Raw genomic sequence first — 64,294 nt, forward strand, 5'->3', positions numbered from 1 at the left:
TTTATTTAAAATCTCACGTGTCTATAGATGATCCGTCGTGCATCTGACGAAAAAATGCGAGTTCGTGGACACAATTAACTCTCGTACTTGACTTATTAATTTTATCGATTTATCAGGCATATTTCAATATATAAATAATCATTTCATAAAAGCAGAAAGTCCGAAATGAAAATATTGAAAAGTAAATAACTGAAAAATAAAGAACTGGAAGATAAATGCAAAAATATAAACATTACATTTAAGACTTGCATATGACTGAATATGAAGTGGCATAATGAATGAGAAGCGGGTACTCATAAACAAACATTTAACTCTAAGGTTTCTAATACATAACAGGCAAATGTGGTTTCTTTTTGACTCTTATTTTCTATATTTTTCACATTTACTGGTTTTCTGATTCCGTTATGTGTTTCCCTCTTCGGATTTGGGCCATTCAGACAGGCATATTATCTAGATTTACCCATGTTCCTCCAGTTGCTATTGCTATGTTAAGGTGCTGGGATTGTTCCCGTACTCTGCCTAGGGATCAGGGATATGCTAACAGAGATCAGTTGAACGACTTGGTTGTATTGATGTAAACAACACTCGAGGATTTAGCACCTCCACTAGTCGTAGAGACGTTGGTTCTACATCTGGTGGCACCCATGCTAAGTGCAGTGATCCCGGTGATCTTGGTTGTGACGAGGATATGCTCTCAAGGAGCGAGGGTGGCAACACCGAGCTGCTTGTTTGTGATTAGGATTCCGATCTTTAGCTAGGTCCCTTTTCGTGCTTGTATGCTTTTGAGATTGGATTCTAGATACTCTGTTTTTAGTGTTGAATTTGGTAGTTATACTTTGTATTCTAGATGCTTGTCTTCGTTTTTGATTTTGTAAAAATTGGCCTAATTTTTCATTTTCTGGTAAAATTGGTCTTTTCTACCGAGTTCTAATATGTAGTGGCTTGATGCCCTCTGATTCTAGTCGATAATGGCCTGATGGCCCTTGTATAGGTTTTTCCCCTCATTGAAGCATTCAGTTTTCTGGCTAATGAACTGAATGGTTCAATGAAGAGACTGGTTGTACCATGCTTGGTTGTTAGGATGGATATGATGACTTATGATTTAATCAAGTACAAATTATCATGAGACCCCTTAAATACATCATAATTCACACTTATTCTATTTGAAAATCAAACAATATGATCTCTCTTTTTTTTTCTGCCCATTTTTGATGTTAGACAACCGTGTTAAAACGCTAAATTTAAAAAAAAAAATCAATGTTTCTCCAGTTTTTTTTTCAACGATTTCGTCCTTCATATTTGAAAATTAATTTATCTCTAAATTCTTTAATTCAATTGACTAACACCAACAATAAGGACGCTCATAGATTAGTTCAGCTGGAGAAAGCAAAGTTTCGTAGATATACAATTCTAAATACCTAGTTTGCCTAGCTGAGTGCTGTGTAAGCTACTTCTGATAAAAAAAAATAAAAAAAAAAGAGATAGATATACATGTGTTTTATTTTGATGCGACTGCATAAATTGAAATTGGGTTCAAAGATAATGATAGAGTTGGCATCGTAAAAAGTAAAAACAGAAAAGCATTCCCAACAACATGCTAATTACAACATCCCTCTAGATGTTTTAAATTCTTAATCATATCATTAAGTTGAGAGCAATTCAGCTGAAAAAACTTTTTCTTTTAACTGCTATCAATGCAAAATTTTCAAGTTTATAGAGACAAATTGTACTAATAACAAAAAGAACAGAAGAATAAGCTCATATATAACTGATCTAACTAGTTTGGAACTGAATCCTAACACATCAAAGAAAAGAACAAATGCCTCTCCTGAGATTCCTTGTCACTATTGTTACCAGAAGTTGAGACTTTTCCACACAACTACTAATGTTCCGTGTTTAATGACGCTTCTTACCACCACCCTTTTTCTTCCCCTTTCCCTGATTTTTCTTTCTGTTTCCCCCCTTCTTCTTCTCCTCCCCCATACCAAACATATGGCTACTAAAATCATCGCTTCGAGACGGGCCGCTTCTAGATGGGCCTGCCTTTAGCAAATGATTCACATCCAGCACACCGTTTCTAAAGTAACCTTCACTTGACCTAAGCGCCCTGTCCTCAGGTCTGCGCTTGTCTGCTGATCTTTTACCACGATCGCCGAGTTTACCTCCAAATCGTCCAAGAACCATATTCTATAATGTATGACAATTAGCAAACATGCATCTTTAATGCAGCCAAGTGAACCAATTACAAAACTGAAGGGTGCTAGAAGAAATTTATTACCTCTTCAAGTAATTTCTCTTCTCTTATCTTTTGTTTCTTCATTTGCACACGTGCTATATTTAAAGGCAATCTCTGTTTCTTCGGAGGCTGTGTTGAAGGCAAGCACATATAATTATTCATATATTTTAAAGACAAAAAGACAGCTTGTATATATGAAAAAGACCATTGCAGCTGTGGGTTTTGCATATAAGGAGGATAAGAAGTTCTTACCTTCCCACCAAGACTGATCACCTTCCGATTCTCCAACTCTTTCTTCTCTTTCCATGTCCTATGCGAGGCATCTGAATGGAAAAATCAACGTATAAATGCCCACAAGTCAAAAGAATATGCAAATGACAAACAATATAGTGCTAATGAGACATCCAAACAAAGAATCATAAGCCATTGAGATCAAAGAGAATGAACATTCCGTAGCACCCTAAAAGTTTGAGAACAAACAAATAACATTTTGTCATGTTTGGATCGACATTCATCCCAATCACCCGTAAAATTGCTTTAAAGTACAAATCATTCTACCTGCTAGCTCATATTATATAACAAATAGTGCATACTGTTACCGAAAAACAAAATCCATCTCTTTGGCTCCAATTATCTAAAGCAGCAAAGCGAATTACTATTAGAACTTCCGGCTCATATTTCCAACGCAGGAAGGTGTAGCGGTGTTAAACAACATTCATTTCACAAGATCACCAAACCAATTGGAGTGACCCAGAATCTCATTTAATTAATGATTGAATTCTCTACCTCAACCTTCCAGCTTCTCAACCTTACTAGAATTCATCCTGAATCCTAAGTGAACATAAGTGAATAACTGACTCCAATTTTGGATTGCTGGGGGAATAAGTTTTCTACAGTAATTAACTTGCCATCTAAAACACAATCTAATTAACATTAGGAAAATCTAGCTCTGATGTCTAACATGTATTAAATTTGAGAAATACGCAAGGGCAGTACACGAAACCTGATTACAAAAGCTCGCAATGTAGATTCAGCAAGTTAGTGGAACGATTAAAAGCAGTAAGAATAGGATAACTAACAGAAAAATTAGGGATTCCACAATTATAGACGTAATATAAAGCAAAGATGCATTATTGCATAAATTACCGAAAAACTGGATATCTTTCATAATCTGTTTGAAATTGAATCTGTTATCCAATTCATCAGTTCTATTTTGATTTTGATTTTGATTTTGATTTTGATTTTGATTTTGATTGGTCTTCTTCATCGTCTTAGGTGCCATCAGAAACAAAAACCCTAACGGATTTGTATTGTATGAGTAGTTGCTGCCGCGTTTTGTTCTTGCTGTCAGCTGTGGTTGGGGATGAGCAGCTCTGAGGACGGAAGGATTGAGAACTGACGGAGAAGGGAAAATGAGTAAGCTTTTTCTATGCCAAATTCTAACCTAATTACTCCACCAAAAGATTGAGCCCCGTTGGAACAATTCCAATTATTAATTGAAATTCATTTCTAAATGAATTCTATATGAAAATCATATATAAATGAATTACACCGTTTGAAATGAAAGAATAAAATATTTAAAATTACAATAAATTCTATATATTTATGTTTGGAATGAATTCTAAAATTAAAATCTTTATAACTTTATTCCCAAACTAACCTTATAAACAATTTATTTTATTGCAATGAATTCAATAAATTTATTCCCAGATTAACGTGTTTTTTCAGGACATAAAATGTTAGAGCGTAATTACTCTCTTAAAAGATCATTAAACAAAATATACAAATTGTTAAGTAAGTAAATCTTTACATGATGTATTGAACACAAACAGTTCACACATAAATGAAATTTCAGCTGAGAATGTAATACAAGTTGTAGTTTTTGTATGTATATATATTTGTTAAGTTGTAGTTTTTGTATGTAAATATATTTGTTTGCAAAATTCAGTATGTGACGTGCATTATTAACTTTAAACAGTGATTATAAAGAACAAATAATATTAAAATTCATAATATAATGTCACTAATATTATAAACAAAATACATAAAATAATCTATAATAATTTGTAAAAATTGAAAATAAAAAAATATATATAAAAAAAGGATGGAAATGAAAATTAAAAAATAATAGAAAGAAAAAAAATTAGTAATACAAAATAAAAGTGAAAGAAAATGAAACTAGATAGCTTTATAAAGTAAGGACGATTTAGTCAAATAAAACTTTTCTTTTAAGTTTTTGGAATTCATATGCAAATTCCACCTATTTTAGTTGAATTTACAATTTCTCAAATTATAACTAAACTCAATTTCAGAATTTGAATTCCAAAAATTGTTTTAATGCATTCATTCATTCCAAACACAAAAATTTGGAATTACAAATGAATTCCACATAATTTTAAGGAATTCATTCATTACAAAGGGACCCATATAATTTTCAGGACAAATCAATTTCTTATTTTACTTAAAAGGGAAAAGGTCTAAATCGGCCCCCTAAAGTAGAAGTCTAATTATTTATTTTTAAATAAGAATTAAAAATCAAAAGAATTATAATTTATTCAGTTTAGTTAAAATAATTTTTTATTTTTTTATAGTATATCTTAAGAAAATAAACTTAACAAAGATTTAAATTCGGTCTAAGCGCTAGATAATATTTTGTTACGTCGGAATTCAATCTTCCCATAAGTGCTTTTTTTTTCTCTAATTATCAAAAGATTTAATATATTATAATTTTTAGAATAAATTATTCAAACACTAATGATATTTATCATATTTTATTTTTTATTTTCTATTTAAAAATCAACTTTTTATTTTTATATTTGTTAATATATTAATTTTTTTCGTTCAGTTTAGCTCTTAAACATCTTTAATATAATGTAAAAAAATATTTTACAAAATTTAATGAATTTAATTTTTTTTTACATTTTAATTGTTTTTTAAAATATTTTTTAATATATAAAGTTTTAATTGTAAGAAAAGTGTTTTTTGTTTGAAAAAATTAAAATTTAAAATCAATAAAATAATAATAATCAGATTTATTAAATTATTGAATCTCATAAAAAATAATTTATATATATTTATATTAAAATGAATTTAAAAATTAAAATCAAATTAATTTTTTATTAGTTAAGTAATATTAAAAATAAAAAAACATACAATTTAATTTTTTTTTTTTAAAAAGAGGGTTAAATAAGTCCCTAACGTTTGGGGTATAGATTAAGTAGACATCTAACGTTCAGAAAGATGCAACAAAAATTCTAATATTTTCAAAATGTATCATCTAAACCCTCCTTACTAACAACGTTCCAAAATAAATACAATGTCGTCTATTTCTGCAAACGTGGCTCATTTATTGCTGACATGTAAATAATGAGGAAAAAAGTCTACAAATAACCCTCATATTTACCAATTTTTCCACTTGATTACTAAAAAGTTAAAGGATTTATTATTACTTTTTTCCATTCAATCTCTGCCATAGTTACACATCATCACCATTCATCAAAAAAATACAATGAATATCCAAATGAACAAAAAATAAAAAAAAAAGTCTTCAGACTTCAATTATTTCTACCATCATGGTTAATACTCAAATTGGCACAAATCCTATTCCCCTCGATGTTTCAAGGATCATTTTCCTTCACAAAGATTTAGTCAAATGATCGGTCAAATTCAGTTCTGACTTCACATAGTCAATGGACATAATTCCATCTTTTTGCAATTATTTTATCACATCATGCCTTAGACGTAAATGTCTATTTTTACTATTGTAAGCTTTATTCTTTGCAATGGCTATTGCCGCTTGTCAATCACAATGCATAGATACTGAAGGAGTTGATTTTATTCCCAAAAAAATACTGACTAAGAAATTTTTCAACCACCCGGCCTCATTACCGGCTAACTCCAGAGCTATAAACTTGGACTCCATAGTAGATTTGGAAATTAACATTTGCTTAGATAATCTCCAAGCAATCGCACCTCCTCCAAGTGTAAACACATAACCACTAGTGGATTTTGTCTCATCTGAATCAGAGATCCAGTTAGCATCACTGAACCCTTCTAGTACAACGGTAAATCCACTGTATAGGATACCATAAATCATGATTCCTCTCAAATATTTCATTAGTCTGACAATGCCATTCCAATGATCACGATTGGGATTATGAGTATATCTACTCAATCTGCATGCAACATAAGCTATGTCAAGTTGAGAAAAATTCATCAAATGCATCAGACTCCCAATAACCCGAGCATACTCAGTTTGAGACATAGGATCTCCTCTATTATTCATTAATTGAGTGTTAGTATCATAAGGAGTACTCACAGGTGTGACATCAAAATGTCCAAACTTCTTAAGAAGTTTCTCAACATAATACCCTTGTGATAACATAATACTATTACCATTTTTTATGAATTTAATACCCAAAATCACATTTGCTTCACTCGTATCTTTTATATCAAATTGAGAAGTAAGAAAAGACTTTGTCTCACGTATTATACCAAGGCATGTACCAAAGATAAGCATATCATCCACATATAAACAAATGATGGCATACTCACTTTCAATCACTTTAGTATAAACACATTTATCGATATCAATAGAGAAAATTCATCACTAATCACAACTTGGTCAAATTTCTCATGCCATTGTTTAGGAGCTTGTTTCAAACCACATAATAATTTTAAAAGTTTACAAACTTTGTTCTTTTTTTTTAAACAACACAACCCTCGGGTTGAGTCATATAAATTTCTTTTTCTAATTCGCTATTTAAAAACGCAGTTTTAACATCCATTTGATGAATAAATTAGCGTTAAGGCTTGAATCGATAGGGCTTTACTGACTTAAAGAGTTTGGGCCAGGTAGTTTATGAATTGAAGTTAAGACAATTAAAACTCTAATTGAAGCAATTCTAGTTACATGGGCAAAAGTGTCAAAATAATCAATGTTTGGTTTTTGAAAAAAGCCTTTCGCAATTAATCTAGCTTTATATTTTTCAATTAAAATATATTTCGCTATATTCAGTGTATACCCGAAGATACAACTAAGCCATTTACTTATTTAAAAGTAGGACCAGAAGTAACAGTGAAAAATATTTGATACGATTTCGTATCTCCACTAATCCAGCTAACCATGATTTAAAGTTTAAAATTAAACTTTTTTTTTGGATAAATGCTTGTTTATTATGCTCAACCACAAGAAGTGGAAGGCAAAAGAAGAAACCAAACAATCACTGGAATTTTACAAAGCAATCCAAACATCTAAAAACATCACTTCCTGTAAAAGGAAACCGGGGATGAAAAGAAGAATAGTACAGAACAACCTTATTAATCGCGACAAAGGCTAAGGCTTCAATCTGAATATCCTCGTCTGAAAAAACCTTCTTGTTTCTCGCTTTCCACACCTCCCAAATACAAAAGAACCAGATCAACCTCCAAATTTCCTTATACTTAGATAAAGCAAACTCCATCCAAAGATAATAAAATTGCTGAACTGAGAAAGGAGCAACCCAAATAATCCCACATCTCAAGAATAAAGAGTTCCAGAAAATCCAAGCAAAACGGCAGTGCAAAAAAATATGTGAAACAGTTTCATCATCACCACACCGAGAACAAGAAATACAAGACGGTTGAAGGATTCGGCGTCTTACCAATGAAGCATTGCAAGATATACGATTTTTATCCAATAACCAAATAAAAAATTGTATGCGAGGAGGAAGGTTAAACTTCCAAATGATCGGAGTAAAACCATCTTGAACCTGCTGATGCCTACCAAAAGAAAGAATAAGCTGCTGACCGGTAGGAGGTTGATGCCCAGCTACGTTTCCCGCTCCCAACTGCCAAAGCTTCCTCGCCATCAGCTTAGAAGTGAAAGAATCGGTTTTTTCATTCCAGCAAGGCTGATCTGCAGTAGTAGAGAAAACATAAGAACGCCACTCCAGCTTCAACTGATCAAGAAGCTGCTGCTCACCAATTCGGAGACTCCGAGCCCAATAATTACCAAAAGCAGCTCCTTCCACCAGAAAATCTGCTACATAACTATTTTTCCTTCTAGCAAGACGATAAAGAGTCGGATATCTTGATCGAAGAGGAAGATCACCCAACCATTTGTCATTCCAAAGCCTGACATTTAAGCCATTACCCACAATGAAGGAAACATCACTAGTAAAAGCCAACCATTGAACCGAATCCTTAACACAAGAATTAAAAATCCCTTTCCAGAGATGAGAAAGATTAGAAAAGTTAGCATTCTCCAAATCATACCAATAAGAAAAAGAGCAACTCTGAGAAATAGCCGATATCAGAAGCTTGTTATTAGAACAAATCAATTTCCAAATCCATTTATATAATAAGCTCTTATTTTTAATTCGCAAAGGAACTAAATTCAGACCACCCAATTCATAAGGTAAGCAAACCGAGGACCAAGAAACTTTGCAAATACCTTTACCATCCGAAGACCCACACCACAGAAATCTCTTCATTGCCCGGTCCAAAGCATCAATGATAGATTGAGGAATAGACATCGAACACATGAAATAAATAGGCAAACTACTCAAGACTGACTTAATAAGAATCAATCTACCTGCAGGAGAGAGAAGATTGCCCTTCCAAGAAGCTAAATGGGTATTGAATTTAGACACTATAGGCTGCCAGAGTGCAGCTTTGATCGGTTTCAGAGATAAAGGCAAACCCAGATAGGTAATAGGAAAGGAGTCTATCTGGCAATTCAACCGAGAAGCAGCTGAGGCCAGAGAAGCTTCATCAACATTAATACCCATGATTGAACTCTTATTGAAATTTATTGACAACCCAGAAACAATCTCAAAGCATTTTAAAATACGATGGAGATTAGCCACCATTTCTGAGTCATTCGGAATAAAAAGCAATGTATCGTCTGCGAATTGCAAAATAGAAATCGGATCCGGATACCCTTCTAGATGCACCCCGTCTATCAAATTCAACCTGTTAGCCTGATCCATTAAGGCTTTTAAGCCTTCCACCGCAATAACAAAAAGCATAGGAGAAATAGGATCCCCCTGCCGCACACCTCTACCCATTAAAAAATTATTGGTAGGAGAACCATTGATTAAGACTGATAGTTGATAGGACTGAAAGAAAGCCGAAATCCAGTCAATCCAATTATTCGGAAAATTCATATTGACCATCATCTTAATAATAAAATCCCAAGAGATGCTATCAAAAGCTTTCTTGAAATCCAGTTTCAAAACCAACAACTGATCTTTACGCCTGGCAGTCAAATGCAAAATCTCAGAAGCTATCATGTGACAATCATGAATATTGCGCCCTTTAATAAAACCAAACTGGTTCGCAGAAATGATAGAAGGCAACAGAGGAGATAACCTGTTCGCTAAAACTTTAGAGAGCAGTTTGAAGACTCCATTAATCAAACTAATAGGCCTGAAGTCCGAGATATTACTTGCTCCTAAAAGCTTAGGAATAAGCACTAGGAATGCCGTATTTAAGCCTTTCGGAAATTCTGCTGAGCTATGAAATTTGGAGAAGAAACTCATAATATCCTCTTTTAACACCAACCAAGCTTTTTTATAGAAAAAATAGTTGAATCCATCAGGACCCGGAGCTTTGTTATCATCACACCCTAGAAGAGTCAAATAAACCTCCTCCTCCGAGAAAGCCGAAATCAGGGAGTCCGCCTGAGCATCCGAAAGACCAAGAATAGGCAATCTGTCTATGGAGTAATCAATTGCAGGGCTGCCTTGATAAAGATTCTTGTAGAAAAGATGGACTTTATCCTTAATCTGGATCGGAGAAGAATAAGAAACCCCATTTACCGTAATCTCTGAAATAAAATTGCTTCTTGCATGAACGGAAGCAGTTGTGTGAAAGTATTTAGTATTCCTATCTCCAAAAAGATTCCAATTAAGCCTAGATTTCTGGTGCCATAAAGATTCCAGCTGATTAGAAACCGAGTTAAACTCCAAACGAAGAGAAGAAAGCACTGTTAAATCGAAGTCCGACAGATCACAAAAATCAGCTGAAGCTTCCAGAGAATGAATTTCCTGCTGAATGGACTGAAGTTTGGAATTAAGGTCACCATAAACATCCCTATTCCAAACTTTAATCATAGAACGGAGCTCACGCAGCTTAATCACAAGATCTCCATTAGGAAAATTGACTGTAATAACCTTCCAGGACTCCGAAATAAAAGTTGGAAAATCAGAATGAAACCACCAAGCGTTAATAAACTTGAAAGGTTTTGCTCCCCAATCTGAAGCGATCTCTGAAACAAACATTATAGGAATATGATCTGAAAAAGACCGCGGTAATGCCTTGAGGACCGAATTGGGCCAAAAGGAATGAAGCGGAACCGAGCCAAAGGACCTGTCTAACTTTGATTTCGAAATCCTGTTCTGCCACGTAAAATGCCTACCCTGCAAAGGAGACTCCACCAAACTAGAAGCCGAAATAAACTCAGAGAACTGCTGCATAGATGCCGAATACCCATTGCAATTAAGTCTATCAGCCGGACATAATATTTCATTGAAATCTCCCAACACCAAGCAACAAATATTACAATCAATCTCGAGTAATAACTCTTGCCATAAAGCAAATCTCTCTCTAGAGCAAGTGCTAGCATACACAAAAATAACACGAACCAGATGACAATTCCAAGTAAAATCTAAGGCCACCCATCTAGAACCAATTTTGGTCCTACTAGGCTTAATAAACAGCGAATTCCAAATACAAAGGATGCCTCCTGAAGCTCCTATCGAAGGAGCGTAACAATAATCAAAATCAATATTCGGCCAAAGTCTCCGGATAAAAAAATCATCAAAAACCTCCTTTTTGGATTCAATCAAACCCAAAATGCTAACATTATTTTTTAAAATCAAAGAGCGAATAAGACGTTGCTTCCTCTGATAAGATAGACCGCCCCGACAATTCCAAGAAACACAAGAAAATGTACCAATCATTAAAAGAAAATAAACCTGGAACCATAACTCATCAAGAGTTATGTTGAGCATCCTTGGAGAAACTATGAGTGAGTAAGCTGATGATGCCATCTTTATTGTGATCGAAAAAAAGACCCAATTGATGCCCCACTTGCCATGCTTTTTCTATTTCTGGATCTCTCTCCTCTGTTGGTTTTAACATAACTGTACCACTTGTTGATTCATTTTGATAATGGTTACCAGCAGTTATCGCATCACTGCTCCAACTGCCGCGAGAAGGAACACTCTTGGTCTTCCTCCTGGATGTGATAAAATGAGAATTCAAAGCTGGAAACTCTGCAGCATCAACTCGTGCAGGTTTCTCAAAGCCAGGAGGAATGGAAGAGTCTGAAGTAGTAATCGGATGTAGGGAAAAAACCGGCGAAGCATTATCCTCCTGTTCAGGTTCAGTAACAGAATCCTCACTCTCAGAATCTGATTCTGCTCCCAGTGAAGCCGAAAGGACAACTGGAATATCAGTCTCATGGGCATATAAACTGAATTCCTTATCATTAATTAAGACCATGAAATTTTGATCTATAAACTGAAATCCAGCCGAAATCAGAATAGAAGCCGAGTCAATTCTCTCCATCTCCATCACTGCAGGATGAAAAGCAACAAATCCTCCAAAAAAATTCCCAATCATCCTGAAAAAATCCTCATTCCAAGCCACAAGTGGAGTTCCTGAAATTGTAACCCAAACGTAACGTTCCTTGCTAACAAAGTCTGAAGCCCAAGGCCTCACATACTCAATAAAATCCGAATCATACGATGTAGCAAACCGATCCTCATCCAATTTGTTTGCAAACCTGATCGTAAAAAAAAAAAAAAAAAAAAAAACCACCTCCCATGACAGAAAAGGAATCATAAATAATCCCTTTATCTGTTAAGTACTGTTTAACATGCAGAATATTCTCAACACTCTTCAATTTTACGATAAGTGAAAACATGGCCTCTGAGGATTGTGAAGTATTGAAGACGAGAGAGGTATTCTGAACGACTTGAACATACGATCTTGAATCCCTGACAGACTTGTGGATAATCTGTCGAACTGGCTGAATTGGAGGCCTGATACTGTTTGGCTGAGGTTTAGGGTTCAAAGAATTATTAGGGTTTGGATATTTAGCCATACAACCTCTTAACCTATAATGTCCAATCTGAATCATGTTAATACGGGACAGGATATCAGCTGCAACAACACTACCGTCAATACGAAGAAATCCAAATCTTCGATTCATCTTGTTCCTTTTCCTCGCTAAGGAAACTCTACCGTAAATATCATATTTACTAAAGCATCTCTGAAGGTCCGTATAAAACCATCCATCGGGGAAGTTTTCAAAGTAAAACACTGTGGCCTGCGGCGAAAAGGAGGTGGTGTGGATTTCCGATGAAGACCGGCGGTGGTTCAGCTGGGTTTGGTGGTTAGGGTTTTGGTAGGTCGAGTTAGGGTTTTTGGAGAGCGTCATGACTCTCTCCATTCCCGTATGTTTTGCGTTAAAATTAAACTTAATTATCAAATAAATGAATGTAGACATAAAACAGGAACAGTTCAAATCAACTGAAAATCAGATAGTGCAGGTTAAAATTAAAACGTGTTAAAAAAACTAAGTGAAATGTTTGTTCCGAAAATAATGGTGTTAACCTTTCTATTAGATCCTTAGAGATCAGTGGCGGATCCGGGAATGTTTTCCAGCTCGGGTAAACGACATACAATTCATAAATAAATAAATTTGATTGGCATAAAGTTTATATTAATAAAAAACAAAAAATAATATTTACTTACATTAGTTTCGATTATTATGAGGCAATTGCATTCTTCGCGTCTGTATAATCAAATAATATTATAAATTACATGTCTCAGTTAGTTCCTTACTTTATTATAGAATAATATTACAGAATTTTATCTTAAATTATACTTTTAATTTGCAATTTCACTGCAACACTTGCTACTATATAACAAGTTCATTCCATGAATCCAATCTAATAATAACATATTAATAACGGATCAACAAAGAGCCAGGAAAAAAAAATGAATTGGTCACGAATATCCAGAGCACCTTCGTTAGCTTATCCATCATCTCCAATGCAACTGACTAATCTTTTGTTGAGTTTCCTCTGGTACCACACTTTTAACCTTCTGTCCAACACTATGCAGTTCAATGACTCACATTGCAGTACTCTATCAGCCGCATCCCCAAAAATGTTGTAATAAGAAGTCAAAATTAGTGATTCCAAACATTCATGGAGATTGTACATTGCAACCAAAACAGCATTGTATCAATTTATGGTCACCGTTGTCAATCTTCCTATATTACAAATTGCGGTTAGTGCGGACGGTAAAGAAAGATTCGACGTCGAATTGGCGAGTGAGGTCGAGCTCGGAGTGGGTGCAGAGGATATGGTTAGTGAAGCCAAGGGATTTCAGTTTGTGGACGACCGCCGGTTTGTGGTGCCTGCTACGAAGATCTTAGTAGATTTGTGAGAAAAGAAGTATGATTTTGATTTTAGAAACACATCGAATTGAAATCGGTTCAAAAGATTTAGTACAAACATAGGCTTTGGTTTGAGATGGCAGTTGAAGGAATGACTGTTTAGAAATCAAAAGAAATTGAAGAGAGAAAAGGAGGAAGATGGTGATAACGTGTAAATGATGATAGTAGTTGATGACATGTTGTTTAGGTCATATTATATTTACCCAGGTCATAAATTTTAACATTACATATCAACAATATATGAGCCACGTTGGCAAAAACAGACGGCGTTGTATTTGTTTTGGAACGGTGTTAGTAAAGAGGCTTAGATGATGCGTTTTAAAAACGTTAGAGTCCTCGTTACACCTTTTCGAATGTTAGAGGCCTATTTAACCTATACCTCAAATATTAGAGGCTTATTTGACCCTTTTCCCTTAAGAAAGGTAGAAAGAAAGTGTGAATCAGGTGGTATGTGAGTTGTGGCATTACTTTACTGAAGTTTTTATTAATGAGCAGTAACAGAAAATTTGATGTTGCTTGCCCATACCATCATTTTTAATCCCACAAATAAAGAATAATTTCGTAAGCTTCTATCACAAATCTAAGCTATTTTCCAGCTCCCCAACTTTCTTTCTACTCCTTTTTTTTTCACTTCTTCCCTACGATCTGCATGTAAACCCATGGATTCCACGGTTTCGGCATCTAATAGTCCGATTAATGGTGGGTTCTCTATCGTTTCTTTTATTCTCTATTTCCTATGGCGCTTACGCTTTTTCTTGTTTGCTTTGTTTGTCAGCAAATAAACAGTGGAGGAGAAAAGGAGGCAGGCTTTGGTATCAGAAAATCAGATTCAAGGGAGCTGTTATTGTTTTTGGATTGACCCTTTTGTTTTTCTTGGTTAATTCTTTGATGCTGTTGAGCCTTCAAGATCACCGAATTGTCGGCCTCCGCCGCCACTCTTCTCCCAACTCCTCTTCTTCCATTTCCCTTCCCATCAAGGTATCTTCCACTGCCAATTCTTTTAGCCCCATTTCCATTTTTCATTGAAATACATGCAGGGTCAAGCTAAATCTACCAAAGCAAAAAGGATATACAAAGAAAGATATGGAAGGATGCTGGCTTTGACTGCACATGCCCTGGCCGAGGTGATTGGAAATCAAATTTTTTACATATATTCAGTACTCTGTATGGAAAGAAATTTAGTTTCAATGTTTGCATTTCCGCTCTTACTAAATATGGCTTCTGCGGAATTCTGTGTTGTCACAGAATAAGCGTGAGCCAAAAGATTTATGGAAGGAACCCTTTGTTGAGGCCTCTGCTTGGAGGCCTTGTGCTGATCAACGTAACTGGCAACCTAGCGGTGACCCACTTTTTCCCTCCCTCCCCCTCTGTGTGCATCATCATTTTTCTATTGTGTGTGTATAGGTGTGAGCTTGCTGATCAAATTAGTTAGTGATGTTTTGTTACTAAACAGAAAAATGAGCGACCGCATTCGTATTGTGGGTGGAAGAAACATATTATGACATGAACTTTTTTATTTAATGTATCTAGGGGGAAACAATGGTTACATTATGGTCACAGCAAATGGTGGAATAAACCAGCAGAGAGTTGCTGTAAGTAATGTCTTCAATTTCCTTCACTTGCTAAGATTTTATGTTGGTTCAAACTTGCTATAAGTAATGTCTTCAATTTCCTTCAATTTACTTACAGCAGAGAGTTGCTGTAAGTAATGCAAAATGAGTTTTTCTTTACTTGTAAAAGGTTTATTTACTTCACTTGCTAAGATTTTATGTTGGTTCAAACTTGGCTCCTGTTTTATCCAACAACAGGTTTGCAATGCTGTTGTGGTCGCACGGCTGCTAAATTCAACCCTTGTTATTCCTAAATTTATGTTCAGTAGTGTTTGGAAAGATGTGAGGTAAATATTCCCCTTTTCTTTTTTTCCACACTTTTTCCGCAGCAGGTAAAGCGCGCTGTTGATTCTTAGATGATCTATAAAAAAATGTTGCATTTATGTTACTGCTCTTATAATTCTTAATTTCTCCACTAATTACAATCAAAGTTAGTATCCCTGATATCCGTAGGAAAAAACTTTACTTCAAATGAATGACATTATTATAGTTATGTGAGTCCTTCTTTTACACCTTAAACATCGGCAATTAAGGTTCATGTGGACTTTGTTGTCAGTTATGTTACCACTATTTAAATGAGAAATTGCATGTGTGTATTAATTAACTATGTGAATTGTCTATTGCATAGTCAATTCGGCGATATCTATCAAGAGGAGCATTTTGTGAAATACTTGACTCCTGATATTCGGATAGTGAAGGAACTTCCTGAGGAGCTGAGGTCACTAGATTTGGAGGCAATCGGTAGTGTTGTGAGTTTCACAGCTGAATGTTTTTTAACATTTCATAATTAATTTGTTTCTAGCAAGTGTTTGTAGTTTTGATATTTCAAATGGTGGCCAGGTGACAGATGTAGACATTGGGAAAGAAGCCAAGCCAAGTTTTTATGTGAAAAACATTCTCCCTATTTTGCTAAAAAGCAAAGTTGTCCATTTCATTGGATTTGGTAATCGTCTGGCCTTTGATCCAGTACCATATCAGCTGCAGGTATATGTTTAGGATTCATTTCTCTAGTCCATTATCAGTCATGGTGGCTCGCAGAAGTTTCTGTTTTTATCCTTGCTACTCATCGTACTTTGCTCTTCCTAATTTGGGGACTTCATCTAGCGACTTCGATGCAGATGTAACTTCCACGCACTGCAATTTATTCCCAAAATACAACAAATTGGCTCTTTACTCCTCCAAAGGTTGCGCAAGAGTGCAGTTCATGTTGGACCATTGGATCATTATCTTGTTGGTCCTTATGCTTTGAATATGAAAGAAAAAGGGGGTCATGCTGGAAAAGCTTCAAAATATCTAGCTCTACATCTAAGGTTTGAAATTGACATGGTGGCACATTCATTGTGTGAATATGGTGGTGGTGAAGAAGAAAGAAAAGAGTTGGAAGCGTATCGTAAAATCCATTTCCCTGCTTTGGCACTTCTTGAGAAGACGAAAAAGTACGTACTTCTGCCTTTTTTGCTGCATTGTTGACAAATGCATTTATCTACATCAATTGGAAGTGAATTGCTTTCCTTTTAGCAGGTTACCTTCTCCTTTAATGCTTAGATCAGAAGGTCTTTGTCCCTTAACACCCGAAGAAGCTATACTTATGCTAGCTGCTCTAGGTTTTAACAGAAAGACACGTATATTTGTGGCTGGTGCAAATATATATGGGGGACAACCAAGGTTAGCTGCTTTAACCAGCTTGTATCCTAATTTAGTCACAAAAGAGAATCTGCTGTCGGCCACTGAACTTCAACCATTCTCGAACTTTTCATCACAGGTAACAGAGTCATACTCACTTCTATTGTCTATTTGCTTTTCTTTTGTTACCTTTGGTTTGCACTAGGCTGATGGAAAAATGAAACCGTGCATGTCAGGAGGAGATAAGACTTTCAATTGTCAATTAATTTATGAAGTTATGGTTATTTAAAATATAATTGAATAGCTTGATGAACTCTTAAATGAATTATGCCGACCTTTTCTTATCTCGATGGCTTGGAATGGTGTAGAAAACCTTTATGAGTAAGGTGTGCTCATGATTGAGATGGTTCAAGTCTTGGGAATCTGCAAGGTCATGTCATTGCTCAGTTAGTATGAAGTATGTCACAAAATGGTGGTTAGCATAGATGTTTAGATAATGGTAAAAGGGCATAGAAAACATTAGTGTTTCCGGGTGGACTTGGTTCTTTCGAGAAACTCTGTAGCTGCAAGGTTTGTTATTTATATCTATATTCACCGCGGGGTTTCTTATTTCTATAAATTTTGCGAACATCATTGACTGATTCATTTATCCCCAGTGCATTTTATAATTTTGTTTTCTCACCAATGCTTGATGAGACTTTTCCTTCTGCAGCTAGCTGCCCTTGACTTCATAGCCTGCATTGCGGCAGATGCATTTGCCATGACAGACTCAGGAAGTCAGCTATCATCTTTAGTTGCTGGATATCGAACATATTATGGTGGTGGGAGAATGCCAACAATTCGACCAAACAAGCGGAGACTTGCTGCCATATTCACCAAGAACTACACAATTGAATGGAAAGTGTTTGAGCAAAGAGTAAGAAAAGCAGTTAGACAGACTAAGCATGTCAATAAAAGGCCAATGGCAAGGAGTGTTTATAGGTTTCCAAGGTGTAAAGAGTGTATGTGTCGAACACAGTAAAATTAATAGACGGGCCTGATGATTTGATACTAGCCTGCAACATTCATTTATAATCAATTTTTCTCAGATTTAAGTCACATATTTGCACTCTTTCTCCATTACTCCAACAAATGTGTTTTTGACTCGTTTAATTTCTATTGCACCTTTTCTTGTTAGTGAAAGTTTAATCTTTTATCCCCTTTGTTTCCCTGGAAAATATAATAAAACGTAGCTGCCGGCATTGTTTTATTTTGCCAATCAACGTTGGATTGTACGGACATATAGTAATTTTGTTTTGTTTTGTCACATTATGATATGTTAAACTGGATTGAAATATTTCCATTGTCTCTCGGCAAATAAACAGTGGATCTTTTGGTAATTGATTGACTTAAGGATTGAGTTTAAAATGTTTCCATTTCTTTCAGTCTAAGCTTAACAGGTGCTATACACTCCATTACAATTTGGAAAATTAATGATGGTGATCCCTCTGCAGAGTCCTGGAAAGGGGTTGTGCTGGATCAGCTATGCTTAACAGATTGAAGACTAAAGATGAGTAGTTTAAACAGGGGGAGATAATTAATAATAGTTGCTGCTTCTGTAATGCTTATACTGAGAGTATAGAGCATTTATTTTTCAATTTCTGCAGCATTACGAAGAGGGTCTGGAATCCGGTCTTTAAGGAGATTAATATAAAGAATTCTGATTTGAGATGGAGAAACGAAGTGAGTAGATTTTGCAGGATTGCTGCTAGTAAATCCTGCACAGCAAAAATCAACAGATTTTTTTAAAAAAAAATATCATTTTTTGTATGAAACAATGTGTTAATGATGTGGGTGCTGCGTTGTCCTTCCGGCAGCCTACTTCAGCTCAAAATCATCGGATTTACAAACGGTGAAATAATTGCAAAAAATAAACGATAGTGAATAAAATTGACAACTTTTGAAGGTCATAATAGAACTGAAATTTGGTATAAAAATAGTGATTTTATATGCAATTAACCCTTAATTTAAAAATGAAAAAAGAAATGAAATGCAACCAGCAGAAGCATTGGCTACCAAATCTTGATTAGTGGAGAAAAGCATAATGAGTAAGATAATATTACATATGCAGCTTCAACAATTATTATGAGCAAGGCTTGCCTACACTGGAATCAAAAATATTCTACTTGGCTCATCCTTCTGCAAACCTTGTTACTTCATGCTCTTTCAACTGCTGCAAAATGCAGCCAAATCAAACCTTTTAAATCAATTTATTCAAAAAAAAAACATATTTTTTCATGACAAATATTATACCTGCATACGTCGTTTGAGGCGTGTATGTGTCCTGAACTGAAATACAATTGAGAATATTCTTCAATCTTTTCAACCCTGCAAATCATTGTTGTCGTCAATAACGGAGGAAACTTCTGATAGAGCAATTAATCAAACAAATACAAGCGTTGAAGTTTGGATCTAATCCGATTCACAGGCCATCGAGTGTTATTATAATCTCAGCTTTTTTTTTAATGTATAGAGTAGTTTTTACAAGAAATACCTGTAAACATAGTTCACCATGATACCTCCACTTTGGAGAAGGCCTTTATTGGAACAATCTGCCATCCAATTTAATCTCTCAATCATCTGTACCATACCAAACATCTTAAAGTTAACATATAAGACTTCTCAACATAGGAACCTATAATTATATAGGAATAGTTTGTCCATAAATGTGATTGCAAGACTATTCTAAAAATTGAGGCGGTGGGACATACTGCTCCATTTTGCAAATGAAAATTAGCAACTGAATCCAGGGCTTTTCCTCTCTTTTTCTCTTGCAAAAGGTACCTACAATCATATAATAACATCAATAATTGCATCTAGAAATCCAAACTAGTGTTATAATAAGAAACTGACTATGCATGTATCTCTGCTACTTTATCTGTTTGCTAGTAACCAATCATTTCAAGCCACAGATGTGATATTGGTGCTAAACTTTATAGCATACCTGGTACACAGTCGCATCAGAGGGGGCTTCAACGCTGTAACCAATTCATCTGATTTGTTCCACCCATAATTTGTTGATGATAACAGCTGTAGCATCACTTCCATACCATTTTTTCCAGGAAAAAGCTCCCTACAACTCAAGTGTTTTAGGTAAACATAGATCAATGTTGACCTAATCACATTTTACACCATGACATGGGAAGAGGCAGCTGCAGTTATCATGGGACAGCAAAAATAGAGATACGACATTGATAGTCCCAAAAAAAAACTCTAGAAAGCTAACTATTGGATGTCCAACTCATAGTTTTTTTTTAAACTTTCAGTTAGTTCTTCCTTCAACTATGTATAGTCTAGCATTTGTGAACTTTCGATAATATATATTCACAACTAATTTCTTCACACAAAAAAACAGGTGTAACCAAAATGACAAAAATCTACCTCCTTGACGTGGATAGCTGACAAAAATAAACATACAGATTTATGAGAAAGATAACTAATCTGACTATATGTGTTCTTTAGTGGGCTAACACCAGCATATGCTAGATTAGTAGGAAATATTTAGGATTTGTATTGATCGAAATACAATGAAGATTGATGATGAAAAAACCTAGTAGCAAGAATGTTAAGTAGTAATTTAAAAAGAGGAAAACAATTCTTAAACATAAAACATGTCCACATATATTATCCCAACTTTGACAATACACAATGACACTTTCATCATTCTTTTATCTGGTAGAAAGAAAGTATATACTCCCTCCGTCCCACTCTAATTGACAAAATATGGAGTTTTTGGTGTCTCATTCTAATTGACAAAACTAACATAACTATAATTTATTCCTTTAATTTTCCATCTTTACCCTCATTTAAAGTCATGTTTTTTATGGAAAAATGGTGAATATTTAATGAAAATTTGATTAATATACTAATAGCATTTATTAGCTCTATTATCAATAGAAGGGTATACAAGTAACTCTCTATGTCATTTATTAGTTTGTATTGGTTATTGTAATTTAGTTATTTTGTCAATTAGAGTGGGACGGAGGGAGTATATAAGCAGAAAATAGCCAGCGGGACTCTCCCTTAGGAATGTTACACAATAAAAGAATTGAAAACAACAACTATCCAATTCAATTTGAAACTTACCGAGTACATTTCATTAGTGATCTTTCTTCATTTGGTTCAAGAATGTTCTCCTGAAACATGGAAACTAATCCACTTGAAGATGCTTTCGACATATTCTCTGCTTCAGCAAGGACTGACTGAGATGCCAACTTAGATACCAGCCATGGCATGAATCCAGGAATTGGACTTAACGTCGCAAATATCTGTGTGCAGAAACAAAATGCAGTTAGTAGTGCCAGGGGGAATTTATGGAAGTCATAAAAGGGAGCAACAAGTTAGACATTGCAGTGCATAAACCAAACCCACAGTAACATATTTCAAATACAGAACATCAAGCTTGTTTCCAGTGTATCTTTACTTGTCAACAAAATTGAGATAACAAATAAATTTTCATTTTAGAGGACTGTTATTAGACAATACTTACAGATATGTGCGGCATATCTCTTTTCACCAGTGTAATAACACGTTTTATAAGCAACTTCCCCAAGTTGATCCCTGCCAAGCCAGGCTGTCAAATTTCTGTAAGTAACTAAGTATGCAGTTCAAACACATGGAAGTGCTGAATCAGAACATATTATTCATTGTTCTATTATCTATAACAAGCAAATGAAAATAAGACGAGCATAATTTATATATATGACCACGACGTCTGTAAATGATAATTTCAAAAAATCATTAACCTACGAGTTTAAAATTTTCTAGCTTAGAAAGTAATCTCTCATCAATCATTTGTAAAAGGGCGTAAATATGCAACAAGGAAAACAACCAGTCACATTGCTAACCAAAAGAAGAAGCTTCCATGTAGGGATAAGAGAAGTTATACTAAACCAGTTTGAATCATCTAAAATTCTTCTGGCAAGTATATATATTTCAACTAAACATGCAATAGCTGACAAACCATTCACACTTGATGAGTCGGAAAAAAGTTATAGAAATGGGAAGTTGTAAAATGACAAAAACAAATACCCCTTTAAAACAAAAGAAAAGATCAAAAGAAAAATGGACAAAGTTAATTTATCTAACCTGAGTCGATGATATAGAATAAAACAATGCACATGTTGCGTCAGATTCAGGTATGGGAGGATTATCCCATAAAACTTCCTGTTACATATTAAGAATCATCAATACCAAAAGGAGGATCGACTGAAAAAGAGAACCTGTAGGAGGAGTAAAAACAAACCTGTATTGTCTGGGCCACATTCTTTAAAAGGGCAACTTCTATGAAGATAAGGGGTTCACCTAAAACAGAATAATTTTGAAATCAGACTATGCAAAGTCACTCAAAATCCAAACAAAACAGACACACAATTGAATTTTGGTACGGCAATACCGCGGCAGCTAAATTATACTATTATAGTTAAATGTTTTAAAAATTGTGCAACAACAAAATTAAGATCTCTTCTCAGCAATGATAATTGATTACATTCATCTGCAACTTGCAATATACATCCTTCTGTATTGCATCGAGTTTTGGGAAGGTTAAATTAAATGGTGCAAACTGCAAAGTAAAAACCATGATTAAATTTAATATTGCGGGCTTGTGGTGCTATACATGTCAAGCAGCATACCAATAGAGTAACACTTTTGCTCTAGAGAAACTAGGAAGCTTCAACAAGTACTTCAGATGGGTCGAGAGTTCTAAAAAAGAAACTACGAATGTCCACACCAAGAAGGAAAAGATTTTCTAACCAGGTATTGCTGGATGTATATACCCAAAACATCGACGACCAACACCCAACCTTCTTTTAAGATCTAAGAGATTGCAGATTGGATGTACAGCCTGCACAAAAGCCAGTATTAGAAAAAACATATTATAATGCATGCAAGCAACATTCAAATATATGAACAGTGCGAGATAGATTAAATGGCATACCTCATAAGCCACAATTTTCTCCAGAACAGAAGCAGAATCATCCCACGTAATCTGGTGAAGCTCCAATGCAGCAGGACTAAGCCAGGTACTAAGTTTTTCCTTCAAGTAGGAATCTAATGCTCTCAAAGATGCAACATTCTCCTCTCTGTAAAGTTAAAATGAATCAACTAAAGAACTTTCAGATTCCATTTATATTCAGTAATTTATAGCCTTCATACAAGAAACTAATTCCTTCTATGCAACAGGAGTACCTCAGTACAAGCGTTTGCAGCTGTCTCTGTTGTAAATACAGCTGCCTAAGTATTAACTATGATCGAAAATACTTTTCTTTTTTGTTATTTCTTTCTTTTGTCAAAAAGTGATTATTTGAGTGATGCACAAACATTTTGAAGACAGCGAGACAGATGAAGAAAAAAAAAAGAACACAGACCATAACCTTACGCGAGGATAGATAAAATGTCAGCGCGAATCATGGACAAGAACTGCAATCCCCCAGGATGATTATTGAGTCGTTCAAAAAGGACATCATATGTAGGCTTAAGAGCTTGCCTCAAGTTTCGTTCTACGCGATAAAAAGAAGAAAGTGCAGCCTCAAGTTCAGCAGTATTACATTCACTGCTATTCGATTCACCATCTATAATACCAGAAGAAACCCGGCAGTTCAAAACCTTATCAAAACCTCAAAATAAATGAAAACAAACATAGTCTTAGACAAGAAAATCTTACAGGAAGGAGGTTCAAGTCCAAGATATTGTTTAATGAGGTCATGAACTTGACTCCTATTTAGATCATACACTTTTGCTAGAATGAACAACAATTTCCGACGATTTTCAAGCGAAAGACTAAGATAACCCTGCACAGTCACAAAATTATGTAAAACAAACAATCAACATAGCCTCAAAGCAATCATCAACGTATCATCACACCTCAGCAAAATTATTAAGCACCACATCAAGAGCTTCAGTTTTATTTAGTGAAATGGCCGAGTGCATAGATGCCCGGACACAATCAAAGTTCCTATAAGGTGAAACAAAACAAAATTGTAATAGCAGCCCATTAAAGGATAACAAATACACAGGGCGGACCTAGAAAGAGAGTATGATGGGCAATACAGAATTGAACACTGTAGTTTTATCACCTCAATATTTATCGTATGGCCACCTTAAAATTTATATTTCGCCAAATTTTCAATACAATCTTACCCACCTTATAAAAAAATTCTGGGTCCGCCACTTAAATACAATTCATAGAGGGAGAAAAAAGAAAAAAACCTCTCTTTAGCAGTGAAAGAGCTGTGCTGTTTAGCTGCAAGTTCCGCAGCGTGTTGAGAGACAGTGGAATCGAATTGGGTTTCTTGAGAATTGGTCAGCATTTGATTGGCCTTGTACGAAATGAAATAAGATTGTAAAAAGTTTCAAGCTTTGAATTTACAATTGATGAATTTATTAGAAGGGAAACTTACAGTGAGAGGTAAGGCAGGGGACTTGGTGGGATCGTTGGAAGGTCTCATTCTTGCTCGTAATAAAATGGCTAATGTTTTTCTGTTCATCAAGTTTTATTTACTACCAAAAATTAGGATCTTTTATTCTGTCTGTTCATGTATCATTGTCTGTCCACTACTTGTTCGTTTTTCTCGGCTTTATACTTTTTGAGATTGATGCCATCCTCCTTAACTTCGTCGTCTAAACTCTGTTTATAACGACCCCGTTTCTTCTTGCTGAATAGTTTGGCCTTAGGACTGTAAACTAACCGAGCTGCTCACGGGCGGTTTGACGTTCGACTCGATAAAAAATTGGTTCACATTCGTTTGCATCCTGAGCAAACTAGGCTCGGACTTTATTTTTTGTTTATTTATTTAAGGGACGATAACAAAAATATCTAAAATTTTAAAAATATTTACAAAAGTACCTGTAAACTTTTTTTATTTACAAAAATACGACTGATTTAAGATTAATTACAAAAGTACCAAAAGATGAAAATTAATTTTAAAAGTACGATTTGTATAATGTCGGTATAATATCGGTATAATTTTAGAATATTAAAATTATAAATCAGATAATTTAAAAATAATATTTGGTTTACTATTGGTATAATTTCAGTATATTCTCGGTATATCGATTATAAATTTTTATACATATTTTCTAGTTGATAACATGTATATATTTTTTTATTAGTGATATGCACTATGTCAATCATGTTTGACCATGTTTTGACTTTATCATTTTATTATTTATTGATTGGCAGTTTTTATCATTTTATATTAATGATTAAAATATTTGAATGGTTAATTCTTTCTAAGGTCATCGAGTATGTGACTTGATAGTAGAACCCTTAGGTTTAATAAAAGAATTATATACCATCTATCCCTAGTTTTAATAGAACATTGAGACTAGTATGATGTTGACTGATGATTATGTTTTACTAATCATGTATATGAGATATTAAGTCAAATCATAGGTGCTATTTGAGAAATAAGGCACTGGATGACCCACTGTGAGAATACTACATAGATCACTGTCATAAGTAATTCTCATTACAGTTCTATTAGTATAATCCTTTGACCTTGAAATCATCATGGATTTCTACATAGCTATTTCATATTTTGATACAATCTTACATTATCTTTAACAGGATAATGGAATAGATTGTCATTGGATATGAAAGTAACTATGTGAGAAATGTGAGTGACTGAGAAGGAATTTGTCCCTCATTTATTTGAGTAAGATATCTATGGGCCCCTTGAAGAAGATAGACTGAAGTAAATGCATGGCCATGCTAATTGATAAGAAGTTATCATTTTCAGTCTACTTAGAGTCAAGAAACTAATGATTGAATGTTATAAGGATGACATAACTATGCCTTATATTCAATCTGGATATCGAGAGACAAAGGGATTAAAATATTATTGTAAATAGTTAAATCGGAATATCGATATTCATATAACTTGGGTAGTCATAATGTCTTGCTAGAGGCCACTTATGACTTGTGGGCTGAAATAGGGATTTCGAGCCTACTGCCAACGTTATATGAACCTACAGGGTCGCACACTAAAAACAGGCCCAAAACAGTTATGGGTTGTACAAGCCCAATGTGATTAAGTGATTAATTATATATATATATATATATATATATATATATATATATATATATATATATATATATATATATATATATAATTCGTAATGTATATATATTAATAAATATATATATTAATTCGAAATTTAAGGATAAGTGTTTTCCTTAATTTATTATTTTTGGAAGATAATAAATATAGTAATTAATATATATGGATAATTATCAAAAAGGAGTTTTTGATAAACATAAACTTGTAGAATTGCAATGAGATTGAAATTCGAATTTGTCTCAAACCCTAGTGTTATTTATCACTATAAATACTCATTAAGCAGTGGGTTTGAGAATCACGAAATTCATTATTCACTAAATCACTAAAATTCGAAATTGCTTGTGAAGCAATAGTGCTAGCACACAAGCACTAGTTTTGGCTAAGGTCTGTTCGTGTGGATACTCGTAGAGGACGCGTTCTTTTGGAGGCGTTTCTGATCCGAGGCCAGGTATCAACAAAGTGAACCACCTCCTTCCTTCCGGCTAATAATCACCGACGGTCCTCGACTTTTACCCCAAGCTTCCCAAAACCCCCTATACTTTCAAAAGCTTCCCTAAACCCCCCAACCTTTGTGGCGGCGCCATTCACGGCCCTTATAGACGAAAATACCCCTCAGCGCCGTCATTTTTTGGCGGCTGTCATTTAAAAAAAAAAAAACGGCGCCAGGTGTCCACTGACACGTCATTAAATATCTAAAAAAAAAATTGAAACACCCAAAATACCCCTAAACACTCAATCAAATCGAACCACACCAATCGAACCTAACCCACCCGGTCAATTTTTCAATCACCGTAGCTCGCCGCCATAGTCCACCACCGTCGGCCGCCGCCCTCCGGGCATCTGTTCTTGAAGGAATAGATCGTTCCTTCAAGATCTGTTCTTGAAGGAACGATCTGTTCCTTCAAGAACAGAGCTGTTCTTGAAGGAACAGATCGTTCCTTCAAGAACAGATCTTGAAGGAACGATATGTTCCTTCAAGATCCGTTCTTGAAGGAACGATCTGTTCCTTCAAGAACAGATCTTGAAGGAACGGACTGTTCCTTCAAGCGTCTTCTCAGACGAGCTGAGAAGACCACCGGTTGGTCTTCTCAGCTCGTCTGAGAAGACGAGAAGACGACCCAGCTGGGTCGTCTTCTCAGGTGAGAAGACGACCCGGAGCAGGTCGTCTTCTCAGGTGAGAAGGCGACCTGCTCCGGTCGTCTTCTCACCTGAAAAGACGACCGGAGAGGTCGGATGGGTTGGGCCGAGTGGGATGGGTCGGGTGGGTTGGGTGTTGGGTTGATGATTTTGGTTAGGGTAGATTTTTTTTTCAAATATTAATTTGGGGGTATTTTGGGTTTTTCAAATTTTTAGTGTATTTTGATGAAGTGTCAGCTGACATGGCGCCGCCAATTTTTTTTTTTTTTTTAAATGACAGCCGCCAAAAAATGACGGCGCTGAGGGGTATTTTCGTCTATAAGGGCCGTGAATGGCGCCGCCACAAAGGTTGGGGGGTTTAGGGAAGCTTTTGAAAGTATAGGGGGTTTTGGGAAGTTTGGGGTAAAAGTCGAGGACCGTCGGTGATTATTAGCCCCTTCCTTCCTACATTGCTGTTGAATTCGACATACAAGTAAGTAATTATTCTGTTAATTCGAATTACATGGATCCTGGTTTGGGTTTTTAGATAAATTTTTGAAATTCCGCTGCGTTATAAACCTATAAAACCCAACATTTTTCACTATAGTTGGTAATAAACTAGAGAATTTGTATATTGTTATAATTTTAATATATTGTTAGGGTAATATTTAGTATGCGATGTGGTGTAATGTTGAAGTAATAATAAAATTTCAGTATATTTTGACGTGTACACTCTTGGTGTACTGCTGGTATAATTTTGGTATATTAGTAATTTAATTTTTAGTATACAATTTGATGTAATTTTGGTAATTTTTTTTATTTAATATTAATAAAATCGCAGTATGTATAGTGTTGGTATAATTTTGGTATAATGTTTATATAATGTTGATATAATGTTAGTTTATTAGTATACTGACATTATACCCACAGTATACACCGTATGTTTGATATTAGTTTTTATTTTTTTGTATTTTTATAAATATTATTAAGATTTTTGTAAATAAAAAAAGTCAACATGTAGTTTTATAATTATTTTCATTTTTTTTGATAAATGGTGTAATTTCCTCTTTATTTAATCGAGCATAACATAAGTATAGTATTTAATTATCCGTGAAGGTATTCGTATATAAGAGCATCCACAATGGTCAAACTGTTTTTGAGTTTGATGAGATGCCACGTCAGCTTTCCATTAAACTCAATCTTTATTATACAATCTTCCACAATAGTTAGACTTTAAAAAGCAAACTAATAACGTTTAAAAAAAAAAGCAAACTAATAAGGGACCCACCCTAATTACATATACTTTCTTTATTAAAAATATATTCTACTCATAATTTTTTAATTATGTACAAATAATTACGTATGACTTAAATTATTTTTTAAAATACGTTATAAATTATTAAAAATAATACACCAAACATAATAAATAATATATTTTAAATATAATAATATATTATAATAATGAATAAAGTAATTGATAACTAATGATAAAAAAACATATTAATAGAAAAAATACATAAATCATTAATTGTTTTAATAAAACTAAATACTTCAAATAAAATAACATAAAATACTTCAATTAAAAACACTAACTTAAAATAAAAGTACTACTGATTTTTATTTTTTCCGAAATGTTGTCAAATATGTTCGACCAAGTCCGATCGGAGACGATGGTGTACTTCGCGATCGCGTACTTTGTTAGAGAATTTTCACTCACTAACTTGTAGTACTCGACAAGTCGAGGTCGAACCCACAAGGACAAGGGGTTTAAAGTAAACGAATACGGATCTTGAATTCCAATTCGGAAAGCAACAAACAATTGATTTGGATTAATAACTACGGACTAATAATAAGGTAAACAATAATTAATCTATCAATAACAACCAAACAATCAACTATGTAACTTAAAGATTGAAACAATAATAAAGGTAAGTTCAAGGTTTGCTAGCTTAAATTGGTAGTATCTTAGAGTCGGGATTGTTGAATGGCGCCGGTTTTGGGTCAAGCTATTCGAAGGCCCTAAGTTCCGCTCTGTCGAGTCTAAAACTAGGAAAATTGCAATTAACTAATCAACCGATAACTTAATTGCCCTAGCATAATTAGTTATCGACTAAACTAGCAAATTACAATTAATCAAGAAAACTTAAAAGACCACCTAATCCCTAAACCGCCCTCGCGTGATTGGGTCCTAGGTTCATGATTAATCAATTCCGTCTAATTAATTGACCCTCGCCTAATTAATTAGACAAAATCCTATGTTAATAGATCACACTAACCTAGGCATTAAGAACACAGTGCCAAAACAAACACAATCCAATCACAAACCCAATTCCAATCAACTAACAACCTAAATTAACAACCCCCAAACAAAGAGTTTAGCCAACCATATTTACTCTAACATTAATCACAAGGTAATAACTAATAAGAATATTGGAAATAGGATAGATTACCTTAATTGGAAAGTAGAACACTAACATAAACAAGATAATGAAGATTGAATCATAAAAACTTGCATTAAAGTGGGTATAAATCCCAAAATCTGGAAATGTATCAAGAACACTAACACTAGAAATATTCTCTAGAGCAAAAGGAAATTCTCTATACGTTTTAGTTGATTCTACAATAATGAGGTAATGACCTAAAAATAGAGATAAAAGGGTTTATATAGTACTCCCAAAAAGGAAATAAAAGACATCCTATTACATGGGTGTTTGGCCAAATAAGAAAGTGGGCTTAAGTCTTGGTTCTTCAAAATTCGATATCTGAGCCCATCATTTAACCCTTGTCTCGATCGAGACACTCATTAAAAGAGTGTGTCTCGATCGAGACACTAGTAGCTCAGAAGCTACTGCCTGAAATCTTGGCCTTGTCTCGATTGAGACACTTCCTCTTGTGCCTGTCTCGATCGAGACAAGCTTCTGGCTTCTCGAAGGTTTCTTTTCTTTGCTTTCTTGACGATTCTTTCGCTTCCTTTAGCCAAAACCGCTCTAAAACACTCAAATGCCCTGAAAAGGTAAAGCACGTAATAAGGTACTCAATTCATCTTAAAACACTATGAAAATAGCATAAAAGCGCTAGAACACCCTAGTAGATAGGAGTATTTTACTCCTATCATACTTCCGCATTTCTCTGAAGATAATGTTGAAAGTCTTGGATAGATCCTTGGCTTACGGGTATCGGTGGTGCTACTTCGTCGTCATTCCAATTTCTTATTGTATCTCCTTCATCCTCCACAATCATATTATGCAATATAATGCATGTATACATTATATCTTTCAACTTTTCTCTATGCCAAAAACGGGCAGGACCACGTACTGTTGTCCATCGAGATTGGAGTGCACCAAAAGCTCTCTCAACATCCTTTCTTGCAGACTCTTGAATTTGTTTGAATTTAATCCTTTTTTAGTCTTCCGGATATACAAAACTCTTAACAAATGTTGCCCAATCCGGATAGATTCCATCAGTCATATAATACGCCTTTGAATATTGTGTTCCATTTACTGTGAAATGAACCTCTGGATCATATCCTTTTAAAATGTCATTAAATAATGGAGATTGATTGAGCACGTTGATGTCATTATTAGATCCTGCAAAATCAAAAAAATGCATGTCATATCCAGAGATCTACTGATGCAACTGCTTCTAGCATAATTGTTGGAGATCTTTGATCACCTCGAGTAAATTGGCCTTTCCATGCAACTGGGCAATTTTTCCATTTCCAGTGCATACAATCAACACTCCCAAGCATCCCAGGAAAGCCGTGGCGCTCCGAATGCAAATGCAATAAGCGTTCAACATCCTCAGCATTAGGCTTTCTCAAATATTTGGATGAGAAAATCTCCATCATGCACCTACAAAAATTGAATAAACATTCGATTGCAGTGGTTTCAGCAATTCTTATGTACTCATCATAACTGTCAGCTGGAGCGCCATAAGCTAATTGACGAATAGCAGCAGTGCATTTTTGAAGCGGAGAAAGTCCTCTTTTGCCCGTTGCATCAACCCTCATTTGGAAGTACTCTGAATGATTTTGAAGAGATTCAACTATACGAAGGAATAACTCTTTTCGCATTCGAAATCTTCGATGGAAAATATTTGCCGGGTAAACTGGATTGTCGGCAAAATAATCATTGAAGAGTCGATCATGTCCCATTTCACGTTCTCGATTATAATACGTTCGACTCCGCCTACGGCTGTCGGATGCCTCACTTTGTTGCTGATCCCATTCTTGCAACATTTTAAACATTTCTTCATCACTATTATCCATCATTTCGTCTTCTAAAAGCTTTGTTATTTGTTCTAGATCATAAGGATCCATTTTGTAGGCTATGATTTGGGAATTCAAAAATATGTATGGAAAATATGGTGTGGTGGATGATTATGGGAAACATCTCATTTGTATGGTTATATATATATGTTCTCTAAACGGCTACTTTTACAACAACTACTTTTAAAACGGCTACTTTACAACGGCTACTTTTACAACGGCTACTTTTAAAACTACTTTTACAACAGTTACTTTTATAAATTTCATGATATTAAAATTACAAAAACTTGAAATTACATAAAGTTAAAGTTAAAGGTATTTAAAAATAAAATTCCATAATATTAAAATTAAAGAAACTTGAAATTACATAAAATTAAAATTACATAATAATAAAATTAAAGAAACTTGAAATTACAAAAAATTAAAATTTAAGAAACTTAAAGTTATATAAAAATAAAATTACATAAAGTTAAAGTTACATGAAAATATATATTATAACTATCATGGTTTATATTTAGCTTTAATAGCATCCACAATCATATAATGATGTTCAAGTTGCTCCGGATTCATATTACTCGTATCCATGGTAAGTATACGATGTTCATGAACCCTTGCTAACTCTTGCATGACCGCTATTTTGTCTTGTTGAGCTTTATTGTATTTCTCCCACCTTTCTTCATTAGTTTCTTCGTTTTGTTTGCTCGTTGCCTTATCCTTTTTTTTACCCCTTGCCTTTGCCGCCTTTGCAGCCTTTTGACCAATCAGACGAATTTTAACCTCACTATCATCGATGTCGATATTTATATCCGGATTTGATGAAGATGTGTATGCGCCGGATTCATCAAGTCTTGTCTTCTTGGAAGCATGTTGAGGAGGGCAATTTGCTTTCCATTTTGGATCATCTTTCAACATAACCCACACATGTTCAAGAACAACATGTTTTTTTACGAATTTGAAAATAAAGCCCGCGGGCATGTTGCTTTAGTTGATCATCGCTCCATCCGCTATGATGTTCCGCCGCTAATTTATTGTAATGTTGGTTGAATTCATTCACCATCGGAATCATCCAATACCAATGTTGCTTAACCAAATTACTTGCTCTTGATGGCCTTGATTTTCGATTGTTGTTGAAGTAGTCGGTGATCCTTTTCCAAAATTGCTTGCTATTTTGGGCATTTCTGGTAATGCTACTTGTTGAAATTAAGCCAAGAACTTGTAAGAAGTCGGTCATCCTCGATGTTCCATGGAACACGCTTTTCTTGTTCAACCGAATCACTCGTGAGATCAATATTTTCAAGCCCTTGTTGAGTAGAATATGGCGGAAATTGTGAATCGGAAGAAGAATTTTTGGGTGTTTCTTGATTGGTACCGGAGGCGCCATCAAAATATTTTATTTCCTCACTCGGTGGTGTTGAAATATCAACTCTCATACCCGGATTATAATATTGGTTTGCTATAGCCGGACTGAAATAATTTGAATTCGGAAACATTGGAAATGGATATGAAATTTTTTGTGAATTTTGAAAATTTGGTAGAGAACTAGAATTGCGCATTTGTGGTGGATATCCAAAATTTGACATATTTGGATTAGGAAAAGGAAATGGAAAATGAGATAAATTTTGAAAATTAAATTGATTTGAATTTTGAGGGGGTGAAGAATTCTCTAAAATTGGAGGGTTGGAAATATTTTTAGTATAATTATCACCCATAATAAATAATAATTATTTGTTAAGATATAAAACATAAAAAGATGAATTTTTTTTGAAGAGAGTTAATAATTTAAAATTTTAGAGTCGAGAGAAATTGATCAAATAAAATAAAACTCATTACATATTTATAGTTAAATTTGAGAAGTAAAAAAAATTGAACAACGGTAATATTACCGTTGTTATTTTACCGTTGCTCAGATTAATTACTCTCAATTCATATGCATGGCCCCACTATTAAACATCTTGGCAGCTTTTTTCATTAAAAAAAAAAGGAGGGGTCCTACCATTAAGCGGTTGATGATCACCAACCGCTCAATGTTCATTGAGCCTTCCCAATGGGAAGTGCTCAATGACAAAAGGTTATTGAGCTCCACAATTTTATCCATTGTGGATGGTCTAAATTCGATTAAAAATTCATGAACTGGCTCGTATAGGAAGTTGATAGAGAGTCCACTAGCATAGTTCGATAAATAGTTTGTGAACTAACTCATACATAAACTCAATTATACATTGATGAATTATTTATTATTTAAATTAAAATGAGAGGAGCTCGTATTCTTTCCTTTAACAACTAAATGAATGAATATGAGCTGAACATGAATCGAACATGAACATTATAAATTTTAAATGCATATTATGAACACTATAAATTTTAAATGCATAATATGAACACCTTATTCCAAGCTCGTACGAAAATTAACTAGACATGAGTATCTCATTTATATAACGAGTTAAACACGAACACCTCAAACCTCAGCTTAGTTTTATTATAATTACCCTATAATTGCAACTACCATGAGATTCGTGCTTTGTTGTGAAATCTATTACAATACATATTCAGATACTTTTCAGTCAACTTAATTGAAAAAAAAATTAAAAATTAATTTAAATATAAAATATATTGATGGAGTCTTCTTTCTGATTCGGTGAATAAACCTGCAAAATAGGGTAGAAGTTAACCGGACGGTGGTTGTTCGATTAACTCTTCGATGTTAAAGTTAGTTTAGGGTTGAGCAGTGTTTTGTGTATCTGAATGGAATTGTATTTTCAGACATACCTCAAACTTCTTATATAGTAGTTGAGAGGATACCTTATATACTTCAAATAGGAATGTTATTCTTATTTAATAGGATTGTTTTTGAATAGGAAATAAATTCCTTATTCAAGAGGAAGTCTTATTCAGGAATATCTTCCTGAATAAACTTATCTTCCTAGATTGGAGTTTGCATCCGAATAGAAAAGATATCCCATATATTTGGTCTTCAATATATGATTCTTCGTTTTATATCTCATCTCAACATTCATACAGTTCACATTATAAATTGCGGAAATTTAAATACAAGTGAAAACAGTAAAAGGACCCAATTTAAGACACACATATGACTCGATTCTGGCATGTGAGGCAAGTAGTAAAGCCTCCTACACATTCATCTAACCTTATAAGAGGTTTCTAAAAAGTAACAGATAGTTGGTCTGAATTAATTACATGCATAAATCTTAAAAACTAGATGTCTAAGTATTTGATTGATTTAATTAAGTCATCTTGAATAACCTATACAACCTCTAATTTAAATTTTCATGGTAATCCTATGATTTTTAGGTAATTTGATGGACTTGATTAATTTAGCTAATTTAATGTGATTAGTCCTTTAGCGTGTTAATATTGGATTGAATCATGCTTTTGGAAGGTGATAAACATATAAGGTTAGAAATACTTTTTAACCTCATAGCCCAGAGTGTCTGGAACTCGATGCATTTTAGACGTCGAGGTGATCGGAATCTGGACTCGGTCAGAACATGGAAGCTCTTCGTCTTGTTGATACGGATATGCTCGTTCAAACCAGGGTTGATTCCAAGCTCGGATGAGCTCGGAATTGCTTCTGGAAGTTTCTTGTCGCGTCGATCATGGACTTATGGGCTCGGTTGATTGGATAGGTTACATAATTGGGATTTGAGGCCCGAATAAAAGTGGGGCATGCACATTACAACACAAAATTATGATTCTACAGTTAAAACATTATTCGTGGGCTCAAACGGGGCCCGATTCCGAGCTTAAACGAGCCGAAAATATGGTCAGATTGAAGTTTAAAAGATATGGGAATCATTATAGGATCTAGGAAAAAAGAAGAACATGGCGCCACTCATAGTGCCAGCGGCGGCACTATGCACTGCCGGAGCCAGCAGTAGGAACGGTGGCGGCACTCCGATGCAGGGACGTCGGTTCGTCGTTTCAGGTCCATTTTTCATGCAAAAATGCTCGGAAAAAACAAACAAACAAACAAACAGGGAAAAGACATAGCATCTACCGGGTTTAATATACAGTGCTTAAAATCTAATTAAACACCTAAAACAGCTGATTTTATAGCAATTCGAACAAAAACATATTCACGACAAAAAAAAAACATATAACAGTCCTACCCTGCATTCTAAGCATTGGAATCAATTGAAATCTGTATATGACGTACAAAATACATTAAATCAGCCTATCAACATGCTTATAATCAGTTTTAACGTAGCAATTATAGCAAAGTCAGATTATATCAATTTTAGCAGTATATGGCAAAAACAACAAAAACGACTAAGCATGCATCCTAATATAATAACTCAGCAGTTATGATTAACATGACATGAAAAGTGACAAGAGATTATTAAAGGTCCTCAAAAGTACCGTTTTGAGTCTCTAACTTGTTTTATGTCGATCCAGATTTATAATCCAGTTTGGGATCAGTGTACTACATGGCAATTTTTGAGTGATTGAAGTTTTTCTAGCTTGTTTCCAGAACTGGTGTTTGTGTGTGTGTGCAGGGTGTAGGGTTCGTCCAACTGGGTATTTCTGGGGGGTTTTGGTATGTGCTCTGCGGGGTTAAATTTGCTGACCTCTGGCTAGGCTGTACGGGGGTCCTATTTATTGTGATCAGGTGAGGGTAGAATCTACCTAGTTATTAAGTTAGATTTAAATTACTATTTACTAGAGTCAGAGTTTGAATTAAATGGGAAATAGTAATTCAACTCGAAAGTTTAGAGGTATTAGGATTAGTTAAAACTCTTATTTTTAGGATTAATTTAATTAAAATTCGGAAAAATTGCATAATGGGCTGGAGGGTTGAGTGGTTAGGCAATTTATAAATTATTATTATATTTTTGCTGAAAACGTTTATTGATTTTTTAAAGTTTTAAATAATTATCTTAAAATTTAAATAAATTTGAAGATTTTTTTTGAAATATTTCCAGTAACATTCATTACATTACTTATTATAAACAAAAAGGTAAAGTGTCTAAAAGTGTTAATTTATTAACAAAATTAGAGTCATTTAGTTTTTTTTGATGAATAGTCATTTAGTTCTAAAATGTCTTATAATTTATTTATTAAAAAATAAATTTAGTTAAATTAATCTCTTGATAAGAAACGGTACGCATGGATTTTTTTTTTTGAAACAAATACTTTTTAAGGATTTATTGCAGGCTTAAGTCTTTGTGGGTACATAATGCTGACAAGAACAGAAGTGTTTAATATAGCTAAAACATTTAATTTATATGTGTAAATGATTATTTTTAAAAGAATTGTTGTATAGGTGATTAAAATACTCAAATTCATGTATATAATTATGTATTTAGTCATAATAAATATTTATTTTTATTAGTTAAAGCCCATAAAAATACATAAAACTCTCATTTACTAAGCTCACCTCCAACTACAAATCTCATTTCACCATTCCAATAATTCGAACAATACACAATTTTGTACTCCAAAATAATGCTTGATTACTTTTTTTTGTTCCTTTGGTGCATTATAATTTGAAATGAATATAAATGATGCAAAACTTATTCCAAAACGGTGATATAAGTTGGAGATGCAATAAAAAACTAATATTCAAATTTTTAATCACCAAAAACTTTGTTACATGGAAGAACAGTCTCTTTTTTTAATATAATGCAAAGATTTAATATATACATCCTATTTACAGCCTTACAAGACCATACAAGTAGAATGAAGTGGATTGAATATATAGACTTTACAAAATAATATGCTTATAACATGAAGCAAAATAACATCTTTCTTTAAAAAATCACAAAGAAAAAAAAAGAAAACGATCGTTCCGCTTTTATAATAAATATTTCGGCAATGTCTTACCAATGCCCCAGCGAATCGATTTGATCTTGTTGGTGTAGCTGTTTTTGAATAGAGTTAGAAGAAGAGAAAGGTAAGGAAAATGGTTGATGATCAACAAAAGATTGTTGAGACATAAGAGAAGTAGTGTTGGGTGTAGAAGAATAAACATTATTGTTATAGTTTTGTTCTTGCTCTTGGTGTAACCTTTGTTGCTTCGGAATATTTAACTTGTCGCCTTCAATTTCTCGATATTTATTAAGATACAATTTTAATGGAGCGACGTAATCTTCGAACCCTAGTGTGGTTATAGCCCAAATAATATCGTCGCCATTGATAGTCTTTCGTTTTTCTCGTTGGCATTTATCGGAGGCTTCGCCCGTGATAAAGCTAATGAATTCCGAAACGCATTCTTGAACCGTTTCTTTTGCATCCTTTGAAATCTTACCATTTCCCGGAATCACTTTTTTCATTATTCTGCCCACATTTGCTATAGGAAGAAATCGATCTTGCTCTTTATTTTTGCTCTTTAAACAATTTGGACTTTCCGGACTACCTGAGGAATGCTCATTGCTCTCATCCTCCATAATAATTATTTTTCAGAAAAAATATGGATTAAATTTTTTTAAGATTAAAGTAAAATTGAAAGGAGGGCATAATAATAGGAAAATGAAGAGGGAAAATAGAAAAGGACTTGGTTGATGTTAATCATCTAAGCCTATGACTCGCTCTCTAAGTGGGGAATATTGTAATTAACTACAATATCACTTAATTATCTTAATTTGCCTTTATTTTTGGTTTTTGCATATGCTCTTTTACCAAAAATAAATTATTAGGATTGTATCTTCATTTCTTGTTTACTTTTAACATTCTTAATAGTTTTTCTTGATTAAATTATACTTGCATTTTATAATCTATTCTTAAAAGAGGACCGAGTAATAATGATATATCGTAACACTTAAATCAGATTGAATGATGCATTTGGTGTTTAACTTTAAGCAATTTTTTTAATTTTTTTATCTTTAGATCTTGTTGGAATAATGCTTAGAATTCTAATTGTATTAGGATTTCATTGGTGGAATATTCAGGTAAAAATGACTTATCAAATTACCATAAGTTTAAACGAACTGAGTTCGGTTCAGAGACCGGCCGCCCCGCTTTCAATGATATTGTTAGTTAGTAGTGTTTGATCAAATTAGATAAATTACTCACTTGGTAAACTTTTCAAAAAAAATTAAAACATTAAGTCAAAACAAATAAAAGGTTAAGTACCAAAATAATAGAATAAAAAATTTCAAACACCACTGCCATAATTTTTCCTAATAACTTTTAATAGTTTAGTGGCTATTTCGCAATTAACACAAAATATAGTATCGTTTTTTTTAACTTTTCCTCCGCTACACTATAGAATATAGATACCCACTAAAAACCCTCATTTCAGAGGGAAAGAGAACATAAAAAAATGGCGGGAAAAGAAGAATTAGCTTCTGCTTCTTCTTCTTCGTCGAGTCCAAAAATGGAAGATCCCGGTGAGACTCCGATGAACTGGAGAAAGCAAGTAGACGATAATTTAAAAAGGCTTCATTCTCTCCATTTCGGCGTTGATTTAGCTCTCGAGAAGCGCGACTACTCCGCTGCTCGTATATTGGGGCTTCGCCTCCTCGGCTTCATCGACTCTCATTCTCTCACCGACGTTGATGAGGCTCTCACTCGACCTATTCGCCGTCAAGCTGTTGCTATGCTCGACTCAGCTCGCCAATCACTCGTTCCTGATTCCGATCGGTAATTTATCTGTAACAGATTATTTAATTATTTATTTAGAGTGAATTGTTAGGTTTTTTTTATATCTTATGGAATGTGAACTGTTGCGCTGTGAATTAATATCTATTAGTTGTAAAATTGAACTAAATAGTATGTTAAGGTCTTGTTTGGAGAAATGCAATTTAATTATCGCAAAATAATAATATGAGACAATTTTTCAGTTGAATGAATTGAACCCTAGAAATCTAATTAGATATAGTGCTATGAATTTAAACGAGAAATTCAATGTAAACATGTACTTCTAATTGAGACCTAGGTAGCACGGACACAGAAAAACGGGACACTTGGACACGGATACGGAGAAGCGGTGTTATTTTAAGGTTTTCTGTGTAAAAGATGAATTTCCATATCCAAAACGTCAAGTGGCCAAAACGTTTCTGAAACGGGATATGTTGGTTTAATGAAGTGTCCGTGCTACCTAGATTGAGACTTGTAAGCTGTCTCATTTAAAATAATTGGAATGCGAAAGTATTGCTAAAATTTTTGGGCTAACACTTTTGCAAGAAAAAAATGTATAAAGAATATTAAGGAAGAAATTTTTTTAGTTAGTTTCAAAATGGCAAAGATGTAATTCAGATTTAAAAACTCTGTTTCTGTGTTGGATGGTTTCTGACTTCATGGTGGTAATATATGCTTAGGCGAGCATTTGAACTGGCAGGTAGAGCTCCTGGCTGTGTTTTTAGCAAGAAATCAGATATTGACATTGAGAAGATTAAGCGGTCAAAGTACTTGTGTGCTCTTCTTCAACAATATAATTATAAACGGCCTTTAAATCGAATGGTATAAAGTGAAACGTATCAGCTTTTGCAAATGTTTGTTTTCTTATTTCTGTCCCGCAGTGTAAATACTTGCTTCCAAGTTCCTCCTTTCTCTTTTAATGGAAAAAATTTAGTTTACACATGAATTAATAAAAGTGAATAGTTTTAGTTAATTTATTATTTTTTCTTTAAAACATCCTTCCTTTTGAGGCAAGGCATTCTCCATTATACTCTGTGATAGAGTTTAACTCACAACAATCAAAGCATTCTTATGACTTTCATGCCATGTAACTCAAAAATTATTTATTTTTATTTTATCAAAAAGAAATTGATTATTAGTCTCCTAAATATCTGTGGTTACTGGTTACGAAATCAAGGCAAATATTTGATATCTTTCAATGACATTTGTGTAGATTATAAGGGTGTTTTTGATAGTATGATACTCAACCAAAATCTACCGACAACTAAACAAATAAATATTTTTAGGACACCAGATAGAAATTAAATCTATCTCAAGGGTATGGAGGAAGTATTTAGTTTTCTCTTCCCTGGTCATGTATTTTCTGACATGCATTGTGTTGTGTAGGATAGCAGTTTGTTGAAATTCTGATCAGGTTGAATATTTTTTCTGCTTCGTAAACTTTAATTTCCAAAAATCTTATCCTCAGGAAGACCAACTGGATAGAAGGGAAACATTGAGCTGCAAGACGTCAGATGTTGTAATGCAGGAAAAATTGACATCCTTGTATGGGAACAACTTCTCAAAAGGAAATAATGGTCTACATAATAAGGCTTTTTTGAACTCCAAAAGTAAAGTCTCTGATGACTGCATGATTGTGGAAAGCATTCACTCAAATCACAATAACTCTAAAGGCCAGGGTCTCTCTACTTACATGAAAAATGAAGATGAAGAAACTGGACATGGAAATACTTTGGGATCAAAACGTTCACATGAGAACATCAGTAGCCCCAGAAATGACAGTGCAAAGTCACCATCAAGCAATGGAGAAGTTGATACAGATGTTTCAGGCAATGGATTTGTGACTGCACGAGCAAAACTGGTATTTTTTCATTTCTCCAAGAGCCAAAAGAAGCGCAGTATCATGGATTTATTCATATTTGTACTTTTATCATTGTTCTATATATCCTATACATATGAACAACTTCTAGAGGAAATTAGTCCTCTAGTTAACTGTAAATTCAGCTTCAAACTAATTTAGATTAGAAATATAACATAATGAAAATACTCCTATTTCAGCTAGCGGGATGACAATTAGCACCATTCCTCCATCTATAACAACTAGAATTCAAACTGATAGCATCACTTTAGTCCTCGTTGAGTATTTGAGACTTTAAGGAAAAGGCTTGCTTTTTGGGTCACTATTTGCATACGCATTTCATCTCTCTTTAAAATAATAACACCATATTCTGCATATTTGGTTAAATATAGAATAGCCCTTGCCAAACATTACTATAATATTGACAACTGAGACAGAAAACTAAAGCGCTGATAGATTGATCATATTTTCTATATTGCGGCACAGGAAATGGACACAAGGAGAAAACGAGGGTTGATGGGATCACCCAGTGCATCTGTCTCCCCACAAAGTGATAACACAAACAGGAGCTATGGGGTAAGGTCACATGGCTTTCCACGGCGTGGCATTCGTGGTAACTTTGTTCCTCCTATAAAATCCAATGGAGGCAATACTGGGAATATGACCTCAAGAGCTGGTGGAAAGAGTGATGATGCATTAGATGACTCAACAAGGAGATGGTAAGATGCATTATACTTTTCATGCTATCAAAAATAAAGCTACAATTTTTTTTGGTAGGACTTCATGTTATAAGATGTATATTAATTGAATTACTTTGGGCTGGAAGAACTTTCAAGTTGCAATCATCTCAGTTTGTTCTATAGAGTCCTGATATAATGGATAGAAACTAAGCAGTGTTCTTATTTGGAACAGAATAAATTTTTTATGATTGCTTTAGAGGCTATGACACTGACTGAATACACTGAATATCAACTTCTATTAAGTTTTAATGCAAAAATGAGCAAGGAGAAATTATTAGTTTCCTTGCCATAGTGGACTGTGCTACCCCTGGACAATTTCAGATCTTTTTTGTAATACTTGTAGTCCGTATGTATGCCCTTCTCTATCTTTCTCCTTGTAGTTCTGGAATAGTATAATCTGGTCAATAAGCGTGATACATCAAATATTTTAACTGATTTTCTTTCAATTTAGTTTGGAGATGTTATGTGGTCCTGATGGTGAACTTCCCGAGAAATTGAGGAATCTGGAACCTCGTCTTCTTGAGCATATTAGTAATGAGATTATGGACCGGGATCCAAATGTGCGGTGGGATGATATTGGTATCATTAACTACTGAAATCTTCGTGCTTCATTCCAAATTTTATTGCAAATTGCAATTTCTTAGATTTAATCTTCTAATGCAAATGTTACAGCTGGCCTGGATCATGCTAAAAAATGTGTGACTGAGATGGTCATATGGCCTCTATTACGCCCTGACATATTTAAAGGTTGTCGTTCTCCAGGAAGAGGCCTTCTTCTTTTTGGTCCACCGGTATGAACGGAATCCACAAATCATAGATTTTAATTTTACTTTAGTTTAATATTGCTTCACTGCAGTTCCTTCCATTTTTAGGGAACAGGGAAAACAATGATTGGAAAAGCTATTGCCGGAGAGGCAAAAGCAACCTTCTTTTACATATCTGCCAGCTCATTGACAAGCAAGTGGGTATGTTCCTCTATCCTCTATGGGCTTATTTGTTCCATCTATGATAGTTCAGTCTTAATTTGCATTTTCTGGAAGAAAAAAAATCAAGCAACTGGTCATGTTTTTTTTTTTTGACTGTAGCAATTGGTCATGTTTCATGTACCTGAAATTTGAAACTTTTTTTCTTCTGAAAAATCAAGTGATCTTATATAATCTAATCTACTTTTTCCTTTTAAACGCTCTGAAAGATAATTAATTATATTAGAAGGAAAGTTTTTGGTTTGTGTAAGATCCAACTTGAAGAAACTGACTAGCAATTCTTTTGCCTCAAAAGCAACTGATTTCTACAAAAGTTTATGTAGACTTATACGTCAATCATTTTTGTTTTTCAAGTCCACTCTCCTCCATCTCGACTCTGCTTCTATCCTCTGATCCCTGACTGCACTCTGCTAAATATTGCAGCTCTTGTTTACCAGAACGAAAAAACAGAAATGAGAAAAATAAAAAGCTGCCAATTAAATACATCTAGACACTCTATACTATAAGTACATTTTAACTTCTGATTGTGTGAACTGGTCGGGAGAAAGTATATTTATTGTTGCGTTCAGACTTGCCAGCAATAGACCTTCGCGCATCATTCTGTAAATATCTTTAACTTCAAGTTACTACATCTCCTACACCCTACTATATTTACATCCCAGTAATTTCACTTTTTTCCCTTAAAACTTCTCTGGGTAAATAAATGTGAGAGAATGGGATTTTATATTTTGTATAGTTTAATTGTTGCATTATATGAGTTGCTTGTTTTTTCAACTTAATAACTTTTTAGTGCAGATTGGTGAAGGTGAAAAGTTAGTGAGGGCCCTGTTTGGAGTTGCCAGTTGTCGTCAGCCAGCAGTAATTTTTGTTGATGAAATTGATTCATTGTTATCCCAGGTAAACTCTGTGCTGATCTGTTGCTGGCACTATTGACAGGCAACTTTTATCCGATGGAGGATCATTTTAAACTATTTTTAGTGATATTTTCTTATTCTGATAAAGGACCTGATACAGAAGATTTTGATGTTAATTAGAATTTGCATCATTAATCAAAATGTTAACTAATTTTTAAATTCATTTTATTGGAACTTTATGTCTTGTTGCTATGGTTTATCACATCTCTAACTTAATCCGAGGGTTGCCACATCCAATGCATGCCTCAGATTTTATGCATTATCATTTTTTTTTTGGAAATTTTATGCATTATCAGTTATCCCATGTACATAAGATGTTGAGCTGAATTTGATGTGTTGCAGCGTAAGTCGGAAGGTGAACACGAATCAAGTAGGCGACTCAAAACACAGTTCTTAATTGAAATGGAAGGCTTTGACAGTGGCAGTGAGCAAATTCTACTCATAGGTAATGGTTCAAGCCTTAAATTTACCCCTACTCCTCTCTCCTCTACTGAATGGATCTGCAAGTGCCTGGTCACATTTTTCTGAAAAACACGTACATCACATGTTTCTTTGCCTCATCCATTCACCAGATGATCAGGCCACTAGTGTTTCTATTATTTGGAGGACTATCATATAGTTCAAATATCTTACCTAAGGCATATTCTTCTTTTAGAATGGTAGTATATTAGACTGCCAGAGATTCTTCGTTTTCCTTCTGTTGTGTAATTCTACATGGTAATAGTATCAGATGCAGCAACAGAATCTGGCATGATAGTAAATTCTGAAAGGCTTGGAGAAAACTTGTGCAAGTACCAGTATTTTCTCTTATAACACTTGCTTTGTGCTTGGATCTGATGGTGAGAACATTGATGATACTATTAAACAAAAAGGGAAATGCGTTTGCCTGTCATTTTTTGACTTTTGATCAAGTGATTCTTGTTCTTCAATATTAGAGCAATTGTGTTGATTGTGTATGTGTTGCTTGTCAAATTCATTGTCAGTTCTCAATTGTACATTTTTATTCTTACATAATATTATTGCTTGTTTAAACATGTGCAAATCTCTGTAGCAGTTTATTTGTTGTTTGATAAAATGGATGGTGTGATCCAGGAGCAACAAATCGACCTCAAGAACTTGATGAAGCAGCACGCAGGCGACTCACGAAAAGACTTTATATCCCCCTGCCTTCATCGGGTGAAATCCACAAAGCAGTTTATATGTTGCAAATTCTTCACTAAATAATCAATTGAAGAGGCTAACGTCCTCTTATTGTTGAATGTAGAAGCAAGAGCCTGGATTGCACGTAATCTTCTAGAAAAGGATGGACTATTTAAGCTATCAGATGAAGAAATTGATACCATATGCAATCTGACTGCAGGTATCTGATCTATACATTTCAGAATAAATCCATTTCTTCATGATTTTTTGAAATCAATTATTAAAATATAATGTTTTTGGGATTATAATGCTTGTAGGTTACTCAGGGTCGGACATGAAAAACCTAGTGAAGGACGCATCAATGGGTCCATTAAGAGAAGCACTTAAACAAGGTATAGAAATTACAAAGCTCAAAAAGGAAGATATGAGACCAGTCACCCTTAAGGTAAACAATACAGTACCGTGCTATAATTTTAGGGTTAATTACTATTACCTTCACGATTTTATGTCCGGAATACTTTTTTCCCTATGGATTTTAATGAAATTACTATTTCCCCTCACATCTTAGTTATAGGGAGGTTTCAGTTATATTAATAGTGATTTTTCAAAATTGAGGGGGAGAACAGTAGTTCGGACCTAAACTTATGAGGGTAATAGTAATATACCCATAATTTTACGGGCACATCAATCATATAGATTCATAAAAATACAGTGCTTTCGTTTTTATTGAAATAGCTTTCTTCTTTGGATATAGGATTTTGAAATGTCTTTGAACGAAGTGAGGCCCTCTGTTTCATTGAGCGAATTAGGCACATATGATAAATGGAACCAACAATTTGGAAGCTTAGCAATCTAATGTTGTGTAATCGTTATAGGTTATATAAGAAAAATAAACTAAATATAAAAAAGTTAAGATGCGTTCTTAATCCTTGTTACACTTGGCTCTTTGTTCAAAATAGATTTTATTTGAAGTAACAATTCAAAAAACAATGTTGAATAATATAAATATTCCTGTAGACTAATAAACGGTGGAGTGATAATGTTTAAATCTATGAATACTAGTATCAAATACTGTCACGGAAACTTTAAATTATAAGAAATTGAACCATTGACCTGCATATATATTTGTCCTTAAATTATGAAATAGCATGTGAAATTATCGTTCCATTCACGCATTTGCCTCTTCTGACCAATTATTTTTGAAAGATAATTAAATAAGCCTTGACTTGATCATGTCTTTGCATTTCACAAGCACAAGTGCACAATCTTATAAGCCACCTCCAGCAAATGAGATGATTGATGATTCTGATTAGCAGTTATAGTCAGTGGATATTTTTATAATTCATCTACTCGTATTTATTTTACATGTTTAATGATGACAAATAAATGGCATGTCACATGCACCTTCCATCAATTCTAAAGTATGCACCGCTGAATCGTTTTTTTTTTTTTGATAATTGGAGGAGGGGGAGCGCTTGTGGGAGGAAACGAACCCACAACCTAGCAGTTTACTGCTCAACGCTTGTACCATTTGAGCCATAGCTCATTGGTTGAATCGTTATTTAATTAGTCAGACATACTTATCTTCAGTCCTCTTTCTGACCACTACCTTGAACCCGCCGGCCATGTGAGCCGTCAACCGTGGCACGTAGACTGGCTTGTCTGAACTCACTGGTCTGATTTCAAACCGCCTGAGAATGGAAGACACCACATATTTCATCTGAATGAAAGCCATTTCCTTTCCTAGGCATACTCTTGGTCCAGCTTGAAAGATTGGGAACTTGAAAGAACAAACCTTCTTCATTGACCTTTTCTTTCCGGCTTCATGAAACCATCGGTCTGGTCTGAATTCTCGCCAGTCCTTTCCCCATAATGCCTCCATTCTCCCCATCCCGTATGGGAAGTAAGTCACCCTGTCTCCTGCTCGAACACGAGTATTATCCGGCAACATGTCATCGACAAGGGCGTGCTTCGAGTCCCACACTACCGGTGGGTAGAGTCTCATTGACTCGCAGAGGCACGCTTTTAACAGTTTTAATTCCTTCAACGAGTCATAGTCTAACCGACTTTTTAACATAAAATTTGTCTCTTTCACTGTCTCTTCCTCTATCCCTGGATAACAAGAGAGTAACCAGAAGAGCCATGTCATGGCAGCTGAAGTCGTATCCCTTCCGGCCATAATGAAACTTATTACCATGTCTCTTATCACCTTCTCCCCATGGCCAGCCAATAGAAGTCTAGAAAGAAAATCTTCGCCGTCGTTTTCTCCTCTTTGTTCTATCATTTGCTCCCTGTCAGCAATAATTTCCCCGACATATTGATGAAGTTCTTCAACAGCATCTTTAAGCCTTTTCTCAGATCCAATACCAAGCCACCTCTTGATCTTCCAAACTACAAATAAAGGAGCAGCTGCCCGCCTCGCGCTTATATCCGACGCCATATCAAAAGCTTCGGCAAGAGGCGGAGGAGGTAGAGAAGGATCTAAACTACATCTTTGAGTTCCCAAAGACACCTTACAAATCATATTGAATGCCAGCCGTCTCAGCAGCTCTTGTAAGTCCACAACCTCTTCTCTTGCTGCTAATGACTCCAAAACTGGCAACAAACCATTTTCTACTTCTTCCTCCAATGTGATCATGAAGAATTCTCGCAGCGATTTAGCCGTGAACTCGCGGCTAGCTAGCTTTCGTTGTGTATGCCAAAGTTCACCATCAACATTGAATATCCCATAGCCAAGAAAATCCCCAAGAATATCAGTAAAAGGCTTGCCTTTAGGAAAGTTATTAAAGTTAGTTTTGAGCATATACTCAACATTTTCTGGATTAGCAGTAACAATAGTTCTACGGGCACCAAGCCTATCCACAACAATAGTGCTGGTTGGTGATTCTGAAAGATGCTGTGTATACCAATCTAAAAGTCGACTCCGGTTTTTATAGAATGAGATTAAACAACCAATTATAGGGTACGTCGTGGGGCCGTGATCGCCGGAAACCTGCCGGAATTTGCTTAAGAACGAGTGGAGAAAGTAGAGGAGCGGCATATATATTAAGAAAAAGAAGGATAGGAACTGCCATGTCAAAAGGAACATCTTGACATGCAGAAGGAGAAATGATTTGAACGATAATGATATGTGGTATATTAATAATTCTTTTGCATTACCAAAATACCAAACGTCCCATAAGGTCTCGTAAGGTGTGAGCATTAGGTACTTATATAATATGAAAATATCTTATTTTAATTTAGAGCAATGTTATGACAATATGTGTTATGATTTTAATATGTTATTTATGTTGGCTGTATTATTAGGTGTATGCTAATTGTTTAGTTAATTGAGTCGGCGTATTTGAATTAATTATGATCAATTATATGACATATTTTACTTAATATTTTACTTAATTTTAAAATGATATTCGTATTTGACTAAATGCCATATAGATACCACATAGTAGCCTCTTTTTAAATAGTTCGAACTTTTCCTCATAAAAAATGTCCAGCTATCCATGAAAGCACTCTAGAAATAGAAACAAAGACCCACAAATAAACCAGCGATTTTTCAGCAGTTGTTTAGTTTGTTATTTTGATCACATGTTTTAATTTAATTTTATTATTCTTTTATAAATGTATGATTTGGAAATAAATGTTCTTTTGTGTAAAGGTGGCCACGGTTCATAACCCGGCGGTTCCGGTTTGGAACTGCTGGGTCACGGTTCAAGAAAAAATAGAACCGGCCCGAAACCGTCTAAGTGAGGTTCCATGCCGGTTCAGAACCGAACGGTTCCAGTTCTGGGTTCTAGGCTGTTCAAAAAAATTAAAAGTAAAACTAAAATTTAATTTTTAAAAATTATAATTTAAAGATAAAATAACACGTGAGATAACATTACAAGAAAATAATGAAATAAAATAAATTATAAATATTATGTTAACTAAAAAAATTAATTATTTCAAATATATATTTTTTATATATATTATTAAATTAACTTTTTATCGACGGGTTCGACTCTTTAACCGCCGGTTTGAATCCGTAACCGCCGGTTTACGATTCAAAAAATTTAAAACCGGCTCGGAACCGGTCTTTCCACGGTTTCAGACCGGTTTTTATCCGGTTCCGGATTTGACCGGTTTCGGGCCGGATTTGATCGATTTCGGGCCGAATTTGACAAGTTTTGGGCCGGATTTGACTGGGCCGGTTCAGGACCGGTTCACGGGCTGACCGGCCAATGGCCAGTAAGTGGCATCTACATAATTATTATAATTGAAATTGTAGTGATTTGATAAATTAAAATGAATACTTCAAGTAACACTATTTTATTAAAATATGGCTATAATTTTGCTGCAATTATTCATTTTAAGCTTATTTTCACCCATTGTCCCTGGCATTTAAACCTTCTATCATCATAGTTTCTAAACTTCATTTTTGGCGTCTCGATTTTATGGCCTATAAAATCCTTTTGTCCAAAAAAATGACCAAAATACCCTTAGAACTATCTAACCAAATCCACCTAATCAAACAAAAAAATTAACTCGGTCCAACCCAATATAATCAAACCTAAAACCAACTTATCAAACCAAAAATTATCTAAGTAAATCTAAAATCGACACACTCCCATTGCCGCCACACCCCCGCTAGAAACCACCTCTGTGACATCTGACCGTCCGATTCACCTAAAAAAAAATTCGATGGAGAGGAACAGCTCCTTTTCTATGGGAATAAAATTTTGGGCTATCAAAAACTCACTGCCAGCCATTTCAACCCCCACTTTGAGACACCTCCATCTTCGCTATCTTCTCAGGCGAACAATTTGCTCGACTGAGGAGACGAACATATCTGTTGAACACAGATTTATTGAACATTCAATTGATATGTGTTCAACAGATTTGTAACAACTCGTCTGAGACGAACTTCAATTGTCTGAGAAGACGACCCACTTTGTCTTCTCATCTGAGAATATGCTCGGTAGCTGGAAAAAATTCGAACGGTTGCGGATAGCGGAGGTGGTTTTCGGCGGATGTGTGGCAGAGGGTGAGTGGGTGTCGATTTTAGGTTTGGTTGGATGATTTGAAGTTTAATTAGGTGATTTTAGGTTTGGTTATATGATTTTAGGTTTGATTTTATTGGGTTGGACAAAATTATTTTTATTATTATTATTACACGTTTCTAGGGGTATTTCGGTCATTTTTCGGGCAAAAGGATTTTATAGGTTGTAAAATCGAAACTCAGGAGTTTTACAGGGTGAAAATGAAGTTTAGAAAATATGGTGATATAAGGCTTAAATGTCAGGGACAACAAATGAAAATAAGTTTATTTTTTATGGCTCTAAATACAAAAATCCTTGAAGTTTTCATGAAAAAAGAATTGAAGGTCTTTTTTTTTATAATCTATACTATATATAAAAGCACGGATGGGGGGGACATGCAAATTTACTGAATAATCCTTTTCAGTTTATTACTAAATAAAGGTTTTATAGTCATTAACTAATTAGTTATTTAATTAATCACTATTATAATTAAAGTCCTAATTAGAATAAGTAGCTAAATTATCTCCAATTTAGTTTTTAGTATATAAAAAATAACTAAATTGTCTCCAAATTAGTAGGAATATCTATCTTTTAGTTTGATTGAACTACAAAATTAAAACACTGTATTTGATCAATATATTATATTTAAATTTCAATCTTATTATTTTTAAAGATATTATTAATAAAATTAAGTTAATTATTTAATTATGCTTATTATAAAACCAAAAGAAGAATAAATTCAGTATGGAAAAAAAATTAATAACCGGATATATTATATTTATTTTTATAAATTTTTTTAACTAATTTAATATTAATTATAAATAAAATATTGATATAATTATAATAATATTACAAATATGTACATTGACGAGTTACGTTACGAGACACGTGCATAACACGTAATGCGAAACTAGTTATTATAAAGACCTCAATATTTTTAGTAAAATCGTGCTAATAACTCCCCAAATAAAACATCGTCTAAACTTAATTCTTAACATGCTTACGTGAAAATGACTAATTATTTATAAAAAATCGTAAGCATTGTCAACTATTAACAATGTCCATCCAAGTGAACAAAGAAAAGACAAACACAGAAAAGATATTCATTCATTGATTTTTATGTGTACAAGTTGATTGATAAAACTAAAGAATATTACTAGAATTAATAATAAATAAATTTAAATTCTTAATCCTCAAATAATATATGTTTTTTTTCGTAATAAAAGATTAAAATTATCCCAGACAAGGCGAAATGGGAGTGAAATATTATTGTATCCCATCGGCTTTGTCCACCACAAAAAAGAAAAGGGATGTTCGTGTGGTATCGTTTCCCTTGGGTTTTTTTGCATAAAAATAATGAATTTGGTTTGTCCAACAGCCAACCAAAAATGCAACTCCAATAACACTTTGTATATTCAAACGTGACAAAACACATCCAACCACCTATCTAAATTAACATATTATTTTATTTAATATTTTTCTATAAGATTAAACAAAAAAATATGCAATTTTGAACAAGCTTGGAGTTGGGACACTAATTAAAAAATTCACCTGCTAACCAAAAGAATCAGAAAATAAAAGAAAAGTAGATTATCAGTTGCATAATTTATTCATCTCCGACCAACTCTAAAATAGAGTGTGGCTCCACTGTGATGCATATTTGTTTTTACAGCTTTAAATTTTTTATTTTACAAATGACATGTATAATGTAACTATTTATGTCTATAAAATTAATTCATATTTTTTATTTTATAAATTATTTATTTAACTCATTATTATTAATTAATATAATTATATTCTAGAGAAAACCACAAAAATATTCATATTAAAATAGGAAATAACAAAAATACACACCAACCTAATAATTTACATTGATACCAAAAAAAGGTAAAAGTTTACATATTTTAACCAAACCACTAAATAGAAGACATGTGTCACACTCAAAGCCAAAAGAAAGAGTGAAAAACGTGTGAATTTTGGTCAAAAACGCGTCTGACGCGCGTCAGAAATGCGTCTGACGCGCGTCAGAAATGCGTCTTCTAATATGTATTCGATATACGTATTTAAAAAGCATGTCTTCCTATTAAAATTTGAAAGTTTGCTCCGTTTTTTTTTCCCATGTTGCACGAGCTTTTGCTTTTAGCTCAATTTATTGTTTATATTTATAGTGTATTTATGATGTATCGTCCATGTATTTACAGTGTATTGCAAGATATAGATGATACATCGATAATATATTAAAATTTTATTATTAATTTTTCTCCTCTATATCTATAATATATCGATGGTGTATTTATGATGTATTACGATGTACAGATATTATATCGATCATTTTAAAATTTATTTCGTTACAATAATTCAAAAAATTTAAACATGTATCATCTATGTATCTGTTATGTATATGAAATGTGTCTGATTCATTTTCTCATATTTTTTAAAATAAAAATAAATATATGTATATATATATATATACACACATATTATTTTATGTACTATTTATGCGTATATATATATATATAATATATTTTAAATTCAAAGATATATGTATCACAGGCTTTAAAAATGCATAAATTATGTTACAAAAAGTATATATATTATATTATATATTAAAATATATGTATTTATCATATATAAATATATATATAAATTGCTTCTAACATGTATTCGATATATGTATTTAAAAAACGTGTCTTCTTATTAAATATTTGATGTTTGCTCCGTTCTTTTATTTTTCCATGTTGCACGAGATTTTGTTTTTAGCTCAATTTATTGTTTATATTTATAATGTATTTATGATGTATCGACCATGTATTTACAGTGTATTGCAAGATATAAATGATGTATTGGTAATGTATTAAAATTTTATTATTAATTTTTCTCCTCTATATGTATGATGTATCGATGGTGTATTAATGATGTATTGATGATGTATTACGATGTATCGATAATGTATGGTCATTTTAAAATTTATTTCGTTAAGATAATCCAAAAAATTTAAACATGTTTCATATATGTATCTGCTATGTATCAGAAATATATCATCTATATATCACTAATACACACATATATCGGTCATTTTAAATTTATTTTGATGAAAATTATCATTCTGAGTTGGAGATGGATTCTAAAAATTGTATTCAATGATATATCTACGAAATTCAGTTTAGATACGTCTCAAAAACAGTTTAGATACGTCTCAAAACTACAGTAGCCGACATGAAATATATTAAAAATTTACAATATAGAAATAAATTTACAATTTTTATTTTGCAGAAATCATATTTTAAAAATTGTTCAATTACATCTCGAAAACATATCATATACATCTCGGAGACATTTTTGATACATCTCTGAAACAGTTAAAGATAAATTTCAAAAATCTAGATACAGAAATAAGCAGTCTCACTCATCGATTAATCGATTATCATCATAGTAATATAAATCACTCAGAAAGCATTTTCTTATCTCCTTTTTCTGAACCACTAATATCTATAACGTATCAGAGATGTATCGATAACGTATCGGCGAATTGAAACCTGTATCATCTATCATCATCTCCTTCAACAAGCCCTCAATATTAACTCAAACTCAAGGAAATGTCTCTAATTTTTACACAAACTCAGGGATGTATCGATAACGTATCGGCAAATTGCATTTTAGTTACTGAAGTTCTAAATTGTGTTAGTGGGTTTTATAATTTGTTTGATTTGTGTTAGTGGAATTACATACACTAATTTCTATATCTAACTATTTGAAGGAACAATTAGATATCTAAAATGATAGAATTATATAGAGTTGGTATATGAACAGTAGTCTGGTGAACAATACAAATTTCTTTGAATAGTATTATTTGATGTCTACAGAAACCAACAAAAGCTGCCTATTAGAATCACAATAGAACCCATGCAATCTTGGTCGGGTTGGAATTGACCAACAGTAATAAGAACAAAAATTTCAAAAACATAATTATAATAATCAACAGCAAAATCAACAATCCCATATTTCAATAAATGAGTCCATGATTTTCATTTCTCATGTTTAGATGATTTCTTCCCTTAAACTAATAACAATTGTCAACGTGATAAAGTTAATCAATTCTTCCATACCCAAGTACAAAATCTTCTCTTTTGCTTAATTGGGTATTTGCCTTTTTCGTCCAGACTTTGTGCGATATATGCGCAGAAATTGGCCTGAAACCACAAGGTGTAGCTCCGCCCTTTTTGTTCATTTTATGAACCAGCTTCTCCAAAGATCTGAATTCTCTTCAATAGCAGTAGCAAGTGGTTCATGTGGAGGTACGCCGCCTCTGGGTTACAGGTGCCAGATTCTTCCAGAAAATTGAGTGATTGATGTGCTCCTCTGTTGATCTTGATCCAGCTCTGCAACTTTACTACGGTGGATGAGTCGCCGTACTGATGGCTTGATGAAGAAGCTCGAGAGAGATGTTATAGTTTGTCATATAGAGAAAATCGCCGTTTCCGATAGATAATAGTGAAGAAGATGAGTGTTTGGTAAAGAAAGGGAAATCACATGGGTAGAAAATGTAATAATTATGCCAGCTCATCTATTTAATGTAAAACATAGTGGGTAGTGGAGAAAACTTAACAAAATGTTGGTAATTGAGAAAAAAACTGCCGCATTAGTAATTATTGTGTAGTTTTCTCTATATTCTATAATAAAATAATATATTTTCAACTTTGGAGATAAAAATGTAGTGCAAGGACTTGAACCTATAAAACAATTAGAGTCATCATCTTTGGACATATTTCACCAAATATAGGTATGTTTTGCGATAATAACGATAATGACTTTAATGTTCAATAAAAGTGATATATCACTGAAGATGTGATCAGAGATTTTAAACAGCTTACACTGCTATCAGGGGCGGATGTATATAGGAGAGGATGGGGTCCATGGACCCCACCTTTTTGAAATTAAATAAAATCCACTACTAATACCCATATTTCTAAACAAAATTTAAAAACAATTTACAGACTTTTTCATTGAATTCAATATAAACTTATAAAAGCTATTGTCCAGCTCATTTATCTACTCAACTACTATATTCTATATTAATTAAAACAAAAAATAAATTATTTAAAATTCAATTTTACCTTAGAAATATTATATGAAATTATTAAGTACAAATTAAAATTCCAACTAATTATATATAAACAAAACAGTCTAAATATTTAGAATTTTAGATTGTACTTGTTGGACCAAGTCCCATTTGAACCCTAATTTTGAGTTTGACAATTAATTTAAAGAGCCTAATCATGTTTATTAGTGTGTAGGAACATATAGAAACCATCCCGGGTCGAATCGGAGCTTTCTAGCGAGAATCGAAAATTCCATATTCCGACTAGTTCCAGTAGCATATCGCGCCCGAGATCCCTTTTCCATCACGAGCGTGATACATGAATCTCGGGCGTGATACATCACATCACGGGCGCGATACACCACTCATCAAACAGCTTTGGTTTTTCAAATGTATCGCGAGCGCTACACGTACATCGCGGGCGCGATGAATATGAACGTTGAAGGTCCAACGGCTATATCAGAGCCCTCCATCAGTTGCTTGACAAGTGGCCTTCAACCATTGGTTGAATTCCTGCCATTTGAATATCGCGGGCGCGACGTAGGGTATCACGGGCGCGACAGGGTGCTTTTCAGCACAAACTTGAGTTTTCTTCTAGAAGATTCAAGGGTTTGTTGTTGGGGTTATAAATACCCCTTGTCTACCTCATTTATGAGGTTAGACACTCCAGCAACAAAACATATACTCAAGCATTCAATTTATTCTCTCTACATTTATTGTGCATCAATTATTGATTGCTTACCTCTTTTGTTGATTGATTAATCATTGTGATTCAATTATTAGTGTTGTAGGTTTTTGTTTATCCTTAGAAAAACATTTTGTGAGTTTGAGATTATCTCTTGGAAATCTCTTTTGTAAAGTTTGTGTTTAGCTTTAAAGCACAATCCATTAGTGAATTCTAAAATCTCAATCTTTGATTGAGTAGTGGAGTAGGATTGGTTTGTAATCCGAACCACTCTAAATTGCTTGTGTCAATTTCTCTTCTTTTATACTCCTACTAAATTTTAATTACTCACTAAACCTTATTCACCCCCCTCTAAGGTAGCTATTTAGGGATTTAAATTGGTGTCAGAGCTAAGTTACTCATCTCATTGCTTAATTGTGAGTTCTTCGATTCAAATGGCTACCAAAAACTTTACTCATACTCTTCGTCCCTTCTTTGATGGAACGGATTATCCAAATTGGAAATTTCGTATGGAAAACTATCTCGATATGGATGGTGTGAACTTATAGCATATGGTTCTTGATGGTTATGTGGCTCCTACTCAAGAGTTGAATGGTGCTATTATACCTTGGCCAAGAAAAGATTGGACCAAGGATCAAGTTCTAGCTAATGCTCTCAACCGGAAGGCTATTTGTGTGATCATTTCATCTTTGTGTAGAGAAGAGCAAGGAAGGGTTCAACATTGCACAACGGCTCATGATATGTGGAAGATTCTTGAGAACTACCATGAAGGAACGGTTCAAGTAAAGAACAAGAAGGTTGAGCTTCTCATTGGAGAATATGAAGGGTTCAAGAACAAGCCAAATGAGACCGTCACCGAGACTACCAATAGACTTTTTGGCATTACCACCAATCTCAAGAAGCTTGGTAAGCACTATACTCTTGGTGAAATCAATGGCAAAATTCTTCGTTCATTGCCTCTCCTTGATTGGCAACCGAAGATAACCGCCATTGAGGAATCACATGACATAAGGAATTTGAGAACCGATGAGCTTATCGGAAACCTACTTCTTCATGAGATGACCTACATGAAGGAAATTTAAGAGTTGAAGAAGTCTCAAGAAGAGAAAACTAAGGGAATTGCTTTGAAGGCTAAAGCAATTGAAAGTAAGGTTGAAGAGGAGCTTAATGCAAGTGATGAAGAAGATGATGAAGAGATGGTGCTATTGTCTAAGAAAGTAAGGGAATGGAGAACAAGGAAGAAGTCTCAAGTTCAAAAATATGAGCAAAAGGGTGAGTCCTCAAACTTCAAGAGATCATCCAACTCCAAACAAGAGACTCCTACTCCTAGAAGAGATGTCACTTGTCATGGGTGTGGAAAACCGGGTCATATTAGACCGGAATGTCGACAAGGGCAAAGGAAACCCTTTCAAAAGGATAAGAAAGGATTCATCACCACTTGGGATGATGAAAGTGATTATCAATCCGATGAAGATTTCCAAGAAGAGGCAAGAGCAAATCTTTGCTTCATGGCTCTAGTTGATGAGTCCCCATCCGAGGTAAGTACTCTACCTTTTATTTCTTGGGATGGTGTAGGGATAGAACCTCATGATAGCTCTAATGATATTGTTGTTGTGAAAAATACCCCTAGTGCCTCTTGTGTTGTAAATGTTGAGAATGTGTTGGTTGATGATTCTTTGGTGTATGAGATTGATGATGAATGTCATGACATGATAAATGAACTAACTAACAAATGTAGTGACTATCATGCCAAAATAAAACTTTTCAAAAGGGAAGCCTCTATGGCTAAACTTGAGATGCTCAATTTGAAGAAAGAAATTCAAGACTTAAAGTCTTCTTTAGAATCTATCCCTAAGCAAGATGTCAATATTTTGCTAAAGGAAAATGAAACACTAAAGAGTGAAATTCTTTCTCTAAATAGCTCTATCTCAAGATTTCACAAAGGGAAGGAATCTTTGGACAATCTTCTTGATTCCCAAAGAAACCCAACCATAAAATTTGGACTTGGCTATAGTCACAACCCCTCTTCCTCAAGTGTGACTACTTTTGTGAAGGCTTCTTCACCTCAAACTTCTTCTATAGAAGTTCCTCCTTCTTTGGTCAAACCAAAAGAGGTGAATAAGAGGTATGCTCAAGCTCCCAAGACTAAGTCATTTGTGGCTTCTAAGTCTAAGAGCAAAGTGGGTACAAGACCCCCTAGACATACCCATGCCTCTCAATATAGTCACAAATGGGAGAAGAGAAGTATGAAAAAGAATCATGTTCATTCATATCCCTATGCTCATTCTCGCAACAATGCTCATGCATATACTTATGATCACTCTTGTGCACATTGCTATGCTCACTCATGTGAGGCTCCTGGAGCCAAGACCTATCCATCTTATGCTCACATATCCCCTAGACTTCAATGTGTTTATTGCATGAGATATGGTCATAAGAATGTTGATTGTTATGTTAGAAAGGTCCAATTGAGGTTAATTCCCTTGGACTATTCTAGTGCTAACTTCCAAGGACCCAATGTGATTTGGGTACCTAAAGGTTGAGCTTGTTTATTCTAGGTGCCAAAAGAAACCGTGTTGAATAAAACCAAATGGTACGTCGATAGCGGTTCTTCTAGGCACATGACGGGCCACATCTCCAACTTCACCCAATTGGAACATAAAAAGTTGGGAAATGTCACCTTCGGTGATGATGCCAAAGGTCAAGTTGTGGGGATAGGCAAGATAGGTAACTCTTCTTCTCCTTCCATAGAAAATGTGTGGCTTGTTAATGGTCTAAAACATAATCTTTTAAGTGTAAGTCAATTGTGTGATAAGGGCTATAATGTCAACTTCGATTCCAAGGCTTGCTATGTTATCCAACCAATGGACAACACGGTTATCTTCAAAGGAAATCGAAGACAAAACACTTACATAATTGACCTGGATACGCTTGAAAACCGAGATGGCAAATGTTTACTATCACTTAGCGACGAATCTTGGTTGTGGCACCGTAGACTTGGTCATGCTAGCTTAGACCTCTTAAATGAGGTTAGCAAGGATGAAATTGTTAAAGGTTTGCCTAAGCTAAATTTTTCAAAAGACAAAGTGTGTGGACCTTGTCAAATGGGAAAACAACACAAGTCTTCTTTTAAAGCTAAAAATGTTGTTTCTACCTCTAGACCATTACAATTGATTCACATGGACTTGTGTGGACCTATGAGAGTTGCTAGTTTGCGTGGCATGCATTATGCATTTGTGTTAGTTGATGACTACTCTAGATTCACTTGGGTTATATTCTTGGCTCATAAGAATGAAGCTTTTAACGGTTTTAAAAGTTTTGCAAAGCGAGTTCAAAAAGAAAAAGATTTATCTATTTCAAGTATTCGAAGTGATCATGGAACCGAATTTCAAAATGAATCTTTCAAATCTTTTTGTGAAGAAAATGGCATTTATCATAATTTTTCTTCTCCTAGAACGCCTCAACAAAATGGGGTTGTTGAAAGGAAAAACCGAACTTTGGTTGAAATGGCTCGATCTATGCTCAATGAGTATGACTTACCTCATTACTTGTGGGCCGAAGATATGAACACCGCTTGCTATGTTTCAAATCGCATTTTTAAAAGACCAATTTTAAACAAAACTTCTTATGAGCTTTGGGTAGGAAGAAAACCCAAGATATCCTACTTTAGAGTATTTGGATGCAAATGCTTCATATTAAATACCAAGGATGACCTTGGAAAATTTGATTCCAAAACGGATGAAGGTGTCTTTTTGGGTTATGCCTCTAATAGCAAGTCTTTTAGAGTCTTCAACAAGCGCACCTTAGTTATTGAGGAATCTATGCATGTGGTATTTGATGAGTCCTCCAAGGATTTTCCGGAAAAGGACTCGTTTGTTCATGACTTTTTAGGTACTTTTGAGGATCTCTCTTTGGTTGAAAATCAAGGAGCTACTACAAGTCAAGTAGAGGAAACTCAAACACCTCTAGAGGAGTCCAAGGTGGAATCCGAATCTCCTCCTCCGGCTCAACCCACTCATGATCTACCTAAAGATTGGGCTTTTAACAAAAGTCATCCTCAAGAGTTGATTATCGGTGAAACTTCAAGGGGAGTAAGCACTCGCTCTCAATTCCGTACTTTTGCAAATGTTGCATTCCTATCTCAATTCGAGCCCACTAAAGTTAGTGAAGCCCTAGTTGATGAACATTGGGTGATTGCTATGCAAGATGAACTCAATGAATTCACAAGGAATAAAGTTTGGGAGTTAGTCCCTCCTCCTAATGGTCATACCATTATTAGAACAAAATGGGTCTATCGGAATAAGTTGGATGAAAGCGGAGCAATAACTCGAAACAAGGCCCGATTGGTTGCCCAAGGCTATAACCAAGAGGAAGGCATTGATTATGAGGAGACATTTGCTCCGGTTGCTAGATTAGAAGCAATTCGTATTTTGAAAGCCTATGCATCATGCATGAATTTCAAACTTTTTCAAATGGATGTCAAAAGTGCTTTTTTAAATGGTTTTATAGAAGAGGAAGTTTATGTTAAACAACCTCCGGTTTTGAAGATTTTCGGCATCCACAATATGTTTTCAAACTCAACAAGGCTTTGTATGGTTTAAAACAAGCTCCTAGAGCTTGGTATGATAGGTTGAGTAATTTTTTGCTTTCAAATGGTTTTTCCAAAGGAAAAGTTGATACAACTCTTTTCACAAAAACTCATAAGCATGATATTCTTTTTGTCCAAATCTATTTTGATGATATCATATTCGGTGCTACTAATGAGTCTCTTTGTGGAGATTTTTCTATGTGTATGACTAGGGAATTTGAGATGAGTCTCATGGGGGAACTCAAGTTCTTCCTTGGACTACAAATCAAACAAAATGCGGATGGCATTTTCATAAATCAATCCAAGTACACCAAGGAAATGCTCAAGAAATTTGGCATGGAAACTTCCTCAAGTAGCAAGACACCTATGAGTACCACCACAAAGTTGGACAAGGATGATTCGGGTAAATGCATTGATATTACAATGTATAGAGGTATGATCGGTTCACTTCTTTATCTTACCGCTAGTAGACCCGATATTATGTTTAGTGTGTGCCTATGTGCTCGTTTTCAAGCTTGTCCTAAGGAATCCCACTTGCATGCCGTTAAGCGTATTTTCAAGTATTTGCATGGCACTTTAAACCTAGGAATTTGGTACCCTAGAAATGTAGACCCTAGGTTGCTTGGCTACTCCGATGCCGACTATGCGGGTTGTCTTTTAGACCGTAAAAGTACCTCCGGGACTTGCCAATTTTTGGGTCATAGCTTGATCTCATGGAGTAGTAAGAAACAAGTATCCGTGGCTTTGTCAACTGCGGAAGCCGAATATGTAGCGGCCGGTTGTTGTTGTGCTCAAATCCTTTGGATTAAGCAACAACTTTTGGATTATGGTGTTACACTTAGTCATATTCCCATCAAATGTGACAACACTAGTGCAATTAACCTATCCAAGAACCCTATTCAACACTCTAGGAGTAAACACATAGATATCCGTCATCATTTTATACGTGATCATGTGCAAAAGGGAGACGTTGTAGTCGAATTCATCGATACAACTAACCAATTTGCAGATATTTTTACCAAGCCTCTTAATGAAGAGCGTATGAATTTTATCATTCGAGAGCTTGGTATGCTTGATGGGAGCACTTTGAGTTGAATTGCATGATTGGTTTGCCTATTTGATGTTTTACTTTACTTGTCTTATCGATTTCATTGCTTGGACCAATACGTATATGTATCCCATTTTATGATATTCATATATTTTGGTGTTTCATGCTCATTAATTATCCATATGTGTTGGAATTAAGGCTTGACATTGTGAAAAATTGTGTTTTTGAATTAAAATTGCAATTTTTTTTTTCTAAATATCATGTATCACGACCGTGATGTATAAATCACGACCGAGATATTCAACCAGAAAGCAAGAATTTTGCTACTGCTTGAATCTCGGGCGTGATATGTATATCACGGGCGAGATATTCAAACAGTAAGCAAATCTTTTTGCCACTGCTTGAATCTCGGGCGTGATTCGTGTATAGCGGGCGTGATATAGGCAGCTTTTGAAAATAACGGCTATTTTCCTATATCACGGGCGCTACACATGTATCACGGGCGTGATACGTTGAATTTTTCAAATTTTTGCCCGTTTTTAACACTTGTCAAAACGGCTAGATTTTCAAAAACTAGCCGTTTATGACCGTTTTAAGGGTTTTAAAGGCCTATAAAAAGCCATTTTGAGGGCTACATTCATTTACAACCTTTCTCTCATCTTTCCTTTTTTTTTCTTAAACAAAATTCTTCACTTTTAATCCTTACACTTCAAAATTTTGCTTTTTCTCATTCTCATATCATATCACTCATATCATGGCTCCCAAGAAAGTCATTCCTTCAAAAGGCAAACGCCCTATGGGGCAAACTTCTTCGGCATCTCCACTTCCGACTTTAGAAATGGAAGAAATTGCTTCTCGCCGTGCCAATTTGGAAATTGCCGAAGTAGAAGGCACTCGGTTTCCCGATTTATCCAACATGACCTTTGATGGGCTTGCGGATCAAGTCTATGCCTACATTGATGTCTTGGGTTGGCGAAAATTTGTGTGCGGAAACCGTGAAGACACCATAGAGGATTTGATGAAAGAGGTACTATCTACTCTCCATATCATTACTAACGAAAATCATCGTTCCGGGTTCTATGGGGTCACTTTTCAAGTTAAAGGTACTACCTACAAGCTAACCCCCAAAGACATTGATGATTGCTTCGGTTTTGAAGAAGGGTTCGCCACTAGTTATCTCCGGGTTGAGGAATTTCACATTCACGAGTTTTGGGCGGAAATTAGTGCCGATGTGAAGCATGAACCGAGAACCGCAATTGCTAAGTCCATCACCTCTCTTCCGCTCTTTGTGTTTCATCGCATTATCACTTACTCCATCAACGGGCGGCATGAGGGAAACGAAAAAGTCCCCATCAAGGACCTTTTCTTCTTATGGTGTGCGGTTAAAGGCGAGAAATTTTCATGTGCTCGCTACTTTATGGAGCATCTCGTCTCCCTTGGCAAGAAAAAGGGAACTCTTCGAGTTGGTTCTTTTGTCACCGCCATGGTCAAGAAGGCAAGGGCCTACACTCCCGCTCTTCGCCAAGCTCCGGGTGTTGTAATCCCTTGGAAGGACTCTCCTCTCGATCTTGACTATTTCGTCAATAGGGTCAATGCCTTTCAAGTTACAAATGACCATCATTATATTTATCTCTTTGGGGAAAGGTGGATTCAACAAGAAGTTCATAGGCTTGCTAGGAAGAGGCAAAGGCAACTACAAGAACCGGCTCCTCCGGAAGTGTTTCAAGCTCAAGTTGAGGAAGAAGCGTTTGGCGGTTTTCAAGAACCGGAAATTCCGGCACCGGCAATGGATCCCACTTGGCTCCCACCTCCCGGCTCTAGCACAAATCAAATGCTCTCGCTCATTTATAGTCAAAATGAGCGGATGTTTGGACGTATGAACTTGTTGGAAACAAATGTGGATTCCCGTTTCAACAATTTGGAAAATCGCTTTGGGAGAATGGAAACAGAGTTTGGTGGTTTACGGTCCGATTTTGGCATTTTGCGGAACCGCTTCGATGCTCAATTTCCGCCTTCTCCGGTTCATACTCCGGTGCTTGAGGAAGAAGATTTCAATGACATTGAAGAAGAGGATTGATCATTTGCATTTCATCCATTTCATGCATATTTTTTTATGCTTTAATTTTTTTTGCATTTTTCACCTTGTCAAAAATGCCTTGTAAATCCTACCTAGTTGTGGATTACATGCCTATATATGGTTAATGTCTTTTGTGTAAGCCTTGTATTGTCCTTATTTCCTAATTTAAATGTGGTTTTTATCTTGGTTATCTATAAATCCTTGTTTATAATTGAGTTTATTCCTAATTCTTGCACTTCCGATCTATTTTTTTTATATGTCATTACTTCTTTTTGATCTTGACAAAGGGGGAGAGATATTTGCATTTCTAAAGTATTTTTCATATCTCTCAAAAAGTGCAAATTTTATTCAAATGACTAAACTTTTAAAATCGTATCTACTTTATGCTTGTCTAGATTTATTTAAAAATTCTTGTGCATAAAGTGAGGGGGAGCCAAAACTCATTTGAACTCCCACAAACTTAGCCATTTTCGTAAATTGATTGTCAAAATCAAAAAGGGGGAGATTGTTGGACCAAGTCCCATTTGAACCCTAATTTTGAGTTTGACAATCAATTTAAAGAGCCTAATCATGTTTATTAGTGTGTAGGAACATATAGAAACCATCCCGGGTCGAATCGGAGCTTTCTAGCGAGAATCGAAAATTCCATATTCCGACTAGTTCCAGTAGCATATCGCGCCCGAGATCCCTTTTCCATCACGGGCGTGATACATGAATCTCGGGCGTGATACATCACATCACGGGCGCGATACACCACTCATCAAACAGCTTTGGTTTTTCAAATGTATCGCGGGCGCTACACGTACATCGCGGGCGCGATGAATATGAACGTTGAAGGTCCAACGGTTATATCAGAGCCCTCCATCAGTTGCTTGACAAGTGGCCTTCAACCATTGGTTGAATTCCTGACATTTGAATACCGCGGGCGCGACGTAGGGTATCACGGGCGCGACAGGGTGCTTTTCAGCACAAACTTGAGTTTTCTTCTAGAAGATTCAAGGGTTTGTTGTTGGGGTTATAAATACCCCTTGTCTACCTCATTTATGAGGTTAGACACTCCAGCAACAAAACATATACTCAAGCATTCAATTTATTCTCTCTACATTTATTGTGCATCAATTATTGATTGCTTGCCTCTTTTGTT

The 64,294-nt window shown here is 34.6% G+C and overlaps 7 protein-coding genes and 1 pseudogene across 9 annotated transcripts; 3 read left to right on the forward strand and 5 right to left on the reverse strand.

Moving 5' to 3' along the window:
* Positions 1 to 1,664: 1,664 nt before the first annotated feature.
* Positions 1,665 to 3,700, reverse strand: LOC126679973 (uncharacterized). The gene is made up of 4 exons (XM_050374999.2): positions 3,383 to 3,700; positions 2,489 to 2,559; positions 2,279 to 2,365; positions 1,665 to 2,187 (listed from the first exon to the last, which is right to left on the reverse strand). Exons 1-4 carry the CDS (start codon positions 3,516 to 3,518, stop codon positions 1,897 to 1,899), a joined length of 585 nt encoding a protein of 194 aa, XP_050230956.1. The 5' UTR covers positions 3,519 to 3,700; the 3' UTR covers positions 1,665 to 1,896.
* Positions 3,701 to 14,146: 10,446 nt separating this feature from the next.
* Positions 14,147 to 18,022, forward strand: LOC126681016 (O-fucosyltransferase 15-like). 2 transcript variants are annotated; one of them, XM_050376376.2, is made up of 11 exons: positions 14,147 to 14,390; positions 14,467 to 14,669; positions 14,729 to 14,815; positions 14,937 to 15,030; positions 15,222 to 15,283; positions 15,500 to 15,588; positions 15,930 to 16,050; positions 16,142 to 16,285; positions 16,406 to 16,737; positions 16,820 to 17,063; positions 17,637 to 18,022. In XM_050376376.2, exons 1-11 carry the CDS (start codon positions 14,351 to 14,353, stop codon positions 17,943 to 17,945), a joined length of 1,725 nt encoding a protein of 574 aa, XP_050232333.1. In that variant the 5' UTR covers positions 14,147 to 14,350; the 3' UTR covers positions 17,946 to 18,022. The 2 variants fall into 2 exon arrangements, with proteins under 2 accessions (XP_050232333.1, XP_050232334.1); XM_050376377.2 differs by having other exon boundaries at positions 14,148 to 14,390; positions 16,823 to 17,063.
* Positions 18,023 to 18,887: 865 nt separating this feature from the next.
* Positions 18,888 to 24,593, reverse strand: LOC126681017 (uncharacterized). 2 transcript variants are annotated; one of them, XM_050376379.2, is made up of 16 exons: positions 24,364 to 24,593; positions 24,173 to 24,282; positions 23,828 to 23,918; positions 23,628 to 23,754; positions 23,343 to 23,535; positions 22,902 to 23,046; positions 22,718 to 22,808; positions 22,209 to 22,267; positions 22,052 to 22,129; positions 21,453 to 21,536; positions 21,050 to 21,231; positions 19,908 to 20,036; positions 19,675 to 19,747; positions 19,458 to 19,543; positions 19,217 to 19,291; positions 18,888 to 19,133 (listed from the first exon to the last, which is right to left on the reverse strand). In XM_050376379.2, exons 1-16 carry the CDS (start codon positions 24,448 to 24,450, stop codon positions 19,130 to 19,132), a joined length of 1,614 nt encoding a protein of 537 aa, XP_050232336.1. In that variant the 5' UTR covers positions 24,451 to 24,593; the 3' UTR covers positions 18,888 to 19,129. The 2 variants fall into 2 exon arrangements, with proteins under 2 accessions (XP_050232336.1, XP_050232335.1); XM_050376378.2 differs by having other exon boundaries at positions 18,888 to 19,136.
* A 3,652-nt stretch (positions 24,594 to 28,245) lies between these two features.
* LOC130015555 (uncharacterized) lies at positions 28,246 to 31,518 on the reverse strand (annotated as a pseudogene).
* A 5,458-nt stretch (positions 31,519 to 36,976) lies between these two features.
* LOC126682848 (nuclear transcription factor Y subunit B-7) lies at positions 36,977 to 37,853 on the reverse strand. Its single transcript, XM_050378612.2, has one exon. It carries the CDS (start codon positions 37,810 to 37,812, stop codon positions 37,246 to 37,248), a length of 567 nt encoding a protein of 188 aa, XP_050234569.1. The 5' UTR covers positions 37,813 to 37,853; the 3' UTR covers positions 36,977 to 37,245.
* An 816-nt stretch (positions 37,854 to 38,669) lies between these two features.
* Positions 38,670 to 45,574, forward strand: LOC126682846 (ATPase family AAA domain-containing protein FIGL1). Its single transcript, XM_050378610.2, has 13 exons — positions 38,670 to 39,007; positions 39,685 to 39,826; positions 40,473 to 40,865; positions 41,349 to 41,581; positions 42,054 to 42,181; positions 42,275 to 42,393; positions 42,475 to 42,567; positions 43,381 to 43,482; positions 43,842 to 43,944; positions 44,592 to 44,675; positions 44,764 to 44,859; positions 44,957 to 45,084; positions 45,394 to 45,574. Exons 1-13 carry the CDS (start codon positions 38,688 to 38,690, stop codon positions 45,493 to 45,495), a joined length of 2,043 nt encoding a protein of 680 aa, XP_050234567.1. The 5' UTR covers positions 38,670 to 38,687; the 3' UTR covers positions 45,496 to 45,574.
* A 374-nt stretch (positions 45,575 to 45,948) lies between these two features.
* Positions 45,949 to 47,829, reverse strand: LOC126682847 (cytochrome P450 94B1). The gene has a single exon (XM_050378611.2). The coding sequence runs from the start codon at positions 47,725 to 47,727 to the stop codon at positions 46,210 to 46,212; it is 1,518 nt and encodes a 505-aa protein (XP_050234568.1). The 5' UTR covers positions 47,728 to 47,829; the 3' UTR covers positions 45,949 to 46,209.
* A 7,355-nt stretch (positions 47,830 to 55,184) lies between these two features.
* On the forward strand, positions 55,185 to 56,519 carry LOC126681952 (uncharacterized). Its single transcript, XM_050377507.1, has 2 exons — positions 55,185 to 55,361; positions 55,986 to 56,519. Exons 1-2 carry the CDS (start codon positions 55,185 to 55,187, stop codon positions 56,517 to 56,519), a joined length of 711 nt encoding a protein of 236 aa, XP_050233464.1.
* Positions 56,520 to 64,294: the final 7,775 nt, after the last annotated feature.

This window comes from Mercurialis annua, linkage group LG5 (genome assembly GCF_937616625.2).
Source record: "Mercurialis annua linkage group LG5, ddMerAnnu1.2, whole genome shotgun sequence".
Taxonomy (NCBI): Eukaryota; Viridiplantae; Streptophyta; class Magnoliopsida; order Malpighiales; family Euphorbiaceae; genus Mercurialis; species Mercurialis annua.

Excerpts from the sequence above, each read along its gene's own strand:
- LOC126679973 (XM_050374999.2), bottom strand. The coding sequence starts at position 3,518 with ATGGCACCTAAGACGATGAAGAAGACCAATCAAAATCAAAATCAAAAT. Across the intron at positions 2,560-3,382 it reads GAAAGATATCCAGTTTTTCG|ATGCCTCGCATAGGACATGG; the intron begins GTAATTTATGCA and ends TTTTCCATTCAG. Across the intron at positions 2,366-2,488 it reads TGATCAGTCTTGGTGGGAAG|CCTCCGAAGAAACAGAGATT; the intron begins GTAAGAACTTCT and ends CCTTCAACACAG.
- LOC126681016 (XM_050376376.2), top strand. The coding sequence starts at position 14,351 with ATGGATTCCACGGTTTCGGCATCTAATAGTCCGATTAATG. Across the intron at positions 16,286-16,405 it reads CAGTACCATATCAGCTGCAG|CGACTTCGATGCAGATGTAA; the intron begins GTATATGTTTAG and ends GACTTCATCTAG. Across the intron at positions 17,064-17,636 it reads TCTCGAACTTTTCATCACAG|CTAGCTGCCCTTGACTTCAT; the intron begins GTAACAGAGTCA and ends TTCCTTCTGCAG.
- LOC126681017 (XM_050376378.2), bottom strand. The coding sequence starts at position 24,450 with ATGAACAGAAAAACATTAGCCATTTTATTACGAGCAAGAATGAGACCT. Across the intron at positions 24,283-24,363 it reads CCCCTGCCTTACCTCTCACT|GCCAATCAAATGCTGACCAA; the intron begins GTAAGTTTCCCT and ends ATTTCGTACAAG. Across the intron at positions 20,037-21,049 it reads TCACTAATGAAATGTACTCG|GGAGCTTTTTCCTGGAAAAA; the intron begins GTAAGTTTCAAA and ends CTTGAGTTGTAG.
- LOC126682848 (XM_050378612.2), bottom strand. The coding sequence starts at position 37,812 with ATGGAGGATGAGAGCAATGAGCATTCCTCAGGTAGTCCGGAAAGTCCA.
- LOC126682846 (XM_050378610.2), top strand. The coding sequence starts at position 38,688 with ATGGCGGGAAAAGAAGAATTAGCTTCTGCTTCTTCTTCTTCGTCGAGT. Across the intron at positions 40,866-41,348 it reads TGACTGCACGAGCAAAACTG|GAAATGGACACAAGGAGAAA; the intron begins GTATTTTTTCAT and ends ATTGCGGCACAG. Across the intron at positions 41,582-42,053 it reads GATGACTCAACAAGGAGATG|TTTGGAGATGTTATGTGGTC; the intron begins GTAAGATGCATT and ends CTTTCAATTTAG.
- LOC126682847 (XM_050378611.2), bottom strand. The coding sequence starts at position 47,727 with ATGTTCCTTTTGACATGGCAGTTCCTATCCTTCTTTTTCTTAATATAT.
- LOC126681952 (XM_050377507.1), top strand. The coding sequence starts at position 55,185 with ATGAACGTTGAAGGTCCAACGGCTATATCAGAGCCCTCCATCAGTTGC. Across the intron at positions 55,362-55,985 it reads TTCTTCTAGAAGATTCAAGG|CATATGGTTCTTGATGGTTA; the intron begins GTTTGTTGTTGG and ends GTGAACTTATAG.